At 39.1% G+C, this 72,089-nt stretch overlaps 2 protein-coding genes and 1 long non-coding RNA gene across 5 annotated transcripts; 1 reads left to right on the forward strand and 2 right to left on the reverse strand.

Annotated features, from left to right (window-relative positions):
- Positions 1–328: 328 nt before the first annotated feature.
- On the reverse strand, positions 329–18,481 carry LOC121644770 (ETS-related transcription factor Elf-1-like). 3 transcript variants are annotated; one of them, XM_041992950.1, is made up of 8 exons: positions 18,344–18,481; positions 10,741–11,106; positions 10,513–10,636; positions 7,615–7,719; positions 7,279–7,434; positions 7,124–7,198; positions 1,853–2,048; positions 329–1,205 (listed from the first exon to the last, which is right to left on the reverse strand). In XM_041992950.1, the coding sequence occupies exons 2-8, from the start codon at positions 10,798–10,800 to the stop codon at positions 608–610; spliced, it is 1,314 nt and encodes a 437-aa protein (XP_041848884.1). In that variant the 5' UTR covers positions 10,801–11,106; positions 18,344–18,481; the 3' UTR covers positions 329–607. The 3 variants fall into 3 exon arrangements, with proteins under 3 accessions (XP_041848884.1, XP_041848883.1, XP_041848885.1); XM_041992949.1 differs by lacking the exon at positions 18,344–18,481 and adding an exon at positions 11,260–11,399; XM_041992951.1 differs by lacking the exons at positions 10,513–10,636; positions 10,741–11,106; positions 18,344–18,481 and adding an exon at positions 9,890–10,498.
- Positions 18,482–33,902: 15,421 nt separating this feature from the next.
- On the reverse strand, positions 33,903–42,848 carry ednrba (endothelin receptor Ba). The gene is made up of 8 exons (XM_041991371.1): positions 42,624–42,848; positions 40,942–41,420; positions 38,684–38,796; positions 38,289–38,493; positions 37,666–37,815; positions 37,263–37,396; positions 37,001–37,109; positions 33,903–34,874 (listed from the first exon to the last, which is right to left on the reverse strand). Exons 2-8 carry the CDS (start codon positions 41,353–41,355, stop codon positions 34,740–34,742), a joined length of 1,260 nt encoding a protein of 419 aa, XP_041847305.1. The 5' UTR covers positions 41,356–41,420; positions 42,624–42,848; the 3' UTR covers positions 33,903–34,739.
- Positions 42,849–60,598: 17,750 nt separating this feature from the next.
- LOC121644786 lies at positions 60,599–69,622 on the forward strand. The gene is made up of 3 exons (XR_006011314.1): positions 60,599–60,610; positions 65,355–65,360; positions 69,285–69,622. It is a non-coding gene; the product is annotated as an uncharacterized LOC121644786 (long non-coding RNA).
- The last annotated feature ends 2,467 nt before the right edge of the window (positions 69,623–72,089 follow it).

Genomic DNA, 72,089 nt, shown 5'->3' on the forward strand with positions numbered 1-72,089 from the left:
ACCTCATTATTATCAGGAAGAGGAAGCAGGGACAGGACTGAAAACTTTAGGCACTTAAGAGAAGAAGCATACAACAGAGGGAAGTATTGATGCAAAGCCACTTTCAAGGCAAAGGAATGATTCAGCATCTGATTGTACATAAAAAAAAGGGAAAAGGCACAAGTAAAGGCAGACAAGGGCACAGCGTGCTCATAGGACAAAAAAGCTCCATGACAGTAGGGCGGAAGTGCAAGCAGAGGACGTGTCTGCAGAAGGTGCAGAAAGGCTGCAGGTTCCAGTGCATGACTGTCTTTGGTGTGTTTTGGGATTCTGGGATACAAAGAATAACTTTAGCATGCCTTTAATTTAAGCTAGGCTGCAGTGATGTTTTGGTTTTTACTATCTTCTAACAAAGATCTCATGATCTAAACCTTTGTTGAACTGATCCAGAATCGCCTGCTTCTGATGATCTGAAAAAGTGAATCAGTTCTAGATCTTCCACATGTCAGACGTTATCACTGGCGTGCAGATGCCACCACAGCAAAGAGCAGCTTTTTAAGTGGTCCTGAGTCAACGGAGTGTGTGGGCATGCATGTGTTTGAGGGTGTGTGGATGCTGTGGGTCGGTTCTATTGGTCAGAACTTGTCAGAGGCACCAGATGTGGTGTTTTCTGTCCCACATGCATCTTTACTTCGGGTGTCTTCGGAGCACAGTCACTGTCTACAGCCACCTCAGCGGCAGCCTGTCGCTCACACAGACTCCCCAGCAGCTGAGCTGTTTTAAAGACTGACGCGTGACCTGCGGGTTGCAGGGACTGGACCTTCTGCAGGTTCTGGAGTGTCCGCAGCATCTCAGCAGACACAATGGGCAAGTGCTGCTCCTGGATCAAACTGGTGCTGGTGGGTCGCAGCACAGTGTCACGCTGAGCTGAAGGCCTGGGAACTGATTTGATGCGCTGTGTGGGCGTGGCTTGGAGTGAGACAAATGCCATTTTCTTTTGCGGCGGGTAAGGAGAATCCTCTTCCTCTTCTGACTGGTCACTAGATATTGCACTGCCGGAGTCATCACTTACATCATCATCGTTGCTACTGTTGTGATCATTATTTTCCTCCTCTTTGGTGCCATCTCCATCTGTGATGTAGATCATGTCTTTGGGAAGAGAGGTGAACTGGTAAACGAGACGCTGGCCTTCAACCTTATTCAGTATGCCCCTTTGGTAGTAGTACCTGCATGAATATGATGGTTTCACGTTAATAAGCAAAAACCAATCATCATACTGGCTCAGAAAAAATAAAAAGAATTATCAGATTATCAGGGTCCTGCTTCCTAAAGTTATCACTAAAGCAGGGGTTTTCATAGCTGGCCCTGAAGGGCCACTGTCCTGCAGGTCTTGAATGTTTCCTGCTGCAGCACACCTCAATCAGATTAATGGGGCAACATGCTTTGGCAAAACTTGACAACAAGCTTTTGAGGAGAGCCATTTGATTTGAATCAGGTGTTTTGAAGCAGGGAACATCTAAAACCTGCAGGACTGCTTCCCTTGAGGACTAGAGCTGGACACCACTGCACTAAAGCATAATCTGGTTTTGCCCCTTCTACAGCCTGTTTATCGAGCCACTTTTGGAGCAAAAATGTCATTTATGATTTACCTATTTTTAATATACAGATAAATATGTCTTATTACTATACAAAAACCTTTGTTTAGAACTTTTAAACAGCATGTGTCTACACATCCTCTGAAAACCTCCACTGGCAAACCAAATGTGTGAACATGCATAAATTCTCTTTAGGAAACAGGGCCAAAATCTGTTTTTGCCCAAGTGAAGAGCAAGAAACCATGGCAGTGTTATGTTACACCTTAAGGCAGTTGTACCTGAGTGCTCTTCCCATCGTCTCGTAATTCATATCTGGCTTGTTTTTGTGTTTGCCCCAGAGCCTGGCCACAGCTTTGGAGTTGACCAGCTTGAAGATCCCAGCCTGCGGATCAGTCCATTTGATGTAACGGGGGCAGACTTGTCTGTCTTGCAGTAGCTCCATCAGGAACTGCCACAGGTAAAGTGTGTTTCCACCTGAGGAGCAAACATGTCAAGCATGACGGGAAAAGAACAAGCAGACAGAAATTAGTTGAGTTAAAATACTTTGAGGATCAGTTTTTTTCCGACTGTTGATTAACAGTTGAGCAATGACATCAGATTACTTTATTCTTCAAAGTAAATGTGTTTACTTTCTTTATTTTTATTTTAGAACAGTAAGCTTCAGACCATTGCTGCAAGTCTGAAAATATTCACACAAAGACATTTTGTATTTTTTAATTTCTTTTCTACTTTATATGTTCTATGATGTATCTTGGCTTAAAGTGCAAACTCTAGGCTTTGACTGTGTTCACATCTTAAGAGTGTAAGGAGCACAGCTAAGACGTACAACTCTCTTTTCCAGGGCTAATTAGTCCACTAACTCAAAAGCTGTTTGATGACCAGATCGGAGCTATGCCTTCTTTATAACTTCATCAGCTCATTTGAACCACAGTGTGACATTTGCCTTTGGAAGCTGCAGCTGTGAACACCAACGCTTGATCAAACAGACAGCTAGAACATCACCAGTGACCAAAACAACAATCTGGTTAAGAAAAAAAAAAGGAACATAGGTCAATGTGAAAAGACCCAGTGTCCACCTACGCCTGTTATAGTTGACTGTCACTTCTCACTTTATTAGGTACATCTGTTCATTTGCTTGTTAACATGAATAGCTAATCAGCCAATCACATGGCAGTAACTCAGATCATTTAGTCGTGTAGACATGGTCAAAATGACTTGCTAATTTTCTAACTGAGCATCAGAACGAGGAAAAAATAAGATGTAGGAGACTTTAAACGTGACATGGTTGTCACTGTTTACAGAGACTGGTCCAAAAGAGAAAAAAATATCCAGTTAGCACCAGTAGTGAAAATGCCTTATTGATGTCAGAGAAGAATGGGAATACTGGTTGGAGATAAAGAAAGGCAACAGTAACTCAAATAACCACTGGTTACAACCAAGGCATGCAGAATATCATCTCTGAACACAACACTTCCAGTCTTGAAGCGGATGGGCTACAGCAGCAGAAGACCACACCAGTTCAGGGTGCTGGTGGTGATGTAATAGTGTCTGGGATGTTTTCTTGGCACACTTTGGGCCCCTAAATACCAACTGAGCATGGTTTAACCACCACAGCCTACCTGAGTATTGTTACTAACCATGTCCATCTCTTTATAACCACAGTGTAGCATGTTCTGATGGCTACTTCCAGCAGTGCATCATGTCACAAAGCTCTAATCAGCTCCAGCTGGTTTCTTGAACATGACAATGAGTTCACTGGACTCCAATGGCCTCCACAGTCACCAGATCTGAATCCAATAGAGCAGCTTTGGGATGTGGTGGAACGTAAGATTCTCATCATGGATATGCAGCCAACAAATCTGCAGCGACTGTGTGATGCTGTCATGTCAATATGGAGCAACATCTCTGAGGAATGTTTCTAACACCTTGTTGAATAAACGCTAAAACAGGTTTTGACCATAGACTGTATACAAAAGATGGGCGGAGCCTCTGTGACGTCACCCGTAGGTTTCTGAAGAGCTGAATTGAAGCTGACTGGGTGGTTCCCACCGTCGTCATCTTGGCAGCGTCACGCGTGTCGTCATTCCCAGAAAATCCAAAAAAATGAGCAAAGAGGTGGAGCTGAGAGGGGGACTGTGAAGGTGAGGGTGGATGATTGACACCCATCAAGCTCTGAGCTGCCTGTAGCTAAGAGCTAACCGAGCTAACCTGGAGCTAACGGTAGCTAACCAACTAACAGAGGTAGGCGGGCTAAAGCTAAGGAGCACTGTTAACCGGCTAAAAACCGTGGTTGTGCTGCACTCTCCCTTCTTGCCACAGATACTGGATACCTGTCAATCAAAAGGACATGCCTCTAATTATGCCGAATTTCAAGATTAAATAACACTCAAACATGAGTTAGAAAAATATTCACCCCCCTCTTAGTTGTCATGAGGATAAACTTGACTTATTAATCCTAAAATGTTTTGTTTTTTTGTACTGGCTTTAAACATGTTTATTTCTGCTGTGAAGTCTGTCTTTTTAACATTGGATTCTATGGGGATTTGCAGTTTTTTGCACTTCTGCATAAGCTTCACATTTCACTGTCAGAGGTTGCTGCTTGGGTTTGACCTATTACTAGCAAGGTGAACCTGATAAAGTGTACAGCACAGTATTGCATGTTTACTCCTGCATGAGTGTACATGTAGAAGTTATTTAATTTCTAACCATATTATTAGTTCAATTTTAAGAGTTTTGATTTTGTATCGGACTAACAACGTAATATTTTCAAGTGTCATGTATACATGCTGAGTGGTGGATTGTAGGATCCTTTTGATTTTAAAGAAAGATGCTAAAACAGCATTCATCCCGGTTATCCAAGTTTACCAGACCTAAATAAAAAAAATATGAACGGTTAAACATACGGTGAAAAAAAGCCCAGTTTATTCTTTATCAAAAAGAAAGACCAAGTGTGGGAAGGCTTTTTTCTTTTCTTTTTTTTTTTTTGTAGTTCACTTAAAATCATGTTGACAATAAACCAGAAAGATGGGGAAAAAAATATTTGAAAAAAGCTTGAGTTTGCTCATGATCTAAAATATAAAACATGACATGTGAAACACATGACGCGGTGTGACGTTGACGGCACACACAGCTGTAAATGGCACTGGGTCACAAGTGTTTGCTAAGTTAAACTGTCTGCTTAAAGTCAACCGAAGGCAGCAAAGTTGATTTAAAAGTTCACAGTACAGGTAGAATATGACCCAAAACTGAATTAAGCTATGTTATGCATGCACCGTAATGACACTACAACATCCAGTCAGTTTTATTATAGTGCTTTAAAGCACACACTGCTGCTTTATAACATGTGCCCTAGTTTCCAGTAAAGATCTTCAACCGGTTCAAAACAGGATGGCTGCAGATAAAAAAAAGAATAAACTCTGGGGTGAGGCAGAACGCCAAGTCATTTTGAGTGATATGAACTGAGCCATATGTCTAAACATTGTAAATGGGAACATGACTGAATTAGCCTGTGAGTAAGTCATAACAGCAACAAAACTGAAAGACTATCTTAGTTAGAATAACATTTTATTTTCACTTATGTGTACATTTGGTGTGGAATATACATGCCTATGCATCTGAATATGTTTTTGGATGTATAAAACTTCACTGCAGGAAAACAAAACACTAAATTTAACAGTTTCTCTACCATTGTTTTATGGAACATGCACTTGAAATCACTACGACATGGTTATGAGCATTTTATACCTTTGCTGTGGTTTTTTTTCTGTGTTACTGTCATGTCCTGCAGAATGAAGGATTTAAAATATACCTCCAACAACACAAAGACCTCAGAAATGACACTACGTGCTGGTCAAATGCTGATTGGCTTAACGTTAGCTAAGCCACAAATCCATCATGAAGCAGATCTTTGTCCAATTTGAATTTTCTGTTTTCTACAACAGACTACAGCTAAAGCACCAAAAACAGCACCAACACAACCAAGAGCACCCCAGACCTCACACTGTTCCACATATTTCTGATCCTGCACTCGAGTGCTAGCAAACTACTATAACACGAAGAACCAACACAGCTTGCAAAAGTATCTCCAGCAATTAAGTTGGAAGATGGCAGTCTGCCTGATCGTCATTTTGGTTGAAAGTCATTGTGATAAGACATAAGAACCACAAGCTAGTTTCAACTGAATATATTTAAAACATGCTGATCAGTTTTTTGTCTTAAGCTAGCAGTTAGTTAGCCGATTCACAGCTCTGATTTTCCACTTCCTGGCACACAGGGTGGTCTCTTATCAAAATTCACTGGACAAAATTAAAGATGAAAATAAAAATGAACACAAAAAAGTAAGGTTGACTTTTGCACACCTATAGGTGATCGCAGAGCTTCCCACAGGAATTAATACACTTCTGGCTGGCTTGCATACAAACATACACAATGTGACAATAAGGTGTACAGACAATAGTTGTACCCTCCATATAAAAGGTAGCCAATGATTGCACAGGCTTTTATTTGAATTATTTTTACAAAAATATGCCTTTATATAGTTATGTTTATATTTCCAATTACACATCTAAACAGTGACTGTTGCAACTTAAAATGAGTGTTTTTTGTGAAGTTGCAACAAAGGTTGCATTGCTTTTTAGGGTTTTCTTGCAAAACAGTAATAAAATAAAGCCCAAAATGTATTTAAAATATTATTTATTATATTAATATTAATTCATCACAATTCCAATTCTGATATTTAAAAAAAAACTGAAATAAACATACTGAGAGAGACTTCACAAGGTTCAACTTAACATTTAAATAGCAAGCACAAAAAAAGAAGAAAAAAACAAGAGATTCTGCTTCTTTCATCATATGTAGCAGATCAAGATGATATAAGACTCCATAATATTTTTTTTCTTATCTGTTCAGCCATAACACCTATGCTTTTATGCATGAAAAGTGCTTTATAAATAAGGTTTGATTTGATTTGAATAATTGATTTCTGGCAGTATCTTGCTTTAGAAAACATTTTGTCATTTGATGGCTTTTGTTTGTCTTCATCTACCAAATATGACACATTTCTTTTGCACACATCTGCATGTTCATATTAAAAAAACAAAAGTAAAGCTCATGACGTAATAATATCAGGCAATGTGGAGCAGCACTGCAATTTGTTAAAAGTTGTGATTGGTCAAAACTGTAGAATGTGCAGAATTAACAAGGATTAGCTGAATTTGTGCTAATAGTTGTTATTGTAGCATTGTGAATTCCTGGACGGGGTGTGTAAGAGACGAACCAAGCAGTTAGCTTTAAACCATGCCTTCAGCTTTACTTAAATGCTTTTAAACTGCACTAGAATCCTACAGTCACAAAAAACTGCGCAAGTATTTGTTCAGCAGCAGATTTTTTATTTTTTTTTAAACGGGTGCTCTTATTCTCCTCAATACTGTCCTTGCTAAATAGATCTCAGCTGCATCAGATCAAATCAGAGCTCTTGTTGTATTCTTGTGGTATCTAATGCATGTGTACTGCACAGCATGAGGCATGGGCTTTGTTATGTTTGGCAATACCTTTGTTGTATTTGTCCTTCTTAACTGTGATGTTTGGTGTGGGAGAATCTGCCCTCCGATGACGAGGTTTCCTACCTGCAAAAGTAATAGTTTTAAATTATTTAATGCAATCTAAAAGCTGTGTATTCTCAGGTGTGCCTAAAAAAGCTACCAACCTCTCTTTCTGGACTGCAGCTGTGCCACAGGTTTCTCCGTATGCAGTGAGTGCCACTGTGGCTGGTCAATAGCTCCCACAACCCCCTCAGCTGACACGGTAACCTGGGTAACAGGAGTAGTGATGACATCACCCAGTGATGGTAAGAAGGCCTGGGCTGCAAGAGGACATAAACAGATTTAACGAAAGAGAACAGCAGTGTGACTATCGTGTCTAAAAATAACATCTCAGAGTCAAACAATACATCAGAACACTGGAGGGGTTGGAGGGGATTTAGGGAATCTTTACTTGAGGGTATGTGTAAGTGCTGTTGACACTTTTGTGTGTGTGGGCTTACAGTAGTGCTGTTCCAGGGAGAGGGTGTCAGCACAGTCCATGTTAAATGAGTCAGCAGCAACAAGTGTCTCCATGGTCTCTTCCTCTCCGCTGTCACATGGTTCCACTACAGACCACAGAGGAGGGAAGAACATACAACAACACTTTAGGAAGGTGGAGGAGGACAGCACTTAGAGGGAGGAATATTATGTGAAAGACACACCAGAAAGCTTGACTTTGAGGGGTCAGTGTGACTAAGTTATAAAAACAGGCTCATATCTCTGGACTGCAGACTAAAGCTGCTACTCTACTACAAAGGTCTCATGAGAGGCTTTATCTGCAGTGCTTGAATTTTACTCTAAGATTTCAATTAGTCAGTAGATGCAAAAATAGCAATTCACACAGTACACACTTTCCTGCTATTTTTTTTCAAGATTCAAGGTCTTTGTTGTCATTATGCAAGCATAACAGACTTTTGAGGAGTCTCTCTGCTTAAACACACATAAATAAGAAAATAGAAATATAACAGGGACACTTAAATAAGTCAAAGATAAAGACATAAAATATGTAAAAGATATAAGAACACCTCTATATTTACAGATCTCACTTGTATGACACATTCACAATTACACAGGCTGTTATTATTTAGGTATTACAGCTGACCTGCATGACTATAAAAAAGCCTTGAGTTACCCCTCATGTCTTTCTATTTTCCTTCCAAGGACCCAAACCCTCTTACAATCTTTAAAAGTGGTCTTGAGCAATAGTTTTACAGGCTTTCTGAAGGGCCTTGGGTTCTTTTTGAATGACATTATCTGTTATTTTTTTCATGCTTATTTCATGTTTATTTGTTCTTGACCGTTTTCAGAGGAATGCTGTTGGTGAACTTTTTAATACCTTACATATCACTCAAGCATTGGGCATCAAAATGGTACTGGCCCGGTATTTGGCCCTATTTTTCTAGTTGCATCAACCAGAAACGTCTAACATAACATGGTTTGCAAACAGTATTTATGCAGCAATAAAGTGATTGCAAAACCGGTACAAACTGAAAAACTTGGCATATTTCTGCATGGTACGCAGTGTACACCGAAAAAAGAAAAAGTCAAAACTAGTCAAGCACGGGGGGGTGGGGCGGGTTGGACCTTTAAGGATGACTAGCAGGCCTACAAATATATATATATATATAAATAATAATAACCTATACCAGAGGGGTGTGGGGGGTTTTCTGACAAAGCTCTGATGCATGACTTTTAGTGGATTCATCAACAGTTCACTGAACCCTCATGAACCAAGTGGTCTTAATGAAGATTTGCTGTTAAAATTTATTTGCTGAGGTATGCCACATAACACAAGAACTGAACTAATAATCAGTGACAACAGGTGTGATGGAGTGATTAATCCCCCCAAGAGTCTGAACCTCAACAAGCAGGGTGGGATCATCCTGACAGAACTAGTCCCGAAGTCTACTTAAAGAAAGCTTCCTAAAAAGCTTGTGTTCATACCTAATATACCTAATATAAAAGCACACTCTTGTCTTATAATGTAAATTTAAATTAGTGTTTGTTTCATTATACAGATGCACATTTACTCTGTATTCCCTGCAAAATATATATAAATATTGAAAAGGGGTGAATTAAGAATTTTAGGGAACTCTTGGGGGTCTGACCATTGAAGATGGACTGCTGGATAACTCAAATTAACTTATGTATATGTTGTTGTTCCTCACTGGTTTCGTTATTAAAGTTAAAAGAGGGGAGGGATCTTGTGTGCATGTGTGACAGGTAAACATCCTTTATAAATGAATCAGCACCAAATCAGTTACTTCTCAGGATATCCTGCTTTCCAGTGTAAGCCACTATATTTAATTCTAGGTGCATAATATCAGACTGTTTGACAGATGCCATTATTGCTACCTCAAAGTAAAACCCAACAGTATTAATTTTCCCACGAGGCAAAATATTATCTAAAAAGGGTCTGACTTGCCTTGAGCACATGTATACATGGAAAGGTTTGAAGGCTGTGAGCTAAAAGAAAACAACTAGCTAACTGCTATCGTTCACCCAAACATTTTCTACACCATATCAGCAGCCTTTCAAAACCTCAAAGCACATTTACTGAAAAACAGGAGGCCGACTGATTGATTGTTATCTTAAAGTGAACTATAACTGTCTTCAACCGCCGCTTCCTACAGCTGTTAGCGACATCAACTGAGCCTCGCCATGCTCAACTTTTGCTGCTCCCTGACAACCCCAACGACACAGAAAACCCAAAACCGACACGGCGACAAGACTTACTTTTTACCTCCCAGAGGAACAAGCTATAGCACATGTGCTGCAGGCCCGTTTGACCACGTCTGCATCCTAATATGATTCATTAACTTTCTATCACCGAAGCACGACAGGAATGTTTTGTTTCACTTCCTGATTTTTTTTTACAGAGGGTGGGCCGTGTTCAATGGGTGCGACTACGCATGCGCAGCGGAATGCTTTTTTTTTTTTTTTTTTTTTTTTGTTTGTTTTAATAGTTTTAATTTGGTTAAGCTGTAAGTTTTCCAAAACAAAGACGACATTCATAAAAAATATCGAATATAGTAGAGTGACAGAGAGCAGGGGAGTTTCTATTATATAGCATGACAGGTGTGTTTGTTTAGTCTCTTTTACTGCATTGATGGGACCAAAACTTGACTGCACACCAACCTATGGGCACATCTTGTAAAGTGGGGCCTGTAATTTCGTTCTCACGGGTACAGGGTTAATATTTGGTGTTAGGCTCAGATTTTAAATTAGGTTTACATTGAAGTTTAAAATTAGGCATTAAATTGTGATGCTTGAGGTAATGGAAGGGACTCATGTCAATGGAAAGTCCCCGTGAGCAGTATAAACCAGATATGTGTGTGTGTATATGTGTGTGTGTTGACCTTTTAGCAGCTGCTGGTGATCCTCGATCGGTGAATGTTCACATGATAAACCTGTATATGTCAGCAGGTGTGGATGGGGAACCTGCTCCACAATCACTGCAGGGTAGTCTGGGTGACCCATCAACTTAAACACAAAAAAATGTCAAGATTTAATATGAGAACAGGTTACAATCTGCAAGGCTGTCCCACCTCAGCTTCAACACACAATGAAGCACAGCAATAACTCACCTGCACCGAGTTGAAATGGTCACTGGCATATTCAAAGATGAGCTCTGACTGCTGTAACATGGCTGTTCGTTTGGATCACACACAGAATTTAACCTCATGAAAACACCATCACAGCTTTTCCCCACAGACTGTTAACAACAACTGAACAGGCCTGAGTTGCTGTTGAACGTAAGCAAATCCTCCTTCCGGCAAGAATTTCTCGATGAACAGCAGATGACTGAACAGCCCAGGCAGTGGAAGAGAGATGTGAGTGTACTAATTGACCAGAGACACAGTGGCGTCACAGGAAACTCGTGTTCGCTTGCTCTGCTTCAATTCTAGATGAGGAAGTGGGGGCTGCTGAAATGTCCTGTGGTCTGACTGAAGCTGCCAAAGAAGAACAGAGAGACAAGAGGAAAAAAAAATAGCATGTGAGTCGAGGAGTTGGATAAACATTACAGGTAAAACACTGTGAGACCACACCTGCAGATTGTGAAAAACACCTGGTTAATAGTTAGAAATTCTGAAGAAATATTTTACCTAAACAAAGAGGGTCACTCCTCTCTGAGTACAGAAGATTATATCAGCCTCTTAGTCATCGTGACTCTTTAGCACATCATTCGTTAGCGCTTATCTTTCTTCTAAACTGGGCTAAACCAGTAACAGGAAGGAAGTGTTTGCACTGCAGTGTATGTCTGGCTTGTGTGTGTTTGTGTGGGTGGGTGGGAGGGTTGGTATAAGTAGAGGGGAGGCAGCTGGTGTTGAACTTGAAACATCAAGTTTCTTCACTGTGTTCATAGCCATAATATGTGGATTCCTTACATCATGACAAGAGAACTATGAACCAATCCAGCTCCTCTTTGTTACTCTCTCCTATTCTTTCCTCATACGTTGTTTTTCCGGCTAACACAGTACTGTTAATTCCTTTGAATTACATAGCTTCCCATGTCTTACTTTCCTGCCTGAGCCTGCTGCCCATGTAGCTCCTCTGTTGTCCATGTGTGATAATTCTGACTGAATTCAGTCTCATCTCATGGTGGTAGGAAGCTGCCGCTCCTCACATGTCAAATTTAATCTGTAAACATTGTTGCCACACCTGCACTTACCATCGGCCCCCTTTGTTTGGAAGATTATGCCAGCATTTAGATTTTGTATGCAATAGATCTTGTGCTGTGGACAAATGGCTTCCAAGGAATTAATTCTAATCTCTCACACAGCTCCTACATTTTAAACCCATTAATCCTCAGTTACCTCGACAGGCTCACAATTCCTTGTTTTTTTGTTTTTTTCTTTCTTCCTTTCTCTCTCTTTTTTTCTCTCTCTCTTCTTTCTTCTTTTTTATACACTCTGCCAAAGTAAGGGAGACTTAATTTCTTTGCCTTTGTGCATGTGTGAGATAGAGGCACAACATGTTTTGGTCAGTTTATCACACAGGAAGCACAGCTCAGTTAGGAGGAACTGCTTCCTGAGTTTTTGTGCCAAACCACTGCCAGCATCTCTGCTAGCAATGGCCTCTTTGCTTTCAGCTTCCTCTTGTGTTAACAGTTGTTTGGCTCTCAATGATTTCACCAGGACCTGAGTGATATGGAGAGGAACTGACTCCCAACAGCAAATAAAAGAAAGAAAGAAAAATAAAAAAATAAAGAAAAAGTTGAAAGAAATTCTTCTTTGTGATCATGTGCAAACACCATTTTAGGAGAGACTGAAGCAGGAGCTGAGAAAATCTTTATAGCATCAGTTAGGAAAGTTGATTAGTTTAAAAGTTTAAAAGTTTACATCAAGAAATGTATGAATGTTACTGTGAGGTTTAGGAGTTTTGCTTTGTTTTTGCACTATTTTCAAATTTTATTTGGGCATTTTATGGTTTTTAGCTTGGTATCCTAACAATAAATGAAATCTTGTTTATATATATATATATATATATATATATATATATATATATATATATATATATATATATATATATATATTTGTTCTGTTTCTTCTTGAAGCTGTCACCTGCTGCCCCGTGCTGGCTCAGCATAGGGGATTGAGCCAAAGAAAAGAATGAATGAATTTATTTGTTTTCTTAGCTAGACAGTTATTTTTACATCATTACCTAGCTAAGGAACATCTGCATCTCTGCCAGCCTTGACCTTCCATGAACTGGCTTATATGAACAGAATTATTATAAATGGACTACAATGAATTGAATAGGACTGTGTCTGTTTCGTGCCTTGAAATGACTTTGTTGTAAATTAGTACTATACAAACAAAGATTAACTAAAATTAGACTACTTTCCTTAACCTAAAAATTAATCTTGAGGTATACAAACAATTTCCCTAGTAAGTAAAATTAGTTCATGTAAAGCGAGTGTCACAGAGGGGCTGAGGAGAATTTCATCGCTCTGTGAAATTGTGCATGGAAACTGACCCTTACTTGGAGGTCATAGCTGTGTGGTTAAATACAGGAACAATTCAAGTATGACCTTTCTCATTTAGAAATATGATCAATACATCCATTGTGTGGTGTCTGGGATTGGTGCATAGGGGGCACCAACCTGAATGGAGATCACCCTTTCCTAAGCTACATCCTCCAGCTCTCCGGTGGAACACCTCAAATCAGCTGAGACTTTCCAGGAAGTGGATCTGTTCAGAGGCCTCTTTTTGGTGGGAAGTGTCTGAAACACATCCCCTGAAACAGATCCCTGAATCACCTTAACTAACATCTTTCAATGGAGAGGAGCTGCAACTTCACTCTGAGCCTCTCTCAGATGACTGAGCTCCCCCTGTTATCCCTCAGCAGCCGATTTCCACTGAGTGGTATGGCTTAGGGCAGAACGTACAGTATAGAATGGTCTGGTCAGGTCAAGTGACTTCTATAGCAAGTTGGACCCTTCCTAAGTAGGGGTTTAGTCCAAATGCCTAGCATGGTGTCACACTAGTGCAATGACAACCAACATAACACAACTAACACCAGAAATGATGAAGAACATGCATCTTTTTCTTATTATCTTTTCAATCTCAAGTGAATGATGAAGTGAAACAGCTGAACTCCTATGGGGTGTTTATCTCTTGTGCTTGCTTTTACCATGAGAAATGACATTTTTCTGTTCCCCCCCTGTATTGGTGTCAGGCCAGCCATCCCTGGGAGAAGCATCATTTCAGCCACTTATTGTTGCTATCTTATTCTTGTGGGCAAAGGTCGGGGTTGGAGCATTAGATGAACTGGTAAAATCCCAGTTTTGCATTTTTGCTCAGCTCTCTCTTCAACATGACCACCCAGATTAGCACGCCACAGCAGATGCTGCAAGGAGTATCACATTCTGTTTTACTCTGATTTGTGAACAAGGCCACAAGATACTTGAACTCCTCCACTTCAGGGAGTGACTCACTCCCACTGAAGAATTTCTGACTTGGATGTGCTGACGGTCATCCTGCAAACCACCCCAGTGCCTACTGGAGGTCTCTGCTCAATGAAAACAGCAGGCCCACATCCTCACAGCAGCATTAAACCTGATATTGGGGACTGGGGTTTGTTTGTGGGGTATGGTATTAGTGTTTAGGTAGGTGTGTGGAGGTGCTTTGTGTGCTTTACCTGTGTGAGTGTGAGAGATAATATTGTGTTTTTAATTTGGTTGAGTTACATGCTGGGGTATGTGAAGGATCGTTTTTGTTTATCTGTTTTGTTGTTGGCATTTAGTTGTTATTGATGTGTAAAGCACTTTGTGCTGCTCTTATGTATGAAAGTGCAATAAATAAAATTTTGATTGACTGATTGATTGATTGATTGATTGATTGATTGATTGATGTGACGAAGCAAAGATACAACCCCAAGCTGACTAAAAAGCCTCTGCTTCATGGCTGCAGTTAGAAACTTTGTCCATAAAGGTCATGAGAATCACAACTTGCCTCTGTACAACAAACAGGCCTCCTCATTGTCTGTCTTTAAAGCGCTTTTTAAAATACACTTGTTCTCTTTGGCCTTTTGACACTTTTTAAGATGTTGATGTTATGATTTATGTATTTTAATTTGTTCTTATTAATTCCTTTTTTTGTTTTTATTACTTTTATTTAGTGTACTTTTGTCCACAGTGGTTGTTTTTAGTGCTTTATGAATAAAGTTTGATTGCATTAGAATCAGTTACAAAATGGAGACCAACTCCAACTGGAAACAAGTCTAACTTTCAACCTGCCTTGCAAACCAAGCCCTCAGTCAGCAATACAGCAACTGAATAGCAGTAAACACAATTTACCCCTAACAAGACACCACGAGGGACATGTTCATTAGCCTTTTCCACAAAATACATGTTGTCTGGTTGCACATACTTCCTCCAGTATCTTTGTCAGGGTAAAAAGTCAGTTTAAGACCCAGATTAAGGGCGTATTGTTACTTCTTCCTTTCAGGTTCAACTATCAGGCAAACCTTTCTCTCCAGTACCTTGGCATAAATTTTCCAAGGGAGGCTGAGAGTGAAATCCCTTTACTGACTGGTCCCCCTTAATAAAAAGGAAGACTTCCCTATTTTCTCTGGGCTAAGGAGAGATGACTTTCGGCTTCTTATCAAAACACTGTTCAAAAGTCTCCATCTTTGATGGTATGGGAGTGCATAAGTGCACTTGACATGGGAAATAGCACATCTGTGAATGCACCATTAATCCTGCATAATAAATAAAGCTTTTGGAGCAACATCATGTTTTTATTAAGTGAGATCCTAAGAGCTTGAATAAAGGCAACTGGACTTCTTTATCTTGACCCTTGAAGATAGTTAACCTCTCATCTGAAATGCTTCTTCAGTTAAGGTAGTTCAGAACTGAACAAGTCATTTGGATAAGAGGTAAAATATGTTCAAGAACAAAGAAAAAGAAGTCTGTTTGCCTTTATTCAAGCTTTTAGGAAAATTACAATGAGGCCAAAAACATGATCATGTTACCCTGATCCTTGTGTCTTTGCACTGGCTCCCTGTTAAGTTTAGGATTGATTTTAATATTTTATTATTTGATTTTTAAGGTTTTACATGTACCACCATACGTCATGGACTGGGCGCTGAGGTCCGAGGGCCAGTTTTTACTTGAGGTACCTAGGACGAGCCTTAAAACCAAGGGGGATAAGGCATTTTTTGTGGTCGGCCCCAGACTCTGGAATGCCCCCCCCCCCCCCCCCCCCATGTCAGCACAATCACCACTGTGAAGTGTTTTAAGTCTCGTCTTAAGACGCACTTTAATTTCTTGGCTTTTAACACTGCCTGTGTTGTGTGGTCCTCTGTGTCTTTTATTTTATTTATTTATTTATTTTTTGACGTCATTTTATTTAATTTTTTGTGGTATATTGATTATTGTGCAGCACTTTGGAACCGTTTTGTTGTGAAATGTGCTATATAAATAAAGTGATTGACTGACTGATTATAACCTGAATGATTGAGAATCTACCACCTCGTGACTGAGACCTTTTCCAAGGAAGGTTTTGCTTGTTTCAGCAAGACAAGGCAGACAGGATTCTGCATAGATTACTACAACATGGATCTGCAGTCATCTACTGAGAAAACTAGGTTTTATCAAATAATCAGATAAGGATGATGAGTAAATATGCCCTGAACCAATGAATGAAAATTAATATAAGCTAGAATTAATTAACATTTCACTCTGAAAACCAAACGAATTAGCTTTCTCAATTTCAAAATACTTAAAATGGACCTGGCATTATCATTTCCACTTATTAAAACTTGATCTTGGGTACATCTAGATTAGCTCTGCACCCAATATAACCCTAAATGGGTTGTAACTATTCATGGATAAAGGAGCACTTTCTCCTGGGGAAAGCATCTGCCTGAAAATGAGAGGATTTGGGGCGATATTTTGATTGGCTGAATTTCTTAAGACTTGTCAAGATCACCAGCCCAGGGATGATGATGTAACTGGTGAGGGAGTTCATCATCTTTACTTTCTTACATACAATATATATGTATAAGACATTGCTTTAACAAGAAGTCCTTTGGCCTTTTAAAACCAGAGGTCTTGCAGTTGGGGAACTTTGAGAAGATTTGGTGCCATATTGTGCCAAAATGGAAATTTGGAGAAACTGGAGACCTCATCTAAACTGCCTGTACTAAAACTTCTTTAATTCTGGTTTGCTTCACTTTATTAGTGTTGGCCTACTATGATTAGATGTAAGTTTAGATAGTTGTATCCTTTTAAAGGGACCTTCACCCTGAAAATATTTTTTTTGTTGTTGTTTTAGGTAACGCTTAAACTTCTTTTATGTGTACTTCATGCCATCTTCTTTTATTCTTCACCAGTTACACATATACTGACACATCTTAACTAATCACACATATACTGATATTTACACATCTTAACTCATTTATTCTTTACTATGACTCCAAAAGTATTTGAATAGATCTTGTGGTTGCATAAATGTATTTATTTCATTATCGGTTCACAGTTTTTGAGCAGAGGCCTAAAATGTAGGCTCAAAGGTTAAAAAAAATATTATTCTTATGTTAAACCTTTGTTTAAGCTATTTTAAATTAAATGTGGGGTTTGAATGGTTTGCAATTCATAATTTTTGACAACAGTGCTACAGAAAAGCAAGCTGCCTTGCTTGTGCCAGAGTACACATTAGTAGTACAAAAGACAAGAAACACAGCCTCCATTTTCATTTTCGTTTCAGTAAACAGGGCAGTAAGGATTCACTGGTGTCACATCACAGACCAACATAACACCTTTATCAGTGTTATTTCTTCCTCTGAATGGCAGCCACCACCACCCACCACTGCACCATGCACATATGTTCATTGTTGGTGTGCCCTGCAGCTGGCTGCTTCCATAGAGGACTCTCCAGCTATTGAGCCTTTGTTCATCAGTAGTCTGGTCACATAGGTTTGTCTCTGTGGCCCCAGCACTGGGATCTGAGTCTGTGAAGTGCCTGCCAGGCCCCTCAGGACACTGATAAGCCCCCCATAACATTCATTCCCCAGTTTACGTGCCTGTGTGTGTGAGACAGAGAGTCAGAGACTGAGATATAAAGAGCACTGGTGTTTTTGACAGAAAGGGGCAGAAACTCTGTATGTGTGTGTGTGTGTGTGTGTGTGTGTGTGTGTGTGTGTGTGTGTGTGTGTGTGTGTGTGTGTGTGTGTGTGTGTGTGTGTGTGTAAATGTGTGTGTGAACTAGGCCAGGCTGATAACAGTATAGCAAGTGAGGAAGCAGCTGATAAGCCCCTCTTGTTGCTTGGGGTAACCGGGTCTTGTTAAATGAACACAGTGAAATATGTTTTGTGTGTGTGCGTGTGTGTGTTTTTGTGTGTGTGCGTGGAAAGAGAGCAGGAGACTGAGAATCAGAGTTACAGTGAAGGTGTTGCAGCACTTTTCTTACAACTTTACTGGTGTGTGTGTGAGCACTGTCACTGAAAATAAACCATTTTAAGGTATTTTTCTAAATTTACATTCTCTAGTTCAGCAACTTCTAACAACCGTGTTCGCAAACTTTGACTCTCTGGAAATGTACTTTCACTTTCCCTTCAGCACATGTGATCCAACATGAAGACAATCAAAGACCTGCTCATACACTCTGTTGTTATTTTAAGTATTTGTAATTTCAGCGTTTAGATTGTAATGAGTTTGTTAAATGGAAGAAGAAGTGTACTTACCTTGTGTTTATAGCCTGTTTCTGCATGTGACAAAGCGGGAGGATCCAAGAGAGAAACGGAAATTGTTCTTATTTGGCAAACAGCCTTCATCTGCTTACAGACCTGAGATCAGTTTCCCCTGGTGAATTTCCCGGCACCAGCCAGAGTGTAACACAGCCTTAAGATCAGTGATCAGTGTACAACTCCCCCCCCCAGAGTGTCCAACCCCCTCCAACCTATCATGTAAGATCTGATTGGTTACCTGTGTTGTTAGTCGTGGTAACCCATAGTGACCATTGTCAGTGTGGAGCAAATGTAAACACAGGTTTATTTGCAATGTAAAGCAGCAGAGAACTAAGCAACCTATCTGCAAACAGACGAGTGGTTTATATGAGCAGGGATGCATAAGGGACATGATCGCCCTTATTCTTATGTTAAGCAATAATAAAAAGGAAAAAGATTTTTAAAAGGTGTGAGGTAATGTTAATTTACAAGGCAACTGATAAATGTGGATACATTAAGACTAAAAGTATGAACAAAAAAGCAGAAAGGCTTGCAGACAGACAGAGAAGCAAAACAGGTTTGCACTTTATCTGTCCCTGACGCTCCCTAGTGGCAACTCTCTGCACCAACGCCCTTCAAAGCAGTCTGATCCATTCTTCCTCTCTTTTTAAACATTACAGACCAAATAGAACAGAAAACATTTAGGGGGTCTGCTAAAGGTTACGATTGTTTCTTGGAAATCAACAGCTCTCTCATGAGAACAGAGCCCTTCTGACGGCAGCCTTGCTGTCTCTGTACACTGTCACTGGTTGCATAAATGAGTCTTTTGTAAGAGTCATAACTATCATGACGTGCAAAATCATCATATCTGTAGATAAAAATCAGGGCATCACTACTGAATATTTGTTGCTATTGTAATAGATTTGGTAAACAACAAGCTTTGCTCAATGTGAGATGATTTCTGAGTGGCTAATAATATAGCCTCCTAAACAAAGATCATAAAGTTCTGTGGTAAAGTCTTGAGCCACCCCGTATTTAAAGAAATGTTTACACAGTTCACACAAGCTAATTTATTTTTTTATCTTGAGAAATCCCCCCTTTGTTTTCTTGAGATCATAAGATGACTATTGTGAGCTCAAATATAAGTGTCTTATAGTGTTGACACTTAATTTTGCCTTTGGGGAGGATCTATAATGTTAAGTCAAGACAAACGTGTCATTCTGTGTAATGCTCTGAGTTTAATCAGTGTCAGTTCTTGAAGGCAGTCGATGGCATCAGTTAAAATTGACAGATTACTATCTTTTTCCAGCCACTGGCTGACATTCAGACTATCCTGGATGACGTCACGTTTGCAGTTTGAGGAAAATTAACTTCACTTTGGCAAACAAAAAAAATATATTAAGCTGTTATCTTGAGAATACAAACCTTATCTGAAGATAACATGAATGCAACCATTCTCACTACAAAATTATCTTTATTATATAGAGATAAAGACAAACGTCAAAAATACTCGTTTTATTTTATTTTTTTTACAGATGTCAGAAAGAACAAGAACAAATAATGAGTCTGTGACAGGCTACTGGTTACAAAGTGCCTGAAGATCCAATTCTGACTTGTTTTGATGGCACACTGACAATCATCATGCACGTTCCACAGACCATCAATGCCCTGGAGCCTTCCAGGGCTGAGAAACTACACTTCATAACATAAAAAACATAAAAATAAATAAATAAATAAATAAAATTGTGACAGAGAAAGAACAAAGAGTCAACATGGACTGATTTTACTGGCTTGAGAGAGCTCAGAGAAGAGACAGGGTGCAAAATTAATTGCCTTCACTAGGGGGCGCCAAAGTGTGAAAGTCTGCAAAAGTTAGCTGTGCTGCTTTACACTGATTTTACATTTGGTTGTTATATGTCTGAGCAACAGTGGTTCATTACTTGAGCCAGGGGCAATTTTTATTGCTTAAATTAGTCATAGGTCAGTGTTAACAAATAAATAAAAAGAAAAAAAAAAAAAAAAAAATATATATATATATATATATATATATATATATGTATATATATATATAAAATTGATAAAGAAGAAAATTAGTTTAAAAAGCAAAAGAAACCTTTGAAAGACATATAAGGAAATTATTGGTCAAAGACCATTTTTACAATAAAATGTGACTTTTGGAAGCAAAATATAAAGAAAAGAGAGTTGGAGCAAAGCGGTTACACAGCACTGTAAATTTAGCAAAACCTTAATTTATAATCACTTAAAGTAAAATGTGGTTTTATTGTCTTTACTGTCATGACTCATGATTTGTGTTCCTTGGTTTACTTATGTTCTTGTTTCATGTTCTGTGTTGTTGTTATGATTTTGGGTTATGTTTTTGGTGTTTAGGGTCATGTTTAGTTCTGTGTTGTTTGGTTCCTGCTCATTAGTTCACCTGGGTTAATTAGTTCATTCTTCTTACCTGTGCCTTGTTGTTCCTTCCTTCTTGTTCCTTGCCAATCCACTGTTGTTTGCTTCTGTGTACTGTTTGCCTTTCTTAGTTTATGCCATGTCAGCGTTTTTGCCTCTGGAGATTTTTGTTATGTAGTTAAGTTTTACTTTATTAAGAATGTTTACCTGAACAGGTCTGCCTCCCACCTCTTAAGCCTGCACTTGGGTCCCCACGTCCAGGGCTTCTTGACACTTTACACTTAAATTTAAATTGCTGATAAACAGTGCTAGTTTTCCTTTTTTGTTCTTTTTTTTTAAATTCATACATCTGACTTTTCTAGACCTTTCACTTGTTCCACTACTTGCCATAGCAGTGGGTGGAGGTTGACTGATGAGCCAGAAATAAAGCCAACCTCTGCGGCAGCTGAGCTTCAAGAATGTGCTGGTTTGGCTCAAAAATAAGGTTCATTCCCATGATGTTTTTATAAAGTAGCAGAGAGCTGAGTTTGATTATTGCAACATGGGTTTGCATATGTCTGTGTAGAGAGCAAAGGGGGCATTATCATTTTGAGGTAACTCAATGGATCTCAGCTCATTTATAAACAAGTTATGACAAATACTTTCTTTTATATTTGAATTTACATCCATGTATGCATTAAGACAGTCAGTGAACATTACCCTGAGCTCAGTTCTGCAGATCATTTACATGCACTCTACAAAGCTGAAAATTTGGAGTCTGCATAATAATAGCAGAGAGGGGGACAGAAAGGGAGGTGGTGGTATAACTTTACTTTAGGCTGATGGAATTGGTGGGGGGAGTGCAGAGGAATGTATTTTATTGTTTTTTTCACCACTCCTTCATATTTCACTTTAGCCTTCCTTTGTGAAATAATGTACTTACATCACTAACAGCTTTGATCCCTTCGTGATTCCTTCATTTGTTCCCAGCGATGTGCAAGATGACAACTCTGTCTGTTTTAGGGTATTTTTTTAGTGCATGTTATTACATTTCAGTAAAACCCTGCCAGGGGGACCATCAAGATATATAGATAACAGTGAAGTGGTTAACAAAATGTCAATCAATTTTATACCATTGGATATTTTTTTTTTCTTACTTATCTAGCATAATCAATACCACCTTTAAGAAATACATCTTTTTTTTAGCAGCTTTGAAAAAGCTTTTTTTATTTATTTATTTATTTATTTTTTTTATTCCAGGATTTTCCACATCTGGATGTGTCTGGGAAGAAAAATAATGCGTAAAACCATGTAATTACCTTTTTGTTTGTTTGTTTTGCTTTGTTTAGTAAAAGATAATCAACATTTTTAAATGATCTATTATTAAATAAGCCAAATGTTTTTAACATGATTATATATGAAAGATGGATGCAACCACTGTGATGTTACCTCTAAGGTTATTCACAGTTTCTAAGGCTTCAGTTCAGTATTTTATGTCACTGCAATCCCTTCATGGGTGCTATCAATGGTCATAACTTATGTGGCAGAATGAAAAGCCTTGTAAATACACAGTTCATGGCTCTGGCAGTTACTGAGTGCTAATGTGATCCAAATGGCAGCAGCTTCTTTGGCCTTTTACTTTATATGGCAACTATGAAACACATTATAATCTACCGAGGGATAAGTGCTATTTAAGTGAACACTATTTACCTTCCCTTTGCAACTTAGCAAGTTGTGAACTTTGCCCAGTATTCACATAAAGCTTCTTTTGTCCTCTATTTTATCATAAATTGCATAATAATTTTAAATATTTACACCATTTTATTCTGAATAAGGTTTGAAACTAAACCTAGCACAAAAAGTAAGAAAATTGTGTTTGGCCACTAATGTATTTGTTAAAATGCTTCTTGGCAATAAATCTTATACTGTTGGAGAGCCTCTTTATTTGCTTTTTAACTTTTAAAACTTTTAAAAGCCGAGACAAAATGGGGAGAATGTTGTACTTTTAAATTTGAAGTCTTTATTTAGCCCTTTAACAAGATATAAAAAAATAAAATAAAATAAAAAAAAATGAAACCATCTGTAAAATTTCTTGTAGTGCAAAATATTTCCACTAGAGGGCAGAAGACAAGTATCAGATTGCGCACTAGATGGTTTTGAACAAAGTTTTAACCATAAAGTGATAGAAAAGGTATCTGAAACTGTATGCTATATATGGCATTAGAGGGGTAAAAGGTGCAACATTTGAAAGGAAAATGCATTTGTGGAGAGTTAATTATAGGTTGTGAAAAACTTGTTTGGTGTCATTTATTGGATTGATGAAATCTGAAGAATGTTACCCCCAGGTGCTACCCCAAGAGTTTTCAAATAAATTCTAACAAATATTAAATGTAACTGAGTTCACCTCAGATGCCCAAGTGGAAGTAAATGTAGCATGTAACGTACTTCTATATGTCTCAATGAATAAATGAATACATTAGCACTACCATGTTCTTGCTCATGATGCAGCATTTCTACAGCATCACCTTGCCAACTGCCTACATGGTGATATATGTCAGTCCAAACTGTTTACATTTTATGAAGATGATGGAAAGACTGTAAAACCAGCAGATGTGATGACTGTGCAAAGTTAAACAACAAATAAAGCTGAAGAAATGCTGGTGAAACTTGTGACTTGGCTCAAAGCTAGTTTGTGTGATTGTGCAACAGCGATTGAAGCCACACAATGCAGGATCTTCCCAAGCAAACAACTGCTGATTAAATAATTTATGATAGGCTGTTTGCTTGTACACACTCTGTTTTACTTTTTACGTTTTGACCTCTTTAGTTGTCATAATCAGTTTGCTATTTCCTAAAATCTTGACCCCCCCCCCCCTTTTTTTAAGGTGTCATACCCTTTCCCTGTTATGTGCCCTTGTTTGTCTCTGATCTAGTTGGATTTGCTCAGAAAAGACTTTTTATAAATAAATGTGTCATTTCATAAAGTGTTTGCTGCAAATCCACCTTTTAATGCTGGATTGTTTTTTTGTGATAATTAATTACAGCAATCCATTTAGTTTTCTTTGTTTTAATGTCTTCACAGTCGATTGCACAAGAAATCTGTCCCATTTCTGTGTTTTCTCTGGTTAAACTGTCACTGAGTCATGTCCATTTGACAACTCAGTGGATATAACACAAGTAACCTATGAAATCACATCCCATACATTCCCCCTGATTTAAACAATGGCCCCAAAAAATCTGACAGAGAAATCTGAAAACCTGAGTTTTGAGGAAAAATATGAAACCTTGCAAATAATGCCAAATCACCCTGGTTCAGAAGGAGTGCAGCTTTAACAGACAAATCCGCTGATTTATCCCATGCATTAGTCTTCAGTGGAGGAGTTTGTTTTAATTCAAAGAAGTGCAAAGAAATGTTAACAATGATGAGGGTCAAATGTGAACTTTTAAACTTGAATTGGTTCTCTTGTTTGCATCTTTTTCTTTTCAACAATGATTAACAAGTGTTTTTCCTTGACATGTTTGACCCCAGTGAGCTCAGCTGCAGACATTTGCACATTTACCTTATATATTCTACATTACAGCTTGACAGTTGTCACATTTCCAGCAATTTGTTCTAAACACATGCGTGCCATATGGGAACTTCTGGCAAATAAATCACTCTTTATCTTGTACTCTGGCCTCATGGATTTGTCATTAGACTGTCAGACAAACTATAAAGGGGGGGGGGGGAGTGTGTTAACAGGGAGGGACTAATACACAAAGTTTGAATGTCCCCTGATGTAGAACTGAAGAGGAAACGGATGAAAGAAATGCTTCAGAGTTCATGGTACGTCAGTCTGATGAATTCCTTCTGCTGGCCACGTCTGCTCACCTTCTGCTGCTTCCACTGCTGCACAGTGTGTGTGTGTTTTGTCTGAGTGTGTGTGTGCGAGTTGTATATGCGTGTGTTCAAGTGTGCGACATTTGTACATCTGTGAGTGATGAGCTGCATTTTGGTGTCATTTATCAACCATTCCTTCAAGTGCAAAATCAACGGCGTGAGACAAAAAACAGCACATCAAATTAGACAAAAAAATGCAGAAAACATTTTTGTGCACACACAGCAAAATATACACACACACACACGCACACCTTTTTTGTGTGTGTTGTCATTGCATGAAGATATTAGTTTGTTCTGTGCTCAACATTTTTCCCTTGAAGTTATTTCCATGGCTCCAGCTTCACAAAGCCACACACACACACTTTTTCACACTCATCAAAAAGCATATTTTCTTTGTTCTTCCCAAATGTTAGCAGAAGCTATGCTTGACTAAAGCTTGTGCAATCAACCCAGAATAAATATTCTACAACTACGAAGGAAGTCAGCAAGTCACACACTTGAAGAGCTTTGCATATGCTTTTAAATTATTACATATTTGTCAGCTGCGGAGCATTCAGGAGAGAACAGAAGAAAGCAGATGAAGGTCGGTGATAAAACAGATGCGCTCAAGTCACTTTAGATAGTTCAAAAGTATTGATGTCGATCAGCACTTATTGCCATGCAGGACAAGTTGCTGTCACCTCTCAAACATTTGAAAGTGAAGTCAAACATCGTGTTCTAGTGCAGATTAATGTTGCTGAATGTTTGCTGGCACAGTCCTGCCGAACATGCTGTGTAAATATGCAACAGTGCAGATGGAAGGGGTAGAAAAACGTACAGGAATGTTTGGAGAAACCGAGAACAGCAGAGGGGTTAGATTGGATTCATTCACACCCTGACCCTCGAGACCCAGACCCAACTTTGGAGAGGGGAGGACAAACTGCCTGCACTGGTAGATGCGGGTCTATATGTGCATATTGGATGCTCAAATTTATTGCACCTTCTTTGTGCATGTTTGTGTTAGAAAAGTGTCTGTATGTACCGAGGAGGTCAGTACAAGTTTGGTGAGGTTTAAGTATTTGATAAATGTCTGTGGTCTCTTCTTGAGTATGAAGCTTCCAGTCCTGAAAACACGATCAGACCATCGAAAGTATCTGATAAAAAGTGTTAAACAATGTTTTGAGTGAAAATCAGATGTGGCAGATTTTTACTGTTTCTCATCTTTTAAATTAACACGTCTTTAAAGATTAAAGGATTAATAAGTGAAACTGAACTTTTAGACACTATTAGTTTGACCTTTTGGGGGATTACTGCAGGGCTCATTCTGAATCCCTGTTTGAAACACATCTGGATTCACTGCTAACTATTTCTCACTAACCTATTAAGTTACCTAATTTTAAACTAAGTTATAAACAACACTGTTGAGAGATTGAGGATTATCCTTGTGGGTTTATGAGGTTCCAAGGTTTTGCTTACCGCAGCTGTTTTGAGTTATTGTTTGTAAGTATCATGTATCATCAACAAGTTATAAAGCAGCTCCATAAAATTGATGTTAGGTGACTGATTTAGCTTTTGCACTCTTGCGCTTCTTTACCTTTAAAAACTCGTGGAGTACTGTCACGGTTTGTGTCTGTCCAGTCCGTTTGTACTGTAAAATAGTGGCTCCAAGTTCTGCCTGTCATGTCTACAAGAAAATGGCTGCCAAGTCGGAGTGGGTACATCCAAAGAATACTCTCCAAAACTTTATTGGCACTCCTTTCCACAGCAATAAGTCATACTTTTACCAAAAAAAAAAAAAAAAGAAAAAAAAGTTGCCTCTGGAGTTATGTTACCTTACTACCTAAATAGTTAAAAAAAAAAAAAAAAAAAAAAAAAATTAGACCTATAATCTTATCCCAACCCTTTGAGCCCCATGTTGTGTTGTTAATTTTAAATGTTCTGTTTTCAGTTTATTGTTTTATTCTGTTTCTGTACAGTGATATTGAGTGTCATGAAAAGCACCCACAAATGTATTATTATTATTATTATTATTATTATTATTTGGATTTAAAGGGAACACTTTGCTAAGATGTGTAAATATCAGTATATGTGTTACTAGTTCAGAAAAAAAGAAGATGGCACGTAGCACAAATGAAAATAGTTTCAGGCCTTTTCATAAAATCAAGGTTCATAATTAAGAAAAGTGACCAAAAACTCACAAAAGTGAAACATGTTTTCACAGGTTGCTTAAACGTATCCAACTCTACTCATATTTATCTACACAAATAATATTTAGTACAAGTGGATAAATACAATCCAGCATCACTTCCACAGCTGCAGTTACACGAAAATTTGGGATATATTCACTGTACCCTCCTCTCTGAGCTGCCACCTTACCGCGTCCTGATGATCCTTTATGCCCCTGGTAGGGTCACCCATGGCAAATAGGTCTCTAGGAGAGGGACCAGACAAAGTGTGGCTCAATAGACCCCTATGATGAGTCAAATCAATGTATCTAGGTTTCTCTTGCCTGGACATGGGTCACTGGGGCCCCCCTCTGGAGCCAGGCCTGGATGTGGGGCATGGAGGCAAGTGCCTGTCGGCCCAACAGGGTGCCATGCCCCATAAGAGTGTCCACATGTGCATTTGGCACCAGGACACTAGGCCGCAGTTCGATGTAGTCGTATCATCCGTGTCTTGGACACTCGGGTGAAGAGAGGGGTAGAGCTATCAGCTGGTGGTGAGTTGGCTCAAATGGTGGGGGAGGATGCTGGTCAGACCTGGCAGACATAACCGTGTTGTGAGGGTCTGCTGGGAACGTCTGGCGAAGTGCCCTGTCAGAAAGAGATTTAACTCCGGCAGAGCTTCAACCATGTCCTGAGTGAGGTGGGGAACATTGAGTCCGAGTGGGCTGTGTTCCGTGCCTCTATTATTGAGGCGGCCAGTCGCAGCTGTGGCTGCAAGGTCGTTGGTACCTGTCGTGGCAGAAATCCCCGAACTTGTTGGTGGACACCAGTAGTGAGGGTTTTCGTCAAGCTGAGAAAGGAGTCCTATCGGGCCTTTTTGGCCTGTGGGACTTCAGAGGTAGCTGATGGGTATCGGCAGACTAAGCGGAACATGGCTTCAGTGGTTGCTAATACAAAAACTTGGGCAGGGGAGAAGTTTGGAGAGGTCATAGACAGAAATTTATGGACAGAATTTCTAGGCTCAGCCAAGGTGTTGAGAGGATCCGGTTATGTGGCCTCAGGATTGGGTCTTTGCTCTTTGTGGATATGATTCTGTTGGCTTCTTTGGGCAGTGATCTTCAGCTCTCCCTTCAGCTATTCACAGCCGAGTGTGAAGCGGCTGGGATCAGAATCGACACCTCTAAGTCCCTTCCTCAGTCGGAAAAGGGTGGAGTGCTTTTGGGAATGAGGTCCTGCCCCAAGTGGAACATTACGAGTGAGGGAGGATGGAGCGGGAGATCGACATGCGGAACGGTGCGGCGTCTGCAGCAATGTGGACATCGAGTTGTGTGACATCTCAAAATAATGCATCGGTCTGTTGTGGGAAAGAAGGAGCTGCGCCAAAAGGCAAAGCTCTCGATTTACCAGTCTATCTAAGTTTCTACGCTCACCCATGTTTGGTGGAGTAGGTTTTCCTTACTCCAATCTCCTCGCTCCCCCATTGAAGGTGCAAGGTGTATCGAATATGGCAGTGATTGTGGGACGGAGTAGAGTGCCTTTATATCTGGGCAGGTGTTTGTCCCTTTAGTATGCGCTGTATGCTGACAGTTGTGTGGCTAGCATGCCAGAGTGTCAACATTACCTCCCCTGCAACCGTAAGTGCCATAATCTCTTTCTTTCTCCACTGGGGCTGTGGTGGTCCTTGGGTATTTACACCCGCTTGTTTCATTGCAGTGTTGCAGTATGCGGATTGTCGCAGCTGTGCGGAAAGCCACATGACAGGCAGTTTCACCTTTGCGGTTTCTAATTTTGATTTAATTATTTAAAGTGTGTTTTGTTGCATGTTTAACCCTTTTTTTGTTTACAGGGATGAAAGGCTCCATATGATCTAAACCCTGGCATATAGGGTTATTTGGGAAATTGTCAGGGTTTCAGATATGTTTGTTAATTGTGTTTTAAAAGAAATTCTTTAAATAAAATATGATTTTTATGGGAATCCATCTGCCAAGGTGCATTTTTATTTGAACCTATCTTTTTTCAGTTTTTTGGTTTACTGGGGGTTTCAACTCCCCAGTTGGCGTTGTCACCGTCTTTTCTTCTTAGTATAGAAATGATCTCTTTGTCGCCTTACCACCACCACCTCATCACATATGGTCACAAGCTGTGGGTAGTGACTGAAAGAACGATATCACAAATACCAACAACTACTCCCAGCAGTTGACCAATCAGAGGCAGCCCACATCGGGGGAGGAGGGGCGTAGGGCTGAAAAGTCTCATTCTTCTTGCTTCTGGCAAAGGCTGATCTGAGAGAGTGGGGGTGAGGAGGCATGTATGTGTTAGGATGAGCGGGAGTGTGCAAGGATATAGGTGTGTGAATGTGTTTCTGTGTGTGTTTGGGGCGGGGTTAAGTGCACTTGTGGGGGGGACCTGGGCGGGCCTGGGAGTGGTGTGCCGTGGGTCTGGGCTCTGCCGCTGTCCCCATCCTCTCATTCCCCGTTAGGCATGTGGGGGGGTGGATACCTTCTGGGGTCGGTGGCGGCTCATTGGCTGCGGTCCCTGTATGGCCCGGTCGTGGGGGGCGGCCTCTCCTGGCCTGTCTTGCCCTGGGGGACCTCCTGGGAAGCGGGGGTGCCTAATGCTCTAGAGGCTCAACATCCAGAGGGAAGTTTGCTTCCCTCTGGACGTACATCCCCGGACCCCTCTTATTTCCCGCTGTCTCTGTCTCACACACACATACACATGTAGGGAGTTGAGAGGCATGCACGCAATGCGGGGTGGAACGGAGGGGGCCATTCAGTGGTCTCCTTGGATGCACCCCATGGCGACTCGCCTCTGAGTTTTAATTGCACCTAGACACCAAAACACAAGAAACACAACACACAAACAACACCTGGGGGGCATGGCATGCGGTGCATGTCTGGCGGGGCCACTTAGGTGGCCTGGCTCCCGGCTCATTGCGGTCACTGCCCCTCAATTTTAATTGCAAACAACACACACTACATAAACAGTCAGGAGCAGGGAGGGAGAGGGTATTGGGGACCTCTCACACCCCTGTTCCCCCTGGGTGTGGCCAGGGGCGAGTAGGGGGAAGTGGTTGCCCCAGGGGCTGGGTCATGGGGTGGCTGGGGGGGGCCTGGTCCTCCTAGGCATGGTGCATGGAAATTTTCTGGTGTGTGCATGTACAGGATAACAGTTTGTTGTCTGGTGATGGTGTGGATTGAAGGGTCGTTTCCTTCTGTCTGTGATGTTTTTGTCTCCTTTCTTCTTTCCCTTTTGCTCTTTTTACTATTTTCCATCTTTTTCTGTCCCCTCTGGTCAGGTCCAGCAAGATTACATAGATTCCGTGATTCAAAGTAAATAAATTAATAAATAAATCAGATTATCAAGAGGAGCCTTACCCATAGGCCTCCCCTTGGCAGAGCAAATTTGTTCAGCACGATACAGCAACCAGATTATCATTTTGCTGCTATGATGCCGGACAGGACAAGTTAAAAATTATAAAATAAATAAACGAGTTTATGAAAAATGCTAGCTTAATTCTTCCCCTTGTGGACTCATATGTTAAAATAAATTAGCCTGAAATTAGCATAATAGGGCTACTTTAATCACAGATGGTTTAGTGTATCTGTATATTGTGAAAAGTTCTTATTATGGCTGCTGCTTAGAGGCTTCTGAGTCATTTCACTCAGTTGGGAAGATTCCTAAACAGACCAGACTATTCAACTAGATTCCCTCTCTGTAAGACAGTCCTACGGCAAAAAAATTTGTGTGCAAATGTAATTGAATTATCGAATAATTGAAAATATTTCTGGTGGAATCAACTTGGAGTTGAATGTGAGCTTCACAGCTGAAGTTCTAGGCTGGAAAAGCAGAGGTCCAGCACTCATTAATTCTTAAATTAATATGTATAAACACTGGTAAAATTAAATTTAATTTTCTCCTAAAGCAAATTTATATGCCAAGAAATGAGTGTGAAAATCACTAGCTCCTCACATGAAAATTTTCCAACTTGGAACAAAAGTTTGTACATAAAGGCCATCTTTGCACTGCATGTAGCTTGTTTCAGGACACTGCATCTGCTTCTTGGTCTTACCGCTGAACAAATATTTCTTCAGGTTGTGTCATAATATTGACAGACAGTCACCTGTTTGTACAGTTGTAGAGCCACTCATTAAAGACTGAATGATTCCATAAAACAGTTAGCCAACATACCTCAGTTTGAAACCCTGTCCTCATACACACTATTGGTACTCAGGTATGCCTTGTGTTTGTACATTTGAACTTCTATATTTTAATGCTTTTGCTGAATCAATGCTTCATGCAGCGCTTGGGATTTTTTAGTGCCCTTTTCTAATGCTTATTGGGAAACATCTAATCTGGTTTTACTTCTTGGGCTTTACAACTTGTGGTGGATCTTCTTTAGTTATTCTCTTAAAGCCTTCTCTTCATATTTGACTTGTAATTATACATCTACCCCATAGAGAGAATTTTTTGTGGTTATTGACCACTGTTATATGGCTATTCTGGACTTCTTTTATTACTGTGCTCCACCATTTTTAATGTAGTGAAAGATTGTTTTGGGCAGCAGGAACATTTTCATGGTTCTTATTACTTTTGGAAGTGGTTCCTCCCTTTTGGAGTCCTTGCCCAGAAACTGCAGCCAGTTGTATTTACAGTAATAAAACTGCTTTTATAGGAATTATTTTGAGGTCCAGTTAGGTGATAGTTTATATTCTGAAATTGGAGCTTTAAAAAATCTAATAAGAGCCCATAAATCCTATAAAACCTGATGTAAGTGTGCAGTGATTAATCCAGACACCACAAATGTATGCTGACTGGCTGTAGGTATAAACTAATACATGTAACACTTTACAGTATCATACAAATCGTATACTTAACTAATGTGTAACCTGTTATGAACCAATGTATTAATTAGTGCAGGATCTATCATGAACCAATGATGATCTCAGTGTGGATTAATTTGATTACTTCATACTTTATGGATCAATTGATGAACATTATTTCACTGTTAATTCAAACGTTCATCAATATGTCAACAAATTTGCCAGTTTAGACCCAAATATATAATTTAGTTCCATGCTGTTGATATTTTTATGTAAGATGCACTTAAAGAAGTTTATGTAGATAGCTGTGGCAACTGAGGTTTGATTCCTTCCTCTATGCATACATACATTAGTTAAGTGGATGATTTGTAACATTATTGTCACCCTAATTAATTATACATTCTTATGGTTATTCTGTATAAAAACAAACAAACAAACAAAAATAATTTTTGAACTGCAAGTGTAAGGTATGGTATAGTTTGGAAGGCTCCGTAGTCCCTATCAGAGTAGACCAGGTGTTGCCTGAACTGACCTTAAGTGTTGTACAGGGCTCTTCTAATGTTCCTGCCTTCCTTCCTAAAGGTGGAATAGCTAAAGGCAGGAGTAACGGAAACCCTTCTGATCGAATTTTAAAGGGATATCGAGGGTTATTTGAAGTAGGGTTTTATGAAGTGCTTATGGGTGGTTAGAAAGTCACCTACATTAGAGAAGAATTTGGAGAAGCAGCACGGGGGATTGACTGCGAGCAAAGCTAAGAACTACTCTGATCATCCCACTGAAACAACTCAAACTTCAGATGTGTCATCCAGTCTCAAGTAAAAGTTCATTGTATAATGCATCATTTTTGCATCGTCACTCAAGCGAAGAATGGCCGTCTTGAACTCGGAAGCTGGATTTTCTGCTATTGCAGGCCTTTCAATGAGTTTTACTGTCTTGTAGCTGTTTTATGGAAAAATCTGGGAGCTTTCAAAGCTAATAAGCAGGCAGGAAACGCCAAGCACAGTGCAGACATGGATGCGAAGCAACCCAGACGTTTTACAATAAAATGCAGACAAAGCCAACAAATGTATAATGCAAAAGGTGTTAAATTGACATGTTCACTCGAACCCCAATTTAATTTTATTGCTTCTGGAGTTCAGATGTTCTGTGTCCCCTTTGTGCACAGCACTTAGTTCTGAAGAATCTATGAGAATCCCTCATTGATTATTCAGTCAGTTTTGTTCCATCTGAGACCAAATTTTTATAAGAGCTGTGTATTATTGGGCTGCATTATAAGCCCAATAATAAAACTATAAACTGAATATTATTTAATAAATAGATAAAACAACAGAAAATTGCTCATGTTTCTAGATTTTTGGGAATAACTTCTTACATATTTCCCCAAAAGTTAAATATTTTTCCCTTTAACTGAGGTTGGCTTGCCAAATTTTTTAGGTGTGTGTTAAAACTTCTCTCTAAATTACATCAGATAAAGGGTTTCATGCCAATAAATGAGTTTCAAACAAGTTTTTTTTTGGAACAAAACAGATTTTCCTCAAGTGTAGAGGCTGTAAGTATTTTACTGAACAACACTGACTTTCAAGTTTTTGTGACCAGTCTTTTTTTGGAACACTGATCTAACAGAAAGCCATCATATATTTTGAGGCCCAGCAGTAACCAGAGCCAAATATATCAATTCAGCCTCTGTTGGGAGCAGAAAATTCAGAGAGGAATGTACTGAATGTGATTCCTTTCAATTAGACATGCTTACAGGACTGATGGGTTTGATTTAATGACAAACCACACTGGAGTGATTGGAGTGGAGGAACGGAGGCTGGGAGGTTACAGGGAGGAGTCGATGCAGGAATGCGGGGAGAAACGGGAGAAAGAGGTAAGGAAGAGAAGCAAAAACAAATAGGAAAAACAGAAAACGAGGACAGTGGGAAGGCCAAAAGAGCGAGTGAAGAAATGAGACGAGGGGTGGTGAGAGATCACAGGACAGAGAGCTTCTTTGACAGCTAATGTGACATGCATGATGCTGGTTAAGCCTGAAGCTAAATTTCCAGGTCAGAGCTGTGTGTGTGTTTGGAGACAAAAAAGAGGGGAAAAAAATAAGATCACAGTAATGGTCTGTGTTAGCATTCACCATCACATGATGCTGTCACACTTAAGTTGATATGACCCGCACAAACACCCACACATACACGCACACACTCACAAATGCACATTACAGTGAAGACAATAAGAGAAACCTTAAGCTTTCACAGAATTGAATGATCTTAAATATGCATCGCATCACTTGGTACCTTCTCTCTCTAGAAAAATACTGAAATCCTCTTTTTTTTTTAACATTAATGGTTTTATTAATTTTTTTTTATTGGAAAAAGCAAACCCTATATCATTGCATACCAGTGAAGGTAATGAGTCAGATTAAGATAATAAGGAGCAAATACAATCATGGAATCAAAGCCTCTGCAATAGGCCCCATTATTGAATAGTATAATACAGTAGCTGATAATCACACAGCTGAAATCACACATCAGTAGTTCAAGAACTAGAAAGAAAATATGTGTAGACAATACATTTAAAGGCATTTATGTTGTGAGTTTCCAACGGCATGCAAAATGCTTAATACATACCTTTTATTTTTAACTAGAAAAACATAAAAAATACACAAATATGAGCATTAAAGTCTCTTTTTCTGAGCTGCTGTAGTCTCTGTAGGTCAGACTTTATGCAGAGGTTAATGCAAGATTCATGATGTCCAAGCAAACATTCAACATCACGGCTACAAGCCTGACCAGCTGTCTTTGCTAATTGACCCTTAACCCCAATTTTATTCAACCCAGCTGAACTTTGCCCCCCACTCAGTTCTCACATTGTGATGTTATTGCATAAGTTTGTGTTTTCAGTTCATCAAAATCTCACACTTGTTATCCTACGTTACAGTTGTTGGACTGCATCGACTTACGTGTCCTCGGACTGGGAGAGCATAGCGCTCCATTAAAAAGGTTTAAGACTGAAATGAGTTTTGGTGCAGGTTTATTTCCAAAACACACATCTGGATGGGTTGTGTGACATCTTTGATGAGAAAATAATGAAGCCTTCCACTCATTCTCTCAGTCATACACCAAAATAATATTATTATGTTTTTATTTTTTTCATTTTTGCTTCCTCTTCTCTCACCTCTGGGCGCCTCCTCAGGCTGTGGTGGACTTGTTCGTCAAGCGGGAGTTGCTCTGTTCAGACACTCGTTCGGAGACTTTAAGTTTCATACACGACTGCTTTTCGTCCATTAACATCTCTGCAGGTAGGCACCAGCAGCAAAGACAGGACTAGATAAACAAGATAAAAAAAAGAAGTGGTCAGAGAAACTGCAAACAAAAGAAGAAGAATGTTGGATCAGCACAGGGTCACCCTGAACCTTTATGGGTCCCAGCAGAATTTGATTAGTTAAACCAGAATCATACGTGTGCCAGTTATGAAATTTTGATGCTTGGCACAAAACCACGATAAAAACTATATGAAGTGAGTTTTAGTGTCTATTACCATAATTATTTATATTTGTCAATGATATTCTTTTAATCATCATATTGTTTTATTTAAGATATCTTGACATAAAAAGTGGATTTTAAGGGGTTTAAGGATTGAAAGTGTTGACTTAGGAAGAATATATGAAAACACCTTTTGGGGGATAATAATAGATTATAATTTTAGTTGGAAATCACAATAAGATCCAAATTTCAAAGTTACGATTTCTTAACTTCAGAGCTATGAATACTATGTACTGCATGCTGATTCTACCTTACTTAACTCACTGTGTTAAGATCCAGGATAAAACATGCAAAACCATGCTTAAGACAGTTTGCATAGAACAGAAAAGAGCAATATGGATGGGGAATAATGTTGGATTTTATCATCACGTCATCTTATTCTTTATTAAGTAAAAAATATTAAAATTCAAGGACTTGGTGGATCAGAGATCAGATTTACTTATGTGTAACACCACAAAAATCTTTCTTCCTTCCATGTACAGAGAAAGGGGGGGGTGTTATGCCCTCAGAGGTCATCTCAACCAGAAACAATGCATTTGTAATACATTTATGAAGAGCAGGTGCATATCTGTCTGTGGTGTGACGTTATGGAATGAATAACCAGAAGAATTAAAATAAAGCGAAAATGTGTTGAATTTTAAAAAAGGGTACAAATATATGATAAATATGGACCTGTTGCTAGGTAACTGAATGGTGTTAATTATTACAATAATTTTTACTTAACTATATAATAGTTTACTTAAGTGATTCTTTTTTTGTATGTGCAGGTATATGCAAGTATGTATGTGTACGCATGTATGATGTACATATCTATGTGTATGCATGTGATATGTGCATATGTATATATGTGTATGTAAATGTCATGCAGACATAAGTATGCAAGTATGTGGGTGTATGCTCTTTGTTTTAGTTATCTATTATTAATTTATTGTAATTTATACATATACAGTATGTCTGTTAATGTCCTAAAAATGTCAGAAGATAATTTAGAAATGTAAGAAAGGGGAGACCACATATGGGCTGATGCTTCTGCCCCTACCCTTTGGCTGTGTCTAAATTTACACGAATTGGTGATGAGCAATAAATGTTTTCATTCATTCATTCATTCATTCATTCATTCATTCATTTATTCATTTATTCAAGTGGTGTTGCGGCCCCAGGAGGCCACTTTAGCCCCGTTTCCCTCAACAGGTCCAGCTAGATATGAGATGCATTTGTTTTTGCGTTTGCGAAGGGCGCAGTGTGACCTGTTCTACTCTTTTAGGACCCTTCAGATGGGCTCCCAATATTACCAAATTGACCCTATAGGGTGGAGCTTGACGCAGTAAAATCCAATAATTGGTTGAAAGAATTGTCACTTCCCGTCCGACTCGGTAAAAAGAACAAAGCAGGAACAGTGCCATGTTTAAATATAGGGTGGATCTTTTGTTGTTTAAAGCCACATGCCTTGCAGGAAAGGGTACGATTGGCTGTGGAGAGATCAGGGTTTACTGAACCAAACCGCACCAAACCGTTCCATCCTGAGCCAGACCCCTTGGTGGAAACAAACCTTTACTTCACTTCCTTTGACTGGCTCTGGATCAGTACCTCTCCCATTACAAAGCAAGCACAGAAATGCTTTACCTGATAGATAGATGGATAGATAGATAGATAGATAGATAGATAGATAGATAGATAGATAGATAGATAGATAGATAGATAGATAGATAGATAGATAGATAGATAGATAGATAGATAGATAGATAGATAGATAGATAGATAGATAGATAGATAGATGCACTTGTTACTGCTCCCTGCTGTAATGCTTTAGTTTTATGTAAAACACTTTGAATTAAATTTGCCTTGGCTTGCCTATGGGTATAATTGTGAAGATGTTGAGCTACTTTTTTAAGAGTGTTGATTCTTACCCTGAAGCAGTTCTTAAAGCGTTTGCTGACCATGTAGAGGGCGATGGGGTTGATGCAGGAGTTGATAGAGGCCATGTTGATGCCGATGTAATCCAGAACCAAAAAGAAACTAAAAAGAGTTACAGAGACATACATTAGTGTTCCACCTTTCTTTTCCTGAAGCGAGTTGTTTTTCTTCTAAATGATCATGTCTACTTTTCCTCTCATTTTTTATTTTTATTTTTTTTTTCTTGTGACGTGTACAACACATTTCCCTTCGCACCTCAGCAGCTCGCAGCGGTTCGGATCTTTTTCATCATAGATGGTGAGCTTCAGGATACGGCTGAGGTGGAGAGGAAGCCAGCACAGAGCGAAGACCAGAACCAGACAAAACACAGTCTTCGCCACCTCCCTCCGCTGAACACACACAAACACACATTAATCATGGTTTGGCACTGAAGTGACTGTGGTGACATTTTGGTCTCAGTGGTGTTATATATCATTAGAAACAAAATTAAATCAAATTAAATTGAATATAAAGTGTGTCTCAAATTAGGCAAAATTAATGTCAATGTTTTAAAAACGTACTTGTATTTTGCTGTAAATGTGCAGCTGGACTTGAAAAGGAGTGTAACACTACTTTAAATCATTTTTATATGCTTCATAAGCGACAGCCATTATCTGACCTGTTTGAGGTGGTCACTAAGCGCAATCTGGACACCATTCTTCTTCCTCAGCATCTCGCAGGTCATCAGGGTGTAGAAAATGGCAGTGCAGGCCAACGGCAGGCAGAAATATGCACTGAACAGCCACCAGTCCTTGGCTGATTTATAAAACTGCACAGAGAAAACAAAGGAATGGTTTAGACATCTGTGTTGGAGAACTTGAGCTTAGGAGAAAACAATTTCCAGCCTGACCTGGACCGAAGCGAAGAACTCCAGGGTGTGTTTCAAGATTTTTTTTTTTTTTTTTTTTTTTGACACGAGTCTAAAATTTGATTTATCAAAAGACCTCAGTGCAACTGAAGCTGTTGCTTCATGAGGTTGGTGGAAGGAGCTCCAACATGCACTATATTCAAACAAAATTTTCTGTCACCTAAGCAAGCAATCTCACCCCTGTGACATATGTTTGGCAATGCTTTATTTCCTCCCATCTAGCCTCAAAGTTTAATATTTACACACAGTGTGCACCTCTTCTTATTTAGTGCATACGCATATGTGTGTGCACAGCTGTGTCAATAACACCGTTTCCCCCCAAAAAAAAACAGAAAAGAGAAAAGGTCTGTAACGGTCGATGTGTCCCAGCTCACCCGCATAAAGTCTGTTTTCTGCATGGGATGCAGCAAACAGATTCTCAAGTATTCCCCTTTGTAGTCCATGGTGATCATGTCGAAAGCTATTGCTTCTGGCACAGCTAGGATGATGGATAATATCCAGATGAGAGCTATCTCGATAGCCATCCATTTTGGAACTCCAATCCCTTTGATTCGACTCCAAGAGGCCACAGCACGATACCTGAAAAACCCATCATAATGCAACCCAGAAAAATTAGAATGAGTTGGATGAGATAGTTGTATATGTTGGGGAAATACACAATTACTTCAGCAGTTTTATACCTTTTGTTCCAGCTATGGAAATGTGGAAAAACAAATCTAACATGGCAGGAGGTGTGAGTTTGTGTTGTCCAGTGGTTTTGGCTGCATACCTGTCAATGCTCAAAGCACACAGACTCAACACTGTGATCCCCACCGAGGCTTTCTGGACAAACGGCACCAGCTTGCACAACGTCACCCCAAAGGGCCAATCTTCTGCCAAGAGCTGGAGACAGACAGCAACAGAAAGAGTTGGTCACTGCATTAAACCACTGCAGGCAGCAAAAATTTTCTTTCTCCACAATGTTTTTCCCAGACACGGGCATCCAGTGCACAGCAGATATGCATGAACCTGAACTCATCTGTTTCTGTCAGCATTCGGAGCTGTAGATTTTCTTCTTTTTATCTATTTATCAGGTATAAAATGGTGGTCTTTTCTTTAAAAACACTGAGAGGCCTGTGTATAGGGGCTTCAGTTCGACCTCCAGGCATTCTTACGGAGTGAAATGTGGTAGCTCCTGAAGTACAACAAACAACCACTGATCATGTATAACATGGGGGTTTTAGGCCTTCTTTGGATGGGCAACTGGAATGTGAGGTGGAACGTATATTGAAGTCATATGTGACCCTCTATCTCTCCATAGCACCCCGTCTGTCCTGTCTCTGATCTAGAATATAACTGCAACCAGTTGTTTTAACGTACCTACTTCCTTACTCAAATATACAGATCCTTTAGTTTTCTCTCATGCAAAATGAGCCCAACAGCTAATAACATGCTGAGAGACATAAGAGGATGAGGAGGGGCTCAGAATCCAGTGAAGTAAAAACATTTTAAAATTACGTGGAGCTCCCCTTCACTGGTATGTATGTTCAGACTTGATTATATGAATAGTGTTAGGAATGTGTGCTTGTGTAAAGACTTTAAACTCTACTATGTAGTCAAAATATTTCAGTGTGAACATAGAAAGCTAACAAACAAACGTGAATGTCATATGAAGAAAGAGAGAAACTTTAGACTGACTAAGCAGGACTTTATGGAGTAGACTGGGAATGTCCCGATATGCCAGTATTGACAATAACTCCAATATTAAACTTATTAAATATCAATATTGTGTTGACACATATCAGATTATAATGACTGGGTTTTATTTGCACTATTTTCCAAATATAACTTTATTCTCCTTTTGCACCACATGAAAACGATGTAATTTGCTTTTCACAGTGAAGATTTTAAAAAAAACTCAGCTTGCTTTGTGCTTGCCTGCTATGCACATGTTAATGATGGGAGGTTTAGCTCTTTTTAAAGATTTGGCTCTTTTGGTTCAATTCTTATGGCTCTTCATTTAGTATCAGTCAACTCTTCCATTTGAACCTAATCTAGCAATTATGAATGGTTTCTGTGTTGGTAAACAATTTTTTTTTATTCAGTATTTTCATAACAGTTTTATTTTTATGTGCAGTTGCTATTGTTTAAAACCTTTAAACGAACAACTGAAGACAGAACTAATATTTTCATTTTACAAAAGTCTTCATATATCATAAAAATACAGCCAAGTTTAAATTTTTGCAAATTTCTTCACTTTTTCATTGTTTTCTTTAACAGCTTGCATTCAAATCCACCTCCCCCATCTCTATCTGTCGCTCTGTGTACCTGGTCTGTACCACTACGCTCGCTGTCCACTAGGCGCATCTGCCTCTGATTCTAATCTGTCCTTGCATGTGACTGGCTGAATGGTAGGCCCATCAAAAAGTCCTGCCCCAGCCTGCGTGGATTGTCAGCTTAGTATCCCTAACCCCCGGTGGGAGTCGGCTCTTCTCGTTCACAACAAAGAAACATCTCAGAGCCATAAACGTCACATCAGGAGCACGTACGGCGTCTTTATACCGCTGTCTTTACATTTAGCCCTTGGCTTTGAATCACACTCATCTTTAATTTGGGCATTTGGTCAACATGCTGCAAAAGTTATGGACAGATTATTGTGTCTGGTTCATCTGGTGTTCATCCCTTGTATTGTGATGTGTTGCTAATATAGAAATTATCGCCACCTGCTGGCCCAACATGGTTATTTCAGCGTTTGCAAGAATTTCTGCATTCTTATGTGTACAGAGATCTTTTGTAAAACGCAGCTCATATAGATGAAGAATGTTTTTTAAAACATAAGGAAAATGAACAGTTTCAGAAAATGGAGTAATGTAGTTGAGGCCTTAATCTCAGCTAAAAAACTTCAAATTAATAATTTATTTTCAATGTTTCTATTGCTGTCACAATAATAATGGTATAACAATAGCAACATTGTAATATATTTTGCAAACTATGTGTTGTGATAGCTCCACAATAAACTTATAATCACATTCTGCACCTTTAACTCACCTTGTAAACATTAATGGGGATGCCGATAATGATGTGCAGCAGGTCTCCCAGTGCCAGGCTGCCAATCAGGATGTTTGGTCCGTTTCGCATGCACTTATTCTTATAGATGATCCTCAGTAGGGTGGAATTGCCGATAATACCGACCACAAATACTAGACAGGACACCACTGTGTTGATGTACTTAAAGGTGTCTCGGATTTCTGTGGGCCCTGTGCACATGGGAGGCAGGCGGCGGCGGGGCATGGTGATGTTAGGCCTCACTGGACTCTGTACTTCCCTCTCCATGAGCCCGAGTCTCTGGGTGACGGTAAGAGGGGCCTGGGGCATTTGTTTCTTTGGCTCCAGCTGTCCACTGGCCACAAGAATGTAAGCTGCCAAGAGAAGTAACTTCAAGCAGAGGAGATGAGCCTTCATCCTGAAGTTTGATTTTGAGTCTGGCTTTTATCCAACAGTCCTGCAGCTGATCCTCTTTAGTGCTCCTGGAACACAAATTGCAATAAAGTGCTGTACAGAGACTTGTTGTTTGAATATTATTCCTCTGTTGAGATCATAGCTGACACAGAGGAAATGTATATTCATCTGTCAGAAAGATTACCAGAAAAAGTGCATTTCATGAAACTATAGAGGAAATGACGTATAGAGGGAGTGAAAAAAAGGAATAACCCATAAAGCTGGAATCCATATCTGCATCTGATTTGTCTAGTTCATTTAGATGTCAGTCATCTTTACACAAACAAACTAAACTCGAGGAAGAACAGCAGAATCCACCTTACCAAAACATCATAATCTTTTTTTTTAAGTCAGTTTAGGGACTGCATAAAAATAACTGAGTTATGTGGAGGGATTATAGAAGCAGGATGCATAGGTTGTGTAATTTACTGGTACTAATAAAGAAAAATCATGTTTAGACATTAAATATTGATATATATACTGTATATATATTTATTAGCTTAATTAGAGAGTGATTACTACCAGTGGCCTAAAATATAAGAAGATGTAAGATAAAGACTTTTGAGAAAGGAGTCCTTAGTTAGTTAACGGTGTCTTCACGACTCTTGAATCATTTTATGGGCAAGTTTGGCTCATATAGCGCAGAAGCATCAGGAGTTACGTATCTATTTCACTGCCTTTATTCAGACTTCCTCCAAATATTACAATAACACAGTGGCTTCTGGGTCTTTATTTTGACCTGTCCTGTACAATAGAAGATGTTATGGTCACCTGCAACTTGAAAATATTGTTTAGAGGACTGGAAGGCTGTCTTCAACTTCTCACACTGACAGAGGAAAGTTTTGTCAAAGCTTTCCTAATGTCTGAATTAAGGTGTGTGTACCTGTGAGTAAGATTTATATAAAGTCACAACCATTTTAGACACTAAAACTGATCTGGTGGCAGATTTATGACTTATGAGGAAGAGACAGGACATTTGTAAAGAAGTCAGGCTGATTTATTAATACAAAAAAGTTGTCAAATGGGGTCTTTGTGGCTTAAAAGGGAGAACAACTACAAAAACATATATAGAGAAATATAATACCATGCTATTTATAGATGTTACGGATGATGTCCAATAGTTTTCAAGAAAGAGAAACAATAAAATATGAGCAACTCTTGCAAAAAATAGATATATATTTTACATAAAACATAGTAATTTTCCACTTTCTGCTCTTTAAGTTCTTACTTACCTAACCCCAAACAGAGGCAGGAATTTTCCAATAACTGCGTTTCTTAAATCAAAGTTTTCCAGAAAGTCTCAGAATGACAGAGAATCCCAAATCAAAGGGACGTTTTTCCAGCAGTGACAGTCCAGTCATCTCCAAGAAGCAGCCCTCTTTGTCACGGGTGTTTAAAAGAAAGAAGCTCCAGATCTGCAATCCAGAGGTTGCTCTGGCCGTTCACTCCACCTCAGAACTGGCTGCTGAGTCTCAGAGTAAACAGACTCATGAGTCTGCAGAGTTGATCCCTGCCCCACAACCCCTCCTCTATTTATGTAGAAGAGGGGGGTAGGAGGAGGAAAGCAGCAGGATGTTCACAACTTATTCACCAAAGAGATGAGCTAATATCATAAATCATGTTATAAAGAATTAGATTGTTTTTTTTTTTTTTTTTTTTTTCAACCTTTATTTAACCAGGTAAAAAATGTTTGCGAACCAGTTCTCATTTGCAAACATGACCTGGCCAAGAGGCCCCAGCAGGAATAAATAATGTACATACATACAAACATACAATTGTGCATACACAAGAACCACAATACAATACAAAAATACACCTAACAACGCAGAGTAAATACAAATATATAAAAATGAAAGGGAGAGGGAGTAGGTCTCAGTATATGGGACAGATCTATGTGAAAGAAGAAGTAGTGGACAAATGTTTGTATCTAAGTGAGAGTCAGCATTGTCAGCAGGAACAAGTGTCGACAATAATCTGTTGAAGTCTCTGTCTAAACAAAGAAACAGATATCAGAGATGGAAGTTTAAGAGTGTTCTGCAGTGTGTTCCAGTCATTTGCCGCAGAAAAGTGGAAGGCGTTACGGCCGAAAACAGTGGAAGTTTTGGGAGTAATGAGCTTAATAAATTCGGATGACCTGGTGTGATGAGTGCTGTGAGCGAAGTGGAGAAGAGATGACAGATAGAAAGGTGTCTTGTGCAAGATTGACTTGTAAATAAAAAGAAACCAATGATGGAGTTGCCGGGTGTGAAGGGACGGCCAGCCCACCAATTTTCAGAGATCATGTGGAAAGGGGCGTTTGTGGCAAAGCGTATGGCTGAGTGGTAGAGAGTGTCTAATTTTTTAAGGACTGTTTTTTTTCCCCTGTCGCCCTGTGGTGGATTTATGTCTTAATAATTTTACTTCATAATATATCCTTAGTATTATTATTATTAATTTCTTTCCATTTAAGTGTTTCAGACTGATCGTTTAGTAAGAGCCAAAAAAACTGTTTGCAAATTACAACTAAATTATAATTCCCCCCCTTGGATTAATTGTTCATTTAATTAATCAAAAAACATTAACAGCCATTTAAAATAAATTTTTGCTCATTTACATGACATGAAGACGTTATCCATGCTTTCCAACAGCCGTTTATCCTGCTTGGATTGGAGGCCACGTGGTGAAACACAGCTTAGTCTCCGTCCCTCCAGGTCTTCTCATCACTCTAGACAACTTGCACCACACACTCTTCCTTTCTGAAAAGATTTCCAATATGCTGTGGTACAATGAACTGTTTGTTCCAAAAAAGTGTTTTCATTCCCTGAAGGTTCATTGTAAATGCCATTAATAATGACAACTGTGTTATATTGTTTTGTTTCCTCACATAATTGCTGAAAACTGCTGCCACTGACTGAAGACTTACCATCAAGTTAAAGTTACTTTACATCATATTTTTTAACACACTGTCCACAAACGTTCAGGCTTTGGGGGCAACAGTGAAGATTCTCTTGAGCCTTTAGAGCTTGTAGCTCCTTCTCTTATTAGATTAAACCTTAGACCATATTTAACCTGAAACTTCCTGTCATGCAGCAGAATTTCCACTTATCTATTTACCTCCTTGTCCCGATGTCACTCTAAGGGTATTGTTCTGTTTCTTTTTGACTTCACTGAGAAGGATAAATATGTTGGATGGGGCTTTCCTGTAACCCTTTCACCTTTTTGTTTCTTCTAAGTGCAAAGTATTGTAGCTACATGACAATCACTAACTCTCTGCTGGTGTTTTTTCTTCTTCTTCTTCTTCTTCTTTTGGCTCATCTTAGCATCTTCAGATTTCTCTCATGCGTGTCAGGAAAAGTGGCAGAAGCATCGACCGACGGCTGGCTGCAGCTTCTGCTTAGTGCTGTCACCAACGGTCATGAACTGTGTGGTAATGATGGCTAAGGTTACTTATAGAAATTGCCTTCGAAGTTCAACTTTCCAGGAGTTCCTCATCGTAGATCTGCTTCTACTCAGAAGGAGCCCCTTTATATGGTGGTGATTCCTTTAGATTGACTCCCTTTAGAGGTTCAGGTCGGCTGGGCTTCCCTAGTGGAGTAAGTTGTTGGAGATGAGCAGATCCTGGATGTCTCTGCTCCTGCCACAACCCCAACACGGAATCGGCAATTTAAAAAATAGATGGATGACCTGAGATGTGTCTGCTCTTCTTTCTCTAGACCACACCTGTACTGGCCCGGTGCTGATCCTCCCAGTGAGACTGAAAGTCTCTGAGCAGGGTCTTAGTCACATGCCAGATGACCGCGAGCAACAGATGTTTCTCTACAGACAGAGTAACATCAAAGTAAAGTCTAAAGAACTTCTATGAGGCAGACTTTGTTTTAAGCAGTGTGTTTGCTGCTTTCCAGCCAGTGTGTTGAAGAAAAAGAGATTCTGAGCTTTTTAAAGGCATTGCTCAATTTTCTAAAATGTTTGAATCTGATTTACTTATTTATCAACATGAAAAAACAGACAAAAACAAGTGCTGCTAGGTGTTGCCTCCAATAGACAATTCACTTGGCTTAAAATATTACTTTCCCACAAGTCATTATTGTTCTGTCAGCCAGATTCACATCCTCTGACAGTACACTGGTGGTCCTTCTGGAAAAGATTTCATTATTATACAGAAATAAATCATCAAAAAACGTTTTTTCCAATCAGCTTTCAAGAATCCCTCCTTGGCTCCAGCCTCTTCCCCAAATATCGCTCACTTCTGGCTCTAAAACGACCAGCAAAATGTCAAATTTGAGGTTTCACTGTGGCTCCAGCCATCATTTATTTACAGGAAATGGTTATCAAACATCACCTATTTTCTTGTTACAGGTTTGTTTCCTGTTCTCAGTTTCTTATGCACATCTCTGCTCATGCCTTACAGTTAACTTAGTAATTGCATGTATAATTTAGAGGAGTTGGAAGGATTTTGAGAAAAGCAGAGCGTAACTCCCTTACCTTTCAACAAAGGTCAGCTTTGGACCTTTGTTTCAGTAAGGGATAAGGTCGGATGCCAGAATAATAAGATATCCCAGTGAGCCGAGTGAAAATGTGTAACTGGAAACATCTGTGCAGTTTAAGCATATATGGAAGTTAGACTTTTTTTTTTTCGTGCACTTGCACTTTTCCAAGCTCAGATGTATTTTTTATGAGGACAGCTGATAGATAGCAGATCATCTCCCCTCTTTGTTTTTCTCCTCACTCAGTTTATCAGAAACTTTCCTTCTCACCCTCTTGGCCTCCCATCTCCATCACCATGTCAACATGTGTGCACAACCTCTCCTGCTCGCAGCGATGCTCATGTTCGAAACCCTGAAATGTTCTACACGGCATGTGATGAGAAGGTCATCGCAATATCACGCCTAAGATATGAGGAGCGGTGAGCGGGCCTTGTGAGCGGAGACGCAGTCCTCTGGCTCAGGTTCAAGCCGCCTGAGGCAACGAGCAAGCAACACTGAAAGCTCTAAACGACTTAGTAAGTCTGCTTGATACTAAAATGAGTAGTGATTTTCTCCTTAAAATGAATTCATTACAGAGAAAAATAACAAAAATGACAAAAAAAGACTACCTGTAAGGCTTTGGTAAAGTTAAATTACCTTTGATAATATTAGTCATTCCATCATCGCCATGAGCTGTCTTTCAAACTTTTGTATTATCAGATCAGTAATGGCCTTTCACCATTGTTGCTCAACTTAAAAGCTCTTTAACGTCCCAATAAAAGGGTTTAATCATTTGAAGCACTAAGTGTTTCACTCATTCTTTTCAGCATTCTTCGGGATTTTTACGGGTGGGGTGTTTGACCTGTGCCGGCTGATCTGTAGAAAGCCTCCTTCATCTCTCAAACCTGGTTTCTCGAAAGGCGGAAAATCATCCTCGCTCCCTTAAAGCACAAAGCTGGGAATTGTTTGGAACAAGTGAGGATTCACTACCATCGGTGTCAATGCCGGGGCATCTTATACCGCTAACACACAACACACCCTCTCAGCTTGCTCTGTTGGAAGCAGGGCATATTGATTAACAGCTGAATTATGTGTTCTTGTGCATGTGTATGTCCACCCTTGTGCTTAGGAGCCACAAAAGGCGGATTGGCCTGTGCCCTGGAGCCTTGTGAAATGAGTGTTCGTTCAACAGAGAGTAATTAAGTACCACTTTATTAGAGCTATAAAACAAGCAACTCCTGGATGAGTCCTTTTATTCCTCTCTGTGAGTCCGTCTTTGTCTCACTGTTTAATCCTCTGGTGACTGTGTCCTTTTGTTTCCACAGATTTAATTTGCATTTTGAAGCCACACTTAACATTTTAAAGTGGATCAATATTTCAAATTCTGAGACCAAAGAAGAAAATATGCTCTGCTCGGCTTATTTCTTTTTACTTTATGTGACTGTCACAACTTATTTGCCTGCTTGTTTCACCATTATTGTACAAGTAGACGAGATGGCAGCATCTGCTCAATTTAAAATGCTGTTAAGTCACACAGCACATTAAGTGCAGTTAAGTCAAACCCTTAAATAGTCATGGCCTATTTGAACATGATGTACAATATATAATTCTGTCCCTAAATAATGAATAAAGCCATTTTGTAAGTAAATGTGCTCAAGGTGTTTCCTGTCTTTGCCAAAAGCGGAGCAGAGCTGGGTTGCTGCCGGGCATGTTGTACGTGGTTAAAACTGTCTTATAGCAGCAAGTTTGTTGTTTAAAAGGGCCTTTATTGGTGGGATTCACTTTGTCTCCATGTGCTTGTGTGGGTTTGGTCTATCTTCCCACAGTCCAAAGATTTGCATGTTAGATTAACTAGTTATTTTCAATTTGTTGTGGATATAGTTTAAATGTGCTTGTTAGCCCTGCACTATCCAAGAATGTATCCCCCCATCTTGCCCAATACATGCATTTACATATGAACCTATGTATGTACGAATAGTTTAGAAAATAATGCCCAAACAAAAAAGATATTTAGAAATAGGAGATCTTGACGCTCATTGGGCTGGAAGAACTTGCCAAACTATCTTTCTCAAACTTGACTGTTGTCACACAGTTTGTGTCTGACTGACTGGGCGCATTCACACAGTTACGAGTCACAAGGAAAGGAGGCCAGATGTTACCAGTACTGAAGTACTGGAGCAACAGTACACTTTTTTATGCAGCGCTTCCTTGATTGATGTTTATGATGTTGCCACAGCTGGACACATGCTGAATTATAGATAGAAAAAAAAAAAAGGAAGCTAAGAAGGAAGTTCAAACCCTTAGTTCCCAACCGGTGTGGACATTTTGGATTATTATTATTTTGGAAACTCGGAATTTTATGTTTGAAGGTTGAAATGTTCAACACCAGACTGGGATGAAAAATCTTGTAACAGACAGCTTTACAGCCTTCTTTGACATGAACCTTTAGGGAGAGCATGCAAACACCTTTAGTGCCCTGTTACTATAGCAACAATGAGCAACCTTTAGAAAATATCAGCATGAATGCCTCATCTGACATCAAGTCATTATGCACACATATTCTAATTTCAATGTTGTTTCACAAAGATAGAACCGAGTCCTGTTGGATGCTATTAAAAAGTATCCTGTTGTGTCATGTGTCTCCTTTTTTCCTCTGTTCCCCTTTTCTCTCATCCCTCCTTCATCTGCCACACATTTTCACTTCATTCCTCCCTCCCTTTTCCTCTGACCCTGCCTCTGTGCTTTACTCCCTCCAAGCACCTCCAGGGCTCTGTTTGGCGACAAAAAGGGGAGACTGTAACCATCGGACACTTCTTGCTTCAACATGAGACAGATGAAATGACTTAACCACACTCCTCGGGCTTCCCCAGTTCCTAAGATGGGGGGCACGTGTTTGTCTGTTTTGCAACTGCCTCTGAATGATGTGCTCATGCACGTTCTCCATCCCCCTTAGGCTGCATTTCTCTTTGTCTTTTTTCTTTTTTATGACCCCTCTTGAAATCCTCACAATATCCTCTTATGTCTAATACATGACTAAAAGAACAGCGATAACAGTGACAAAAGCCTGAAGATTTTTCTAGAAGTGTCACACTAGGAAAGAAAAGACAACTAGAGGTTTTAGAGAAGAGCTTATGAAATCTTGCTCTGCTGGAACAATGTGTTCTGTTATGTTGTTGCTGCTTGCCACAGATATTACGGCACTGAGATGAAATAACCCAGATACTGAACATGAAGGAGAGCTGCTCGATATCTAAGACAGTGTAGATCGTGAAGTAAATAAACATAAATGGACTGAATTTATAAAACTTTTTAGTCTTTTTGACCACTCACAATAACACACATTCACTCATTCACCATTAAGGTTCCAAAGAAACAGGAAACAATGAGGCTCAGAATAGCAGAAAAATTCAAACAAAGACAAAAACCACTGATAACATATTACATGATGTGTGTTGTGCTTTGAATCGGGCGTACATGTGTGCCCCTTCTTTCCCCCATTACTTGTCTCCTCTACATCTGAACTCGTCTGGCCTCTTTCACCATAAAGATATCACCCTGTCTGCCGCCCTTATGCATATATCATGATTTCTTCTCTTCCTGTTTGATGTGAGAAGAAATAAATCTTTTCTTTCTCGGTTGCCCTCCTTCCTTCTCCCTGGGAAGTTGCTGTGTTTACTTGACATGCGATTTCATGCTCCTAACACACAGAACAGCCCTGCTAGCATTTTCTAATGGTTTAAGACAAACATTCACCTTGGCCGAGGTCAGGCTCTGCGCCAAAACCGCACACAACACAATAATATAGGCCGATCTAGTGCTGGTGGTGGGGGATGTGGGAGCAGAGGAGCAATTCTTCCTTAGTGGCAACTTGTTTTCTAAACCTTACAGTCTGCTAAGAGCTACTGTACAAAGAATTCACTGTGAGGGAATGTGACTTTTACTAATTCAATTCCTCCCCCAGTCTCCCTTTCTGTCTCTTGTCTTTTACAAAAGAAAACCTTCACAACATTTCAACCAGTTAAAAGAAATTATTACAGTATTTATCCTCCTTGCAGTAAAACTTAACGCATGATAGTCTTCACATGGTAAAGGCAGTGATACAGTATCTTAGAGCATGTAATATGCCATAAATGAGTCTCTGTGTGTCACACACTCAGTACAGTCAGTCATTTGTGTATCATCTTCATTTGGAGATACATATTTGAAAGTTTTCCGCACAAACAGCACAGACCTAGACAACTTGTCAAAGTATTGAGCAGCCTTTCATTTTTTTATTTTGTTTTCAAGGATCCAGACTTTATTTTTGAAGATTCTTGAGGAATAATTCTTCAGGCTTTTATTCATTTTCACTCCAGTCTTTATACTTGAGCCTTTTAAGAGGAATGTGTTTTTGTTTGTTTGTTAAGCTTAATATTGACCTATGTGTCGTCCAAGCATAAAAAGTCATCAAAGTCAGTGTTGCATCAACTCATGACAGAAAAGTAAGCAAAGAACTGATTTTATTTTGTATCTTTACACACTTTGTTACTTGCAGTTTGTCCATTTCTTTAGTTACATGCAAAAGTAATGCTAAAGATAACACGGTTTGACAGGCATAAAATCGTATATTTCACCAACAAAATTGTTTTCCAAAGCTAATGGTATATATTAGCATGGTGTGCACTCATGTGACCTTAAAATGAACATATTCTGGATGATTGAAGGGCAAAAGCTGTCACAGGGCTAAAAAATAATAATAATAATAATAAAAAAAATAATAAAAAAACAAACAGAAAAATGGACAATATCTGAAAGTGATGTTTTTAGGAAACAGATTAAAAAAAAAATCCAGCAAAGATCTGATGTAAAACCTTGAGAGATGCATCAGGACCTTCAGTCAATCCTACTGTTGAAATTAATTCTCACCTGAAATTGTCTCCATGGAAGTGGGACTAACTGTATTCCCATTTTCATATTTTTTTAGAGGATAGAAAACTTCAGCAATTCAGTCATTAGTTTACTAATAAATACCCCTGAGGTTTGATATAGCTATTTTATGTTAACCTTTGTAGAAGCCAACCTTACCATAGCTGCCATTATAGTACATATTTGCTTTTGTTGTTTTTAATGGGTGCAACCCACACACTCAACTCTGCTGCTTCAACATCTTTCCTTGGTGTGTACAGTGGCTCAAACATTGTCACCATGTTGCTGATATTAGTTTATAATACATTTTATGATTGGGTTGCTGCTTAATTGAGTCAACAAGAATTTACAAAGGATGCAAATATTTATGTATTTAAGAAGTTTATTGCAATCTTGTGACTGTCAAGATTGCAATAATAAATTGCGAGTTTGTGCTCTCACGGAGTACCAATCCAACAATGTATATTTTTTACAATCTGTTCATTGAAAAGTTTAAAAAGATAATAATGATATTTGACAAAAACACAGAGTAAGTCTGTGGTTACAAAATTAGAAGAAAAGAAGAACAATAAGAAAATTTGGCCTTCATCCTCCCACCACCCCTAAACCAACAAACAAATATATAAATAGAGCAGGACACTGGAATAAACAATGTTTTTATATTTAGTAAAAACAAATGACATAAATTTATACATAAAAACAGATATTCAAAAATATGCAGTAATAATGTCTTGACAATGATTCTGTACCAGAGTTAATCACGATTTTCTTTGTGCTGCTGCTCTCTTGGTCAGGAACTCAGATTTTGTTTTTTAAATCTCATTTACTTTTCTGGTTAAATAATAATATTAAAAAGGTTAAATAACAAAGTAAATAATTTGTGCAAAATTTGATGACAATCATATAGATGATGAGATTTCATGATTCATTGAACTCTACACAAGCAGCACCTTTACACGATTAATGATAAACTGCTCTGTCTCATGATGCCATTGTTCAAGAAAACACTGCCTAGAGAGATACAATATACTGATGCAGAAATTCAGAAACTAAAGATATACAAACCCAACATTTGTTTGTATTCGATCCTAACCATGTAGTGGTATAAAATGGTGAAAGATCTTTGCAATTAATTTCAGTTGGGCATGTTGTAAACATGTTAGAAGACATTGTTTATACATGAGAATGTATTCAGAAAAGGTGTGCCTTTTAAATAATTTTGAATGAGTCCTCTTCAAAATATAACCAAAAAAAAGAATTTCTACTGTTAGCTTCAGATTGGTATGCTATCACTCTAATCCATGAATTTATCAAGCCTCTGGTGTAGCAACTAGCTTATTCATCAACATGCTAGTATTTTTACTGAGTATGTTAGATAATACTTCAACATATAACCAAATAGAAGAAAATCTACTAACTAGTAAATCTTAGCATTATCAAGCCATTAATCTATCAAACGTATTAGTTTATTAAGCCACTGTAACAACCAGCTTATTCAATACATGCTAGCATTTTTACTGCACATGTTAGCTTGATCTTAGTTGCATACTAGCTTATTAGTATACTAGCTTACTAGTAGTTTTCCCTGCTAGTGGAAAACTACTGGCTGTCATTCAAAAGCTGTGCCCGTAATTGATTGTTTACAACTTGGCTGGATTTCTAGAAATTCAAGTTGTGATTACAAACACAAAAGTTGAGTTTTAAAACTAAGGCGAAAAGGTAGTGTGTCAAAGAGCGATATTTGGGAGAGCCGATCTGCCATCAGAAACAAGAGGAATTTTAAGCAACAGTGCAGATCTACAAATCTGTTGTAAAGCTATGGTATTACTTTATTTACAAAACACTTCAGATGTAATCTCAATTCTCTGTCATTTGGGATGTGTGCTTTCATTATTTTTCTTCTATTATTGTCACACCAGTACTACGCAAAAGTCTTGAACCACATACCGTTCATTTATTTATGTATTCCCAGGAAAACTGAGTGTAGGTATTATGAAACATGCTTAGGTAACATGGGTTGTATAAGTAATAAACAGTGCTAGAAATCCAATAGGCCTATTTGTTATGGCCACCGTTAATTTTCAACAAAGCGTGTACAAAGAAGTGTACATTTAATTTCTTTAGTCTTCAGGAATAGTTATTCAGAATTCTTGTGGAACGTTCTTTGGTTGTTGGCTGCCTTTTGTTCTGTTCTCCGTCAAGCTGATCCCAAACTGTTTCAATAATGATGAGATCTGCACTCTGGGGAATTCATTACTCCATAGAACATTGTTGCCACTGATTTTAAGTCCAGTTCTTGTGTCAATTGTCACTCTGCTACCCTTCTTTGACAATAGCTTGTTGACAGATACCCTTCCATAGGGGCCATTTCTAATGAGAATTCAGTGAGCAGTAGATGCATCAACTGAAGGTTGAAATGCATCTCTTAGGTCCACTGTCAGGTCTTTGTGGGATTTTTCCTTTTTCTTAAGGGCATCACTTAAAGGTACTGATAATTTGTTCTTGCTATTTTTTCATTCATCTTTAACTTGTAAAGTTTCCAGATTTTATTACGAGGACAGCACACCATGCTGAGACATACCACACTTTTGGCTAATAGCTCTATAAAAAAAATACTATTTTATGCCTGTCAAACTGTGTTATGTTATGTTTCATAGATGTGACTAAAGTAATGGGAACTAAAGGGCATTTGTTTGCAATGTGCTGCTATTAACAAAGTCCCCACGGATATAGTTTAACATGGCCTCTTTGCTATCTGAGTATAACACTGGGCCTTTTTGATGCTCAATGCTAAATAATTTGGGGGTCAGTATCAGGTGGTTTAACAAAGACATTCTTCCCAGAATTTCATGTTACAAGAAGGGGACTCTTCTTGTCATCACGTTATCTGAAAAACTGAATGCACCAGTCCCCCCAAATCTTAATGTTAATAAATTATCTTCTATCATTTTGAAATTGATCAAATGAAACAGAGAATTTTACAACTTTGAGGCCATAATGAATGATGGATGAGCAAGAGACTGATAAGAGTTTGACTCTTTTTATAACCCCTACCATTGGTGCATTTGAGTCATATGTAATACCTAAATTATCTGACCGTGGCTGTCCTATAATTAATATTAAATTGCTACATGCAAGGCATTAATTAGAAAAGAAGGGAGTGATGTGAATGTTGCGTTAAGACCAAATGTTATGAAATGAAAATTAAATGAAAAAATCTTTTTTATATCCCACAAGGAAATTACAATGTTGCAGTAGTTTATATATATATATATATATATATATATATATATATATATATATATATATATATATAGTTCACAGTTCACAGTAGGACATGAGGTACGGTACTTAACATGACCCGTGTCTTTGTTGGTGTAGCCTAGCAAATGCTTTTTATTGCATAGCGATTGTCAGGATCACTGTAGTATTGTAATGTATCAGTATTAGCAAAGCTTAACATCATGAACCACATGGTCCTCAGTTTAAGGAACAGCAGTAGCAGATCCATCTTCATGTCCAGATAATAAGCGAGGCTGTGAGACAAGGGGAGTTCATGTGGGAAGTGAAGCTCTTCAGTTTAGAATCATCTGTAGCTGATTTGACTTAAAGAATCTTAGTAACACTAACATCAAGTAGCTTTTATTCTCTTGTATGTTATGCAGGTTAAGATAATCTTGCAACTATTTAGCTTGTGTGGAGTCTGTCCTCCTTGCAGCAAACAGGGAGATAGAAGATGTAAGTAAAGAAAGGGGAAATGAAGGTTGCTCTGAAGGTAATGAGGAGGTTGAGGAGAGAAAAATATGTGTGAGAACTGTTGATAAAGTCAGCATATGGGGCCACCAAGATGGTTGTACCAAGGGCCCAGATTTTCATGCTGCGACCCTGTGACAATGACACAAGTACGCTGCAAAAGCGAACCTCAAATGGTTCTAAGGAAAACATTTAAATGGCTTAATCCAAAGTTCAGACGGCAATCCAACTGAGAATTAAAGGTATGATTTGAAGTTACACAGCAGTGGAGCTTTTCCATCTTGAAGCAGCTGGAGCAAATTTGTTAACGGTCAGATGTGCCAGACTTATAGAGACATACCACAAGACAACTGCAGCTGCAACTGCTGCAGCCTGGAAGAAATTATCCTTCCAACACAGTCAGTGTGAAGTATTTCAGTAGACTGCAAATAACTCTTTTCATTGATTCAAATAACAGATGTTATTTTCTTGCGAAAGTGTCATGAAATATCAATATTTTAGTTTTTCATGGCAATAGTGATATGGCTGCTTTTGTGTCTTTATTCTGAATCTCTGTGGTTCATGTGTTACTCTGGTTTTAACAAACTTTGGATTAGGCCCTCAATACTAAGACTGGTGCATGCGTGCCTCCCATTATAGCTTCTCTCTGTGAAAACAAAAATCCTCTATATGAGTGACTGAGTGCATTTCTGTTTCTGTGGTTGTATTTTATTGCAAAAAAAAAAAAAAAAAAGGTGATCACAGAGAAAATAGAAACGTTATCAACAAGAATGCAGTGCAGAGCCACAGGGCAAGGTCAGAGAATTCATCTATTACTTTATTACTTCACCAGTGTGCATGTTTTGAGTATGTGTGTGCAGAATATGAACCAATAGCAAAGGGAAAACTGAATAAAAAGTGACCTTTGCCATACAGTTACACCTTAAGGACCTTGTCTTCCTTCTAACTCAATGTAGTCTCCCAGCTTCTGTTGCCTGAATGTTTTCTTTTCTTTGTTGTACATTTAAACTACTGAGTTGTATGCAAGCCCACAAATATTTAACCTTTTATCTAGTTTTATATCTAGATGTGTACACATGGAAGCACATTACATTAAACCCAGGGTTTCTCAAAATAAGATACAGGTAACATAATGTCATATAAGTCTTTGTGTGTCATCATGGTCAGGTTTGTTCCCTGAGACATCCACAGAAGCAGAAGCTCCCAGAAAGGTGGATTTGAGTACTGTTAGCAGGCGTTTATGCAGATTTCTGTCACATTTGTCAGCATGATAGTGTCATTTGGATGACACACGATAGTGTCATCCAAAAAGTGCAAAACAGGTAATTGGTTCTCCACATATACTACTGGCTAAATATTTAATATATAACTCTGCCTTTGTTTAATCTACCTAATCTCCTGTGCATCATTTGAAGCATCAACCAGATATGCTACTTTTTTATTATAAGTGAAACATATGGAACAGAGGTGTATTTGCCTCAGTTTATATATATATATACATATATATATATATATATATATATATATATATATATATATATATAACTTGGTGTTTCATTCACATAAAACCAATATTTTGGGAGCCAGAAAACACTGACTTTGCACCATTTCATCAATGAGACCTGTTTGAGAAATGCCACAGCACTGATGATTTGTCCTTATTTTGAAAAATGAAAAGAGAGAAAAGTAAGGCTATGTGCTGGTAATTACCTTAACTTTGTTTTTGTCAAAGAAAAGGATCCAGACAGAATGGATCATTTATGGTGAGAAGCAGCTAATGAAAGCATAAAACCAAGCATGGTTTCAACTTGACGTTGATGGATGGGCGGGTTCCAGAACTTTTTAGTAATTACAGTATTTTTTTTCCTCATATTTAGGATTTTTCTTGCTGTGTGACTTCTTCCTTCAAAAGCATTGCATTTTGTACAATATAAAATGAGTTTGCTTTAAATACTTGAATAAATTAAAAAATAAAGAGATAAATATTTGGAAAGTAATACCTTTTTCATGATTTGGGCTCTACATTCTACCACAGTGAATCTGAAATGAAACAACAGATTTAATCGAAGTGCAAACTTTCAGGTTTGATACAAACTATCCTATAAAGCACTTCGGAGGTCAACAATCTTAATTTTTTCATTAACTTCTCTTTGTCTGATGTCATTTCTCCTGACGTATGGTCACACAGACTCGGCCACACAATCAGTCAAATCACTGACAGCACCAGTAAATGCTGCTGCAGCACCCTTGTAACTTTTGGTATTAAAAACTTTTTAAAAATGGACTAATATAAGAGCAGCAAACTTGATTGTCCATGGTATAAAAATCCAGGATGCTGGCTCCACCAAATCCATCTTCATCCACCTTAAAACACAGCTGGAGAGGTCACTGTTATATGAAGCTTATATGAATATTGATATGTTAGCATCTATGTTAGCAATGAGCTTAGAGTAACCGCGGTGTAAACCTTAGCTTGTTGCTACTTTTGTACTAAAATAATGTTAACTCCATCAGATTGGCTCTACTGGATGCATTTAGAAGAAGAAAGAGATATTTACTGAATAGTTTCCATAAACTGCGACTTTGCCATGATTAAACTGGGATCAGACCCGCTGTAAACACTGAGGTTTTACTGGGTCTGTTTAATAGAAATGTACAGCTGTTGCTGATTTAGGAATGTATATTTATTAGGCCTGCAAGTATTGGATCAAAATTAATTAAAACATTGAATTTTTTTTATTCAATTTTAAATGTTTAATTTGAATGTTTTCTGTACTTATCTCACAGTTATTTTAAGCCCTCAATTGTTGAACCACTGGCCTGCAAATTTTACATGTTTACCTGCTGCAATACACTTAGGCCAAATCATTAAAGGATCATTAAGAGGCTTGTGCAGAACTTGGATAATTTGGATTAGAGGTCTGTTCCAGAAAGGAGGTTTAACTAACTCTGGGTCTAAAAAGAAACTCTAGGTTAGGAGGAGGAAGAGAATAGTGAGGAGACACCATCTGCTGAGATCCAGACAGGCCAACAATAGATCTCTACCAATCACACATTTATGGAATTATGATTTCAGACACATGTGAGAACTTTCCTGATGACTTGACATACCGTTATCTTTCTAAAACGTTCTCTGTTGCCAACATTAAAAATAAAGGTTCTATTTATAAGAGACATTTTTAAAAATTATTGCAACATGTCATGTTGGATATGTACATCAGGAGAACCTGAGTGACTACAAAACAATACTGTTTGATGAGATATTAATAAGGACATTATATCACATATGTCTGAGTCCTGAAACAGCTTTTCCCTACATAAATCATTGTGTATTAATTAGTCATTTAAAGGTTAACATACTCAGAGTTTTGACATAACCTGCTTTCTGGAACAGGCCCTAAGGTGTGTTGTTGCAAGGAAACCGACTAAAACGACAGCTGGTGATCCTGAACTAAAGTGTAGCATATTGACTCTCTTTTTTTGGTTCACATTAAAACTCTTGGATAAGTTATGTTAAGAACATGTTTACTAATCTAAATAAATTTCCATGCTCATCTACAGGTTTTCCAAATTCAGTAAAGCAAAGAAAATTGCCAAGAGGAGAGGGACAGAGTATTAGTTTAAGCTACAGATCAGCGATGTTACCAAATGCTGGTAGAAAAAGGGTGATTACAGATCTTAAAGTCCTTAGATATTATAATGCAATTCTAAGCAGACCAGACAGCAAGCATAGCATGGCAGCTTGCTCATTACAACTAAAAGTGACTTGTAACTTGACTTGGACTTAAGGTCAAAGACTTGAGAATTGACTTGGACTTGCAAAAATGGACTTGTGAACGTCTAGTTCAGAAACTTGAGAGAAAAAAAATACCATAATAATTTGAACATGTTCAATTAAAATGAGAAAAATAATAATGTCAAAATTAACATTTCCTCTAACATTACTAACTCTATCCATCTGCAGCGAGTCAAAATGAGTCCCGTATAGATTTTCTTTTTCAAAGTTATTACAACCATAAGGACGATGATGTACCGCGTAACAAGAATTTACTGTTGTGTTTGCAATTAAATATTTTTACAACATGATATTTCAAATAAATGTCTATAATAAAAGAAAAAACTCAGGTCTTTGACCTCTGTAAGCTACTTTTATGTCCCTACCAATGTCAAAATCAAATGTACACCTTTGTGCAGAATAATCAGAGTATTTCTAGAAATGAAAGGAGTCATTCTGGTACTTGAGGTGTACTAAAGTCCCTTGTGGCGCTACTATACTACTCAACACCTCCTCAAAAACTTAGCCCTTTAGTCTAACAACTAAACTGTGGTGTGTTGGTGAGGCACCCAAATAGCTCATGTGAAATGTCTGCCCCTCCATTTTGTGGAGTTTCTCCTAAAACATTGCAGGCTGCAATAAGCAACACTTTGCTAACATGCTAAAACACAACTTACTCTTTTTTAAAGACATGTAACTGGAGTTTCAAAGCAAAATGGAGTGGATGACAAATATTTTAGTTGTTTAAATCAATGTTTAACATAATCAGTGTTTTTAGGTGAATCCTTTTATACACACTCACCCAAACACATGAACAGGATATTCCCCTAAATCTAGCAACAGAGATAGGTCTTTTTTAGTCACCCCACTTAAACATTACCACATCACACACAGGGTGTCTGACAGATAGTCTTATATGTGCAAGTTTGTGTGTGTGTGTGTGTGGGGGGGGGGGGGGGGGGGGGGGGGTCGCTCTGGGCAGGCAGGGGTCAAATGGCTGAGCTTGCTAAGGGCACACTTGTGTCATTTAATATGTGTGGTGACCTTAATGGCAAACAGTTTCCATAAATCCAATTGCTGTCAGTGTGTGTGTCTGTGTGTTTGTGTGTTTCTGAGTATCTGAATGAATAGAGGTTTGTAGGGTTCAGAGGAAAGAAACTTTTTGCCTTTCTTGTAGTCTTTCATCTTGCTGGTGTTTGAGATTCTTCTTGTAAATCTGCAAAAATTTGATCTTTTCCTTCTATTGTCACATGATTGTTAATGTTTTTTACTTTCACATGACTGCTGGCATTTACTGAAAACCGCACAGACTCTCCCTAGAAAAAGTAGGTTATCTTTGGTACGATCAGAAGATTTTTTCAAGATCTCATTTTGACAAATTCTTGCAGATATGTGGTTGTCTCGTTACAGGTTGTTTGAGCCTACACCTGTGGAGCAGTGAGAGTTAGAAGAGGAGAGGGACGTGATGGTGCTTGACAGCCTAAAACAACACTGGTGTAATTGTTCCTTCAACAGATAACTGTGTGATACGAAGCATCACGCCTTTAGAGGACATGTGACCCTTATTTGGTTTAGATCGGAGAAGCGTTACACTGCCTGTCTTTCTCCTTAACATCTACACTATGTGTGTTATTACTGCTTACAGTGCTTGACCTTCTTGGCCCATTTAGTGCAGTGCAATGATCGAATGGTTCATATAAAGCAACTGAATCTGAAAATGTCTTTGTAGCTGCAAGGGAAAATGTGAAATTAGCATATATATATGTGACTAATTCTACCAGTAAGACTAAAATCAAATGTTTTGATCATATATCCTAATTTACATTCTATGGGTTTTTCCAGAGGCAACCAATGGCAATTGAGTGGCTTCTTATCAACACAAAGGCAGAGTTTGCATAGTTTTTCCTCTAGACTCACAATGATATCAGACAGATCAGGGAGTGATTCTTTTACACATTAAAAACAGAAAAAGTTTGACTCTCACAGAGGATGTTAGAGATATTTCTTTGTCTTGCTTTCTTTTTTTGGTTAATTAGAGTTGTAGGTATCTTATCTGCAGTGGAAAGCAACCAGCATGCTCTCAGGTTGAAGGAACTAGGAGGGAAACTAAGATAAGAGCTACTCATAAGGCCATAGAGGAGCACATTTTTGGCATCTCAAACATCCTAGCAGTTCAAGCCAAGATTATAATTAAAGAATGTTTAATCATCCTAATTTTACATCAGTTGATTATTTTCTCACTATTTTCACTATCTGAAAACGGCCATTTTACTCTGCATCAGTGACTGAATCATGACTCTGCGCTGTGTCCTGCAGCTAATCAGCTGAGTCCATCAGGAACTGAGTTATATTTATTGGACTACTGACTGCTCGGCATTATTTTCCTAACAATATATTAGTGTTTGTGCTTTTCTTGGCACTTTCATTTGAGCATGATCCTGCTCAACGCTGGAGATCAGTCCATGGTGTACATTGCCTAATAGCCACTGGGCTTCCTATGGAATAAGCGGGTATAAATGATGGGTGGCTGGGAAATGGATTTCAACATATTGACAGATCTGTAGATTTATTGCTTATAAAAGAAGATGGACACTCTTCCTAACTATCATAGGTAAAAGAAATAAATAATTACATTACAAAAACTTTTTGGTGTCAATTTGATTCTTAAGATTTCAAATATCAGAAGTCTGCAGGCAGTGTGACATGCTCAAACATCCAACAAGCATCGTTTTCTTATCTGTGTTTTGTTTCTTTGCATCTCCCATAAGTGCTGCTTATATATATGTGTGTGTGTGTTTGTGTGTGTGTGTTAAAAGTGGTAAAAATGTATATTTAGAAATGAATACAGTGAAAAAACTTTAAAAGATGGAAAATAATATAATCTGTTAGCAACCAATGTAGTATCATACAATAAATAATACAAATAAAAACACAGTAAATGTCACTGAGACAAACTAAAACCCTTTAAAATAAAATCAACACTAAAATTAATTAAATTATTAAGCCAAAGGATTTTTAAACAGTCTGCTGAAACAACTTGGCAAGAGTTTCTTTCGTGTATTTTGGAGTAACTAAAAATCTGGTCTCAGAGGCTTTATGGACAACCAAAAGAAGTCTAAGATCAGCAGAGAGACTGACAGGCAGCTAATCAGAGGACTTTAAAACAGGACTCGTATGTTCTCCTTTCAGTTCTTGTCAGCCCTTGAGCAGTTCTGACTCAGTTGTTACTGATATTATTTCTTTGGGTAGACGAGATAACAGAGCATTGCTGGATATAAAAGCCTGAATTAGTCTCTGATTCACACTAAAAGAGAAGTTGCTGTACTTCTGCTATTTTTCCTTTAAGAAGATAAAGAGCAGATTTGGGGTGCATATTATAGCCAGATGACAAATTGAACAGATTTTCTTCACTGCTGGCTTGAGGTTAGTCCTAAATGTTAGTTTTTGTGGTTGACTGAGCCCTTGAACTGCAGACTGAAATTTCACTTTCTGTCATGGTTGAGTTGTAAGAGGTTGTGTAAAATTCATGAATCTTATATGACAAAGAAATACACTCACTTTCAATTCTAAGATTTTATATATCAGGACATAATAAAAGTCGTCTGATTTTTACCAGGTTTTAAAAAACTAAGTACATCTTTTTTTTCTACAGGAATTAGGAGGGTAATCAAATGTGCTCTATCAATTGATCATCAGTGTGATCATCTCTAAGAAACAGGGGGTTTGGCCATTTCTTGGTCTGCAGCATTCAGTTGTGTTAACATAATACCAAGGAGGAACAAAATCTGCAGTTATCTTGACAAAAATCCCCTCTGGGAATAAAAATGATTTCTGATTTCATACCTTAAAGAAGCAGTTGTTGCTACAGATCAATCAGGGAAGAGATACAGGGTCATTTCCCAATTATTTGGACTCTATTGTAATACAGAGTGCGAGAGAGAGATACTGATGCTGAGCTTGACCTCTAAAATCACAGAGTGCCAGGTGGAGGACACTCAGGATGGAGAGATAGTTCCCAGATGGTAGTAGAAAAAGGAGTGTAAAAGGAGGGACAAATGGATTAATGATGCAAAGAGGAATGGGAGCGGTAGAGAGGAAGAGGGAGTATAGATGTACAAACGGGCAGACAGAGGAAAGGTGGAGCACAAATGAATGAATGAATAATGAATGAGAACAGGAATAGATAAGGGAGGAGGGTTGAGAGAACAAGACAAAGGGGTTAAAACAAGTATAAGTTGATTGGAGGGGAAGTTGAAGTGTGGCCCAGCTCTCAAACTGAAGTTAACCTGTTAACTTCATTTGGAAAAAGACTAAAGAAGTGTGGCAGATGCAACAAGTCCAGGAGGGATCCAACCAGGAGGCATCCTAAACAGATGCCCCAAACACATCATCTGATTGCTATCAGTGCAGAGGAGCTGAATTTTGTTACGACCGGTAAGGAATACAATGAAGATGGACCAGTAAGCAGAAACTTTCAGCTATGCTCAGTTTTATTACAACAGACTTATGCAACACCATTGTTACTGCTGGCAAAGCCCAGTCCATCTGTCAATCTCTTGGTCCGTTGCACCACCAGTTGTGTAAAAGAGCCCAAGATACTTAACCCCTTAATGCCTGAATTTATTTACAATTATACAAAAACAAAATAAACACAGGAAAAAAAAAATTGAAAAAAAAAGAAAAAGAAAAAGACAGACAAATAAAATAAATCAGTTTAGTAAAAAAAAAATAAATAAAGGCCAGAGGGCATTTTGTGACAACAGGTGTTAAGGGGTGAAACTCGTCTACACGAGGCAAACACCAGCCACCAAACTAAAGGGAACACTCCATCCTTTTCTGCTTGGGAACCATGACCTCATATTTGGAGGGTCTGGCATCTTTTGCTGCTACAAACTACTCCAGTGGATGCTTCAGGTCATGGCTCAAAGAAGCCAACAGAACTATGACATTCCCAAAAAGCAGAGGTGCAGATCTGAGTTTTAAAACCAAACACCTAAAAACAAAGATAATCAATGTCAAGTGGCAGCCCTTGCACAGTCCAACATGAGGACTTATTAAACCCATGTAGACTGGATGATCAATCTCCCATTACCACTTAAACTGCTCTATTAAGGTAAAGATCTAATCCACTGTTCAACAACCTAGGAGAAGCACATGGGTCCACTTGAAACCATTGTTCAACACATAATTAGAGCCTCATTTCCAGTACCCTGAAGTAAACTTTCCTCAATAATCAAGAAAGTTATTAAGGTTCTGCAACTGCTTTTCTCTAGAGACCCTGCAGATTAATTGCTGTGCTTTAACTGGATCTATTGACACGAGTCATGTTTAGCATGTTCTGTTTATCCATAACCAAACAGATAATTATGTCAATCATTAATGAAATTAATCCCTTTTGTTTTCCTGTATTTTTTTAACGTGACAAAGAATAAAAGTAACTAAAATTTGCTGCCATATAACTTTACCAAAGCATTCTTTACATTTTCCAACTCTTATATTGTCAAGACCAATAACCATTTCTCTAGCAGCCTATTTGCGTCTTGTTTCCTTGGCATGTGCATGTGACAACTGTCTTACAGACTTTATATGGATGATGACTGGAGCACGGCAAAGAATCAAGACGTGTTGCATCCTCTCCTCTCTCCTACCGATCCCTTCTCCTCTTATCATCTCCCATTCTCTTTCTTCACACACTCATCACAGCTTCCACATCAGCTGAGTCCAAATAGTTTTCTTCATATCTCCCTGTTGACTCATCTAGCATGTCATGCCATCAGTACATTTTTATCCCAGTTCTCCTCCTCAGTCTCTCACCTCTTATTTTCCATCATGCTCCTTTGCTTTTAAATGGGTGAGAGCTGCAGATAAACAGAAGTGGAGAACAGCAGCTTTACACTTTAGTATGTACAGTGTGTGGGAGTGATCCGGTGTCAGTTAGCAATCATACTAACTCCACCAACACGCATCAGAGGCCTCTGTGTGTGAGTGTGGGTTATTGTGTGGATTACACATGCAGTGTTGCCTTGCTGTGCCTGAGGGCAGGGAATTTTAAATCAGGCGTCCAAGAAAACTGATACCGCAGAATATTTGAATATTTATTTCTTATCAGAAGCTGTGATATTAATGAGGGAGCTGTGACTGAGTTGGTTATGCAGAGAGAGACAGAGTTTGGCAGTTAGGGACAGGCAGATGGTGCGTTCACGCCTCTGTTTGCGTGTCTCAGCAGGAAGAAAGTGCATGAGCTCTGCCTAGTGCTTATTCACTGGAATTACATTAGACAGGGCACATCTCACATCGACTTGGTGTTGTTATGATGGCAGCATTTCCTTCAGGTTAAACATGAATGATGTATTGTGTAATTTAGTGACCTTCAAATAGCCAAAGAGCATTTTTTTTTTTTTTTTAACTTTTTAACTTTGCTCTTTTTTCCTGTTTCCACTTTGTATGCTAAGCTAACCAGCTCCAGGATGTAACTTTAGCTTAATGTGCAAATACAGAAGGCTGTGGCTGGATCTCCATTTCAACAGTCAACAGTCTCACTTCTCATTTACTTCCCAGATAACCAAAAATAACTGATCTAACACTTAAACATCAGCATGAATGCTGAATCCATGTTAATGTCTGACATTAAAACCAAATTGAAAGCACTCGTTATGATTGTCGAATCAACATTGAATTTTTTAATCACAACCAAATTTTAAAAATATTCATTCATTTAAAAAGTCACTTTGTGCTTTTTAGCTCAAACTATGTGTGGCAAGCTCGGGGGAGCCAAAGGTTACATAAACATGAGCTCAGGGGGCTTACAGGCTAGAAGCCAGTAAATCATAATTGGTTACAGACAACGCCACCCCGGGACTTTCACCGCGGGGAATAATAACATGAACTCCAACAAAGCACACAGGTTCGTTATACTAAGGAGGCGTGAGACCAGCGTCCAAATATTTAAACAATCTTTATTGTTTAAAATAAACAAAACAAAACAAGACTAAAAGGAACACACGGTTCAACATTAAAAGATGGCGGAAGCTTACGGGGAGGAAGGTGGGCCAAACGAGATGAAGGGAGCCAAATCAAAGCCACCCCAGACACACGTGCAAGACAAACACACTTCGCACTTCAATTCCACAGCACAGGCAAACGTGCTCGACATGCAAATGAGGGGAGGATCAAACCAGGAACAGGGACCCACACCGTTACGGCACCACCAACTCCAGGCTTCCCGGCCACTAAAGGACAAAATAAAATACAATTATTATAAGAACCGTGGAGTTTGGGCACGCCAAAATAAAAGACAATAAATAAGCAAACATAAAACTGTTACAATATAAAACATTCACGTTGGAAGCCACCCGCCAGTATCAAACCTCGTCGTGGGCCTCATCCCGGGCTTCCAGTGGAGCAGCAGAAAATAAAATGTGTCCCCAACAGCTTAAAAAGAATCCAAAAATTAAAATAAGCAAAACAGCAACAGTTAGCCGAGCAGCGGTCTGTAAGCGTGGGGAATGGTTGTGAAACTCCTGATCCACAAGCCACCGCGGACAGCTGCCTGCCATCTAGAAGGTGGCTGTGTCGTTAAAATACCGTCAGATAAATCCCCCTAAAACAAAAACAGATAACCATGAACATCCAATGCAGCCAAGAAAAGCGCCCACCAGCCGTGGATTGACCTACCCGGATGACCAGAACTCGTCACACAGAGAAGCCGTTCCAGAATGAGAGGCAGCACAACACACAGGTTTCCCTACTGGAGCACAGTCTGTTAGCACTTACTCTATCAGAAAACCAGATACAGCAGGAGAAGTAAAGTTAACCTACCACCGCAGTCTCAAGGTGAAAGCCAATACTACACGCAGCAACAGCAATCTCCACATCAGCCGGGAGTCAGGTGACCTGCCAACCAGACGAACCCTGCCCAAGACTGGCTCCTCGCCTGCTTAAATACTTCACATATGTTTGTGAAGTAGTATTATTTCAATTATGAGCCTATAAGACATTTTATGGGGTTCCCAATCAAGTTTATATTCAGTTAACATTTGTAGTGTTAAGACTTCTCAAGAAAACAAACACAAAAACAAAAAAACACAAAGCCTGTCATTGTTTTTCTGAAGTGTGACAGACTCCCTTCAAACTGCCAACGATAATATCCTAACCTCTGCTTAACTCAAACTGGGGCACCTTTGTAAGGGAAGTGACAAGCTTTTATTTATTTGGATTCATGATCTGCCGGTATTCAAGATGAAGAATTGGATGAGTGGAAACAGTCATGCCAGGTCTAATTTAAAACTTTGTATTTGTATTAATCTGAATCCTCCCTTACTAAAAAATCAAGGCAAGGCAAGGCAGTTTATTTGTATAGCACATTTCATATACAGGACAATTCAAAGTGCTTTACATAAAACAAAGATATTACAGATATTTAGAATAGTAAAAGGCATCAACACATAATCAACACACAATCACAATAAAATAATAAATTACATTAAAATGATTAAAAGCAAGATAAGTTAAAAAAGTTACCATGCAGATTTCATGCATAGGCGCATGAGAAAAGAAATGTTTTTAACCTGGATTTAAAAATGTCTACATTTGGGGAAAGTTTAATCTCCACTGGTAGTTTGTTTCCTTTTGTTTGCAGCATAACAGCTGTTACGACCCTTTTTTGAACCAGGGGTGATAGGGTCGTCAACAAAACAAATAGGACGAAATATAAAATAATAACAATTATTTATTTACAAACAACAAAACGGGTTCAACATAAATCAAGGCATCTAAGGCCATCAATTACAACAAAAGAAACGTAATTAACTCAAGGTGTCCTCGCCATCCCCAAAGGCAGGAACAAAGGGAATAAATTTGGAGATGTCAAAGGGGTTAAAGTGGACTGGGACTGAGCTTCCAGCTCTAGACGGCATATTCGAACCTGCGTATCAGCCTCGATCTCCATACGGCGGATCTCGAGCTGCATCTTGTGCTGATGTTCCAGCCGTAGCCTTTCCAGTTGTACCCTCAACCTGGCATCAAGCCGAGAGGAAACTGAGCTACCTTCTAAGATGAGCGGATCAAACCTGGGGAGAGTGACAGGTGGAGTCTTCCTATCCTCACCTTCCGGAGTTGATTCCTCGAGCTCAGCGTTGCTAGGTCCCGCCTCCTCAGAAGGACCAGCCTCCGCAGGCAAACAGGCAGAGTCAGCCACAACACCACGCAGAACGCCTCTTTCGATTAGTCCAGCCACAATCAACTCCCTCAACTCACGCTTCAACATCTTTTTACCAACAGGGATGTCATAACAATCAGCCAGAACAGTCAAATCATCTTTTCTGCACTGATTTACACGATCTAGGGTCGGATCCTCCTTAAATTCCTCTAGATCAAACGGAGCCATATTGAAGTCAGCCACGTACTTCCGCAGTGCAGAATCCACTAAACTAACAATTGCGAGTATGCGCTCTCCCACACATATACACAAAACAAAAATCTCCCGGACGAGCCCCCACTTTGTTGCGACCCTTTTTTTGAACCAGGGGTGATTGGGTCCTCAACAAAACAAATAGGACGAAATGTAAAATAATAACAATTATTTATTTACAAACAACAAATGGGTTCAACATAAATCAAGGCATCTAAGGCCATCAATTACAACAAAAGAAACGTAATTAACTCAAGGTGTCCTCAATCGAGGTAAACAATAAACCAATTAATAAACACAAACTCAAAAGGATTCCTATAAACCAAAATACTGCTCTAACAATTATTCAAACTGGAGCTATGTTTAGTCTATAATTAATATACCGTTAATTCAACAACAAAAGATGTCTGCTAAACCAAAATACACAAATTAAAGAGAGAACGAGCGCAGAATCACAATCAAATCAATTACTCAAGTGGCTTAACTAAAGGGAAGAAGAATGCTCTTACAAACCGCTATGGGTCAATCAACCAACCACTACTACTGCAAGTCCCAAACTGGCGAACTGTGGGCCTGAAGGAACACAGCTGCCCTGATCACCGTCACCGCCTCCCTTTTAAGGACCGGTACTCCCGCTGGTTGGTCGCCGAGGAGGAAGCAGTGTGGCGGCGCTGTCCTGTAAGATGAATGGGGCGGGGCTCCCCTGAGCAGGTGGAACCGAGGACATTCAATCACCGTACAGGAGGGAACGAAGGAGGTCTCGCAGGCCAGGAGCAGGGTTGCAGGATATGCAGCAGACATTCACATACACGTCCAGGCCAGAGGCCAGGGAACGTGACAACAGCTAAATGCTGCTTCTCTATGTTTAGTCTGGACTCTGGTCTGGACTAGTTGACCAGAGTCTTTGGATCTAAGAGCTCTGCTAGGTTTTATATTCTTTGAACATATCACAGATGTATTCTGGGCCTAAACCATTCTGGGATTTGTAAACAAGCAGAAGGGTTTTAAAATCTATTCTGTGACTGACTGGAAGCCAGTGTAAAGATTTCAAAACTGGTGTGATGTGTTCAGATCTCTTAGTCCTGGTTAAAACTCTAGCAGCAGCGTTCTGGATGAGCTGCAGATGTTTAATGCTCTTTTTAGGAAGTCCTGTTAAAAGACCATTACAGTAATCCAGCCTACTGGAGATGGATGCATGGATGAGTTTCTTCTGGTATTTCTGGGAGACTAAACTTTTAATTCTGTTGATGTTTCTGAGCTGGTAAAAAGCTGTCTTAGTGACAGCTTTGATGTGGCTGCTGAAAGTCAGATCTGAATCTATCAACACTCCCAGGTTACGAACTTGGTTGGTGATTTTAAGAGCCCGAGTCTCCAGGTGTTTGCCAATGCTGACCCTCTTCTCTTTGCTACCAAACAGAATAATCTCAGTTTTGTCTTCATTTAATTGTAGGAAATTCTCCCTCATCCAGGTGTTTATTTGCTCCAGACACTGACACAATAAGTCTATTGGACTGCAGTCATCTGGTGACAGAGACACATAAAGCTGTGTATCATCTGCATAACTTTGATAATTAATGCCATAGTTCTGTAATATTTGTCCTAAAGGGAGCATATCCTCCTGAGACCCAGCAATGCATTTTTGTGCACTGTAGTACACATTTATTTTCTGCTCATCTCTCTCATTCTATACACGCCACTCTGCTAAGTCCTAATGTCTCTTAGAGAGGGCAACCGTAGCTTTAAGATGACATCTCATGTGTGGGGGTGTGGCCTTGCCAACTTGCCTTTTTCTGTCTTTCCAAAATGGCTAGCATCTCAACAAGCACATTTTATGGAAGAAAGAAAGTTAAGCATGATATTTATATTTGAAATGTTTTTTAATGTTTTATTTGGATTAATTTTCAAAAATGAACATCTAAAAGGTCATTTGAGTAAGTTTCCAGTAACAAACTTATTTAGTTAAATAGAAAAAATGACTAATTTATCAATGTATACTGTAGTACACGTCAGGACTTTATTCTTGTGTTTATTTCACATTTTTCTAGTGGACAGCTCTCTAACAGAGACAGAAAGAATTCTTAACAGAAACATAAAGGAGATTCAAACTCAGATTTTTCAGATGATGAAAGTCCGTCCAGCGTGTCCTGGGTCTGCCCCGGGGCCTCTTTCCGGTGGGACATGCCCGGAACACCTCACCAGGGAGGCTTCCAGGAGGCATCCTAACCAGATGCCCGAGCCACCTCATCTGGTTCCTTTCGATGTGGAGGAGCAGTGGCTCTACTCTGAGCCCCTCCCAGATCACCAAACTTCTCACTCTATCTCTAAGGGAGAGCCCGGCCACCCTGCAGAGAAAACTCATTTCGGCCGCTTGTATTCGCGATCTTGTTCTTTCGGTTACTACCCACAGCTCATGACCATAGGTGAGGGTGGGAATGTAGATCGACCGGTAAATCGAGAGCTTTGCCTTTTGGCTCAGCTCCTTCTTCACCACGACAGACCGATGCAGAGTCCGCATCACTGCAGATGCCGCACCGATCCGCCTGTCGATCTCCCGCTCCATCCTTCCCTCACTCGTGAACAAGACCCCCAGATACGTGAACTCCTCCACTTGGGGCAGGACCTTATTGCAGACCCGGAGAGAGCACTCCACCCTTTTCCGGCTGAGGACCATGGTCTCGGACTTGGGGGTTCTGATTCTCATCCCAGCCGCTTCACACTCGGCTGCGAATCGCTCCAGTGAGCTCTGAAGATCACGGCCCGATGTAGCCAACAGAACCACATCATCCGCAAAGAGCAGAGACCCAATCCTGAGGCCACCGAACCGGATCCCCTCAACACCTCGGCTGCACCTAGAAATTCTGTCCATAAAGATTATGAACAGAATCGGTGACAAAGGGCAGCCTTGGTGGGTCAAAATAAATTATTTGATAAATGATCAAATAATGAGCAGAAAACATGGTACAGTCCACATGCCTGAAGTGGTTACAGGTCCAAAGCTTTTCAGGTAGCGAATGTTTGGGTGCAACAGCAAAACGTAGGTGAGGTGTGTGAATTGCCAAATGTTCCTCTGTGTCTCCAAAACATCCCAGTGCTTTCTCCTCTATCGTAAATAGATGGTCTTTTGTGAAACAGAAAAGCCTGGTAAAATTAGTTGTTCCAAGACCAGTGGCCCATGGCTATTGAAAAGTCAGTGAGTTCTAAGTTAATGCATCACCCATTTTTCTATGAAGCTTTTGTATAAATATGTTAAATATTAATTGATATCCTCTTTACAAACATTTTAGTGAACATTTTAAATTCACAATCAGCTTTTGAACTTTGTTAATGTTTCTTGCTCACAATCAATTAAGTCCTGTTGTGCACTACAGTGCACGTGTTGTAAAATTTAAACAAAATGAGGTAAAAACAAAATAATCTTTGGAATGCGTTTTTTAGCACCCCAATACTTGATTTATATAAAAAAAATCAAAATCAAAATACTTTTTTTCTCCCGGGTCTCAGGAGGATATAGAAGTTACAGAAGAGGTCCAAGGACTGACCCCTGGGGGACTCCACAAGTCATGGCCACTCGCTCAGATTCATAGCTGCTGATCGTAACAAAATAACTCCGGCCTTCTAAATAGGACCTGAACCAATTAGTCCAACCCAGTTTTCCAGCCTGTGCAACAGGATTCTGTGATCTACAGTATCAAACGCAGCACTGAGATCTAACAGAACCAGGACTGATACTTGACCAGAATCAGTATTTAACCTAATGTCATTTAACACTTTGACCAGAGCTGTTTCAGTGCTGTGATGAGGCCGGAAGCCAGACTGAAATTTCTCAAGATTTCCACTTTCATTTAAAAAGTCATGAAGCTGGTGAAATACAAATAAAAGAGAGGTTAGAGGCAGGTCTATAGTTGTTCATTATAGAGGCGTCTAGAGTCCTTTTCTTTAGGAGTGGCTTAATAGCAGCTATCTTTAGTGACTTGGGAAAAATGCCTGATGCCAGTGAGCTGTTAACTATCAGTAGGAGATCACTTTCTACTGAGGTAAAAAATTGTTTTTAAAAAGTCGGATGGTATCTCAAATGCCAAACTGTTTCTTGTAGGACTTTTAAATTCACCATTTTAAATTGCGACATGACATCAGAAATATTTCCGGGTTTTCTGGGTCACAGACTAATTTTCTTGTTTGACTGTGTGGAATTAATATTTTGCCTAATTGTTTTAATTTTTTGGCTAAAAAGATTTGCAAATTGGTTGCATTTCTCAGTGGAAAGGAGCTCAGGGCTTATCTGTATAGGAGGATTGGTAAGTTTTTCAATCATAGCAAACAGAGTGCGAGAATTGTTGACATTCCTGTTAATCATTTCAGATAAATGCAGCTCTCTGGTCTTGCACATTGTTATAGTTACGCAGGCTTTGTTTGT

Source organism: Melanotaenia boesemani, chromosome 8 (assembly GCF_017639745.1).
Source record: "Melanotaenia boesemani isolate fMelBoe1 chromosome 8, fMelBoe1.pri, whole genome shotgun sequence".
NCBI classification, from domain to species: Eukaryota; Metazoa; Chordata; class Actinopteri; order Atheriniformes; family Melanotaeniidae; genus Melanotaenia; species Melanotaenia boesemani.

What these genes read in the sequence shown, in the direction of transcription:
- LOC121644770 (XM_041992950.1), bottom strand. Translation starts at nt 10,800, where the DNA reads ATGTTACAGCAGTCAGAGCTCATCTTTGAATATGCCAGTGACCATTTC. An exon ending in GCTGCAGTCCAGAAAGAGAG is followed by an intron (nt 7,199 to 7,278) that starts GTTGGTAGCTTT and finishes TTACTTTTGCAG; the next exon opens with GTAGGAAACCTCGTCATCGG. An exon ending in ACGATGGGAAGAGCACTCAG is followed by an intron (nt 1,206 to 1,852) that starts GTACAACTGCCT and finishes ATATTCATGCAG; the next exon opens with GTACTACTACCAAAGGGGCA.
- ednrba (XM_041991371.1), bottom strand. Translation starts at nt 41,355, where the DNA reads ATGAAGGCTCATCTCCTCTGCTTGAAGTTACTTCTCTTGGCAGCTTAC. An exon ending in AGAAAACAGACTTTATGCGG is followed by an intron (nt 37,816 to 38,288) that starts GTGAGCTGGGAC and finishes TTCTCTGTGCAG; the next exon opens with TTTTATAAATCAGCCAAGGA. An exon ending in AACCGCTGCGAGCTGCTGAG is followed by an intron (nt 37,110 to 37,262) that starts GTGCGAAGGGAA and finishes AACTCTTTTTAG; the next exon opens with TTTCTTTTTGGTTCTGGATT.